The sequence below is a fragment of the Schistosoma mansoni genome (assembly GCF_000237925.1).
Source record: "Schistosoma mansoni, WGS project CABG00000000 data, supercontig 0182, strain Puerto Rico, whole genome shotgun sequence".
Classification (NCBI taxonomy): Eukaryota; Metazoa; Platyhelminthes; class Trematoda; order Strigeidida; family Schistosomatidae; genus Schistosoma; species Schistosoma mansoni.
In genome coordinates this window covers 1,976-74,064 of record NW_017386066.1, presented here as the reverse complement: position 1 = coordinate 74,064, position 72,089 = coordinate 1,976, and the positions used below count along the sequence as shown (strand labels likewise).

The 72,089-nt window shown below is 35.9% G+C and overlaps 1 protein-coding gene across 1 annotated transcript; it reads left to right on the top strand.

Moving 5' to 3' along the window:
• Positions 1–36,432: 36,432 nt before the first annotated feature.
• Positions 36,433–68,167, top strand: Smp_199030 (hypothetical protein; the record flags this gene model as incomplete). The annotated part of the gene is made up of 3 exons (XM_018794865.1): positions 36,433–36,654; positions 65,202–65,335; positions 68,125–68,167. The coding sequence occupies 3 exons, from the start codon at positions 36,433–36,435 to the stop codon at positions 68,165–68,167; spliced, it is 399 nt and encodes a 132-aa protein (XP_018647003.1).
• Positions 68,168–72,089: the final 3,922 nt, after the last annotated feature.

Genomic DNA, 72,089 nt, shown 5'->3' with positions numbered 1-72,089 from the left:
GAAATAGTATGTGTAAGAGTAATGAATGCATTTCTATTAAAATTGTATCTATCAGTTTCATTTTAGTGATATAATTATGTAAATTACATAGGTGACGGTTCAGTAGTCTTACGATTGACTGCTCTCCAAGAAACCTGTGGGTCGAGGGTTTTACTCTCAATGAAGACAGGAATGTACACACTGTGGTGTGTGCCCTTGATGTCAACAGATATAAGTAGTATACGTCATCAATCGGATGTGAAGCACCTGGAAACAGGAAGTTAAAAAGTTCACAAAACGTACACGAAGATTAAGAATGATTGGTGTGGAAAAGAAAGAACAATGAAATCTAAGACAATTGATTGACATTTTGCAAATGAAGTATTTACTGTATGGTTCTCAGATTTTAGTAAAATATTCTGTAACTTTCTATTCAAATACATTCCACTATCCCCACTTGTGCTCTTGTCCGTTACTGAGGATCGGAATACTGAGAAAAGACTGTTATTCAGTAATTTCTAGCTCTCAATGATTATGCATTAAACCCTAATTTATTCAAAATGAATTCAATAGAATATTCAAGTAAAAAAGAAACTACATGTTACATTAAATTCAAATGCATTTATATTGTATGAACTATCGATCCATGCGAGAGCATGATGATCATCCAATGATATAATTGACAACTGTTTCACTCCGGATGTGTGTGAATAACAGCAGTTAAGAATTTTGACAAAGACATCAAAAACAGCTTGCCAATAAGTTATTAGTAAGCTGGCTATTATAATTTGATCAATAGTCTATGAAGAATATAAATTACACAATAAACCACTCTCTACAGAACTCCTCCAAATGAACATGTGGACAATCATTACTTTAGAAACGTTTAACAATGATTATGGAGTATAATCCAATCTGGATATATTTATGTATATATGTAATGGATATATATATTATCACAACCACCTAGTTACATGTAAATGTAATCACTTGTTCAATGTCATAAATAGTGTGTAACATACAAACCAATCAATGTTTGATATATCAATAGGGAATATAAAGTCTAGTCGGTTATCTATATGTAAATGTTAATATATGTTGAATGATTAACTTACTATTCATGCTTGATTGAATCTGTTTCAATGACACTATGCTCCCTTATTATTATCCTTATTCTTAGACTTGATAAGCATGGAATGTTATCAACATAACCTGTGACAGATCTATCTATTTTGTTATCATTTATACCTAAGACACATGTAAACTATAAGGGACAAAATTTGTTTTTATTAATTTCATCATTACCTGATGTAGACAATAAAAATTAATGAATCTTTTGTCTGTATTGGCTTGGTAACATTCACATTGGAGAAAGAAGTTTATTGTTACTATTACCATTAATTTGGGGGAAACCAGTTAAATAATTACTTAGATTTTTATTTATTCTATGAAGAAGATTTTGTGTCCATGTGAGAAAATGATAGTCCAGCGTTCCAGTCCCACGTGCAAGATCGTGGATAAGTACTGATAAGGAGTCATATACTAGAACGAAATGGTCGACCAGTGTTTCCAGGTTTTCGATGGTTGTCTAACATTGATCGGTTTGTGATCTCAAATAAAACTCAACAATCTCCACAACCGTATACTCATAGTCGAGTAATTACGAAACATTTTACGTTTTCCATGTTATATATATATATATATATATGACTTGTAGTTGAGTGCAAGACATGTATTGCATTGGCAACTTCATGTGGCAACTTCATGTAGATTCGATTTGCTACACTGAGACTCAAACTGTCATTTGATGTAAAAAACTCTAGTGTCAACATTAATAATGGGATAAAGGTATTATTAATCCGAAATTCTCAAAGCGTACGAAACACAAGTCATGGATTCCCTTCTAAGCTATATTTCAGTTATATAACAACCTGTAAATAAACTGTATGTGTGGAGAATCCAGTTTTGATAGATACATAACAAAAGAGACTGATCAATTGAGTATCAAATAAACTAACAACGAAAATGAATTTCCGTAGATGTATGAACACAGTAAATAGATACTTCAATACTACCCATAGTTCCATCCTTGTTACTCGTATGTATTGCAAAAAATAAATTCTTATTATGACTTAGTACAACTCCGCCTGTAGCTCCTCCGGGGGCTACTGCCGGTCCCAAGCCCGGGTAAAAGAGGAGGAGGGTTGGGCATGGGATTAGCGACCCCATCCCGTAGAAAACCAACTCGCTAAAAAAACGCTAGCCAGAAAATAATTTAGTACCCATATAACAGGTCACAGACAATCGAGTTTCTTTACATCTAATTCGGTTAAGTACTTTCGTTAACTTATTTAACGGAGAGTCATTCGTACAATAACAATCTATCTATACTATTGTACCTTTATTATGTACTCTTGAGCATAACTCACTGCCTACGCATGTGTTCACTCTGCTGACCTTGCTATTAGTCACTTAATTGATTCGATGATTCATTCATTTCGCTATGTATATATATGTGCATTTTAATCCTGTTCTTAAACTCGCTGACTCGTTGATTCGCACAATCGTTTGTTGACTCGATCACTCGATTGCTCGCTCATTCGGCTCGCACGCTCACTAGCTTGCTTTACGGCTCTACTCCTTCATGTTTGCTTAGCGTGCCTTTTGTTTTGGATACCTGTGCAAAGTTCAACAATAAACGCAATCAACACTTCGCGTTCTCTTTCTGATTTATACAACGTCGGGGCGTTATCGAGTAACGGTTATCAGGACGAACAATATACGAAGTTTAGGGATAATATCGAATATCGACCGCCACACCCTAGTGAATAACATGTTATCGTCTGAATTGATATGTTATATATTGAATATCAGCACAATGATCCTGTTACATCTACCTATCACCTTGAATAGAATCATGATTAGTTATTCATAATTACTTTGAATAAGTAGGACTATCACATGTTACATAATATTCTTTAAGAATTCGTAACAACATTATCAGCATAGATTATAACCAAATGTATATGGATGGAAGTACATCAATCTTTATCATTCTTCATCTAAATGGTTGTCAACTTTTCAACCCTATAAAATATATATCCGAAGAAACAACAACAACATCATTGAAATCTGAACATTTTCAAACAAACATTTATTGTTAGGAAAAGATTTTGCTTCATTAAACTGATTTATCTTCATATGTTTACATAATATAACATAACATAACATACATTCTAAAGGAACTCAACAAAAGTGAAACCTGGTAAAGGAACCCACTAAAGGGGAAACCTAGTAATCATTTCTACATTCTATGCACATAAATTAGAATGAAGTTATATTGCTTTAAAATACAATGATCTACTTACTTATTCACTCTTTAGGTAATTGTTAAAACAACAACCATCATGTCAATGTTTCAATGAACTGGTCATCATAAATATACATCAGTTAGCAGTGATGTCAAGACAAAGAGCCACCCTATGAATCATTATCATCAGCAGAAGAAGAATATAGAGAAGAGAAAAATTTGAAGAAAAAACATGAAAACTAAAGGTTAACTTTAGTGGGAGTTTAGCTTGAAGTTCATCCATTTCCTATTGATGCTTTTAAATATATTGACACGGTCTACATTCTATGAAATTCGGTGTTTTTGTCATTTTCAACAGGAAAAGTATAGAGATAAAAGTGTATGATATGGTTTCTTTAAGTCTGTAGGTAGTAGACATTAAAGATTAAAGTCAAGCTCAATATCATCAGAAAGTAGTAACATTTCACAACCGTCTTGTTTTTGTTTCGGTAGTTCACAAACACGACTCTATTGTAGACCCAATAGATAACATAAAAATCTCACAGTATGCCCCTAACCATTGAACCAGTCAGTACTAGGTTGAAATCTGACCTATATATATATATATATATATGTATATATATATATATATATATATATATATATATGTATATATATATATATATATATATATATATATATATAAGGATAGAGGATGGAAATATGACGCTAGTCCGATGATATTCTATAAGTAACTGTGAAATATAAATATTTGTCATAAGTTTTAAATAATTAATTAACTTCCTTTCGAAGAATGATAGATAAGGTTCGGATCCCAATGTGAAAGACAACGACTGAATACTGGTACATCCTATTACCTATTACAAACAAGCATTCTACATAACTCTACTGGCTAAAATACATCCATTCTAAAATACAGATTAGTATTTCAACTTGTTAAATTCTCACATTGACATGTTCATCACTATTTTATTTTAATTGGACATTTTACAATTTAACTAAGCTCCTTAACACTAATTGGAAGATATTTACCTTCCTGTGACTGCTCAAAGCAGACATTACTGCGGAAGATTTCATGCAATGATTTTTTAATGATGCTAACGAATCACTGCTTGATTTAAAACTGAAAATTTGACTCATTATTGATGTAGTTTTGTTCTCTTAGCTGGATGGTTTGGTCGTGGAGCTTCTACACAAATTTTGTGCTGATGATGTTGTTTAAAGGGACGATGAAAGCTCCACGACCAATCCATCCAGCTCAGAGAACAAACCTACATCAAAATCACCCACCTGAGCTGAAAATCTTCACCACCATCTCAATTCGCCTCATGATTGAATGAATACAATTTCTTCTATTGTAGTTAAGCAATAATATACACATTCAAATGTTATATTTAAGTTAAATAAGGTCAATTGTTTACAGTTTCTTTTATTGGAATGTTTTCGTCAAATAGTTATTAACCGTTATCAACTTTTCACTTGTCTTCTGACATTGCTTTAATTGATCACTGAAGACAACCGACATGTTGAAACCAGTTTCAAATGATTTAATTGTTTGAATAAACCATATCAAAGAAAAACATTATGATCCAAACTCATCATAATAATCTTCCTTCCAACATTTCGTTTATTTCTGTACAATTAATATCACGTTAGTGAGATGCATTATTTTAAACACTGTTGACTAGAAGTATTGTGTTTACGATGTATAGTTCTGTTTAAATGATTGGTTTAAGTTTAAACAAAAACAGATTCCATCTTGATCTCTTCAACTATTTATAAACAACCGTTGGCTAGTTAAATAGTTTGTAACTTGAAAGAGACAATTTGATAAAAGCTATATCGTCATAGAGAAATCAGCGTTATAATACTCAAAAACTCATTCGTGGAATTTTTCATGATAGATCATATAGAATACTTTTGCTGTGTACTCTATGATCAACAGGGAAAGGGATCGAAATCTAGATAAGTAATGTAACTATTTGTGATCAGACATACATTGTCGATATACAATGAGTTGTAGATGGTATTCATCACAGATCGATTTCAATTACGATGCTAGCAAATACCAGAGAGAATCGAACATCACCTGGCAATCAAACCCAAAATCTTTTTCTCCAACTACTTAGGTTCAATTATTGTGCTATTTGGTTGACGAATTGATATATCACTTTTGGCATTTACCAAAAAAGCACAATCGGTAAGATAAACACTTACACACGTAACTAGGTAGTTGAGATGAAAAGTCTGCAGTAATGATCGTCATAATGAGTGAGCATTATTAAGTATCTTTACAGTGACCACTTGTTCCTAGTTTATAATCATAGTTTGAATAAAACCAATCCTTCAATAATACCATCTGTAAATAAAAGTAATTTTCGAAATTTATTCTATGCTGAATGATGTCTTCGTTGTGGAATTTCTGTAATAAGAATATACATGTTTCTCACTAAAGGTCGTTAAGTGATTTTATCTCCGCTTATGTTATTTGGTCCTTATTTTCCATCAGCTAAATAGATTTTTACATCAAATTCTGTTTTATTTATATCATTAATAATAAGAATAATACAGTTGGATTGTGGCAAGCAGTGGGATGAAGAAGGTATATTTTTCCCTATCTAAGATTAGTTAGTTAGTTATACCTCCACCATAGTATTGATGCTTTCAATGAGACCGGAAGTAAGTTACCTATCAATTCAAATATAAACACATTAAAAATTATGCTATTGAATCATAATACTCACTAACATTTTTAGTGTGTGATGCTTGTTCGTTCGGGCTCCCCAACATCGTATTATTGATATTCAGGCTAGTCAGTAGTATCGTCAGTGAACAAGGAAGATATGATTCAGATGAGGTAATGATTTTTAAAGCAAGAACATAATTCCTACAACTGAAGAAAGTCTAGAACTCAAAACAACACTCAGTCACCATAAAGTCAGTTCTGTTTTACGGTCCTTAAATCCGGACAACTACTGCAAACATCAATACAAATATATATAAACAATTGTCTATGCATGCACCGGATACGATCAGTAACAGGCCACTGTGGGAGTGAAAAAACAATCATTCAGTTGAGGAAGAAATCGGGTAGAAATTGGTGGAGGTGAATAAGACATATATGGAGAGAACCATCAAACTGCATCACCAGACAAGTGCTAACTCACTGAAACGATATCTGAAACGGAGTACAGTATATTTACTAAATGCTGAAAACTACAATTGATGACAACTCAGTTGAACACCTAACGTGTTAATCAGTTGTGGATAACAACTAGAAAACTGAGGTGTATTGGTGATTCACTCACCAGCTATCCATGTGTTATCCTCAGTCACATTACCCGATTCAACTTTTTATTTAACGACGAAAACCACGTATTCCATTTCACTTGATGACCACGTTAATTGAAAAGTAGTTATTTTCTATACCTAGCTGATCGAATTCTTCAGTTGTAATCCACAGGATAAATTAGCTGAATTCATTTCTACTTATCATTTTTATATCCTAGTGAAGATCAAATTATATTTATCTTCTGGGAATTCATAATGAACTTATGTTATATATGCATTCTTTTTGTATAGCTGTTCTGTAACTAGATTATGGAGTCTAGAGACTGAACTGCATCCAACTGTCCTTCGGTAATGTAAGGAAACTTTATTGAAAAAATCAGTGAAATGAAATTGATAATTAACTCTTTGTATAATACACCTAATCGTTAACAGATATGTTCACGTTAACTATGATTATGTGACCAATGTATGAACTTTTCAATATGATACTGCATTCAGGATCAGATATACTGAATCATTAACAATCATATTCCACTTCAAACAACGTATACCCAACAAACATTTACTGCGACTAAACAATAACTATGTTTATTACTCAAGCAACGTTTTGATCCCACGTTAATTTTCCTGCAATTCAAACATATATATGTATAATTACATGACAATTCCACCTGTATCTCTTCCAGAGTTACTGCCGGCCCCAAGAGCGGTTAAAAGAGGAGGGTTGGGCATGTGGTTAGCGACCCTGTCCCGTAGGAAACTAACTGTCTAGAGAAGAATAATTGAAACCACTTCATGTCTGCCCCGGGAGTTGACGGAAGGATTATGACGACTCAGGTTCTTCGGAAATCATGAGGCCGATCTCCCTTCTAACAACCAGAGCAACAACTTTTGTTGATAGGTGGAAAATTCGGAAAACGTGGGAGAACGGGGAGAACCAGTAAAATAGTAACGGAAATGAGGAGATATAAATTGGCAGTACTTGAAATCTCATTGAACTCAAGCTGGACAATAAAGCTTAGGTATGGGAGAAATTCTGCTGTACCTCGGTCAAGAAGAGGGAAACGCTCCACACACTCAGGAAGTTGCTCTAATGCTGTCCAGAGAAGCACGAAACGCACTTGTAGTATGGGAATCTCACGGATTCAGAATAATCAAAGCATTTTTCAAAACAAAGAAGGAAGGAAATACAATGAATATTGTCCATTATGATGCACACACCAGTTGTAGAAAAGACGATGATGAAGATCAATTCTATGAGAAGCCGCAATCGATCATGGTGAAGTGCCCAGTAAAAGACCGGACCATCCTAATGGGCAACGTTAACGCCAAAGTTCAAAAGAACAACAGTAGGTATGAAGATATCATGGGACGACATACACTGCGATAGAGAAATGAAAATGAGGAGTGATTTGCAAATATATTTACATTCAACAAATTGGTAAAAAGGCGGCTAAATATTCCCACACAAACACATGCAAAATGCTACATGAATCTCACCTGACCGCACCACAGAGAACCAGACAGATCATATTTGTATCAACAAAAATTCCGAAGGACAATGGAAGATGTGAGAATCAGGAGGGGAGCTGACACAGGTTTGGAATACCACCTGGTTGTGATCAAGATGAAAATGATGCTAAGAAACACTGGACATCTGGGGGAACAGCATAACAAAGGCTTAATACAGCCTTCTTTCGAGATACTAACAAACTCAACGAATTCAAAATAACTCTCAACAACAGGTTCTACATAAAAAACAAGAACCTAAGATGGAGGACAACTACGCAGAGATCAAAGGAGCATTATTTTCAACGTGTCAGTAGGTGCTGGATCGCAAGAAGCATAATCATAAGGAATGGATCTCTATGGAAATCCTGGACAAGAATGAAGAAAGAAATAACAAGAAGATAGTAATTGACAACCGTCGAACACGCGCAGAAAAAGTCAAAACACAAGCAGAGGACACAGAAGCAAACAAGCCAGTGAAATACAGCATTAAAGCCGACAAGCAGAAATACATGGAAGAACTCAAAACGATTACTTGAAATGCCGCAAGAGAAGGTAATATGAAACAACTTTAACAAACAAAGAAACCAGCAGTAAGATATAGTAAACCGGAGAGACCAGTCAAAAACAAAGAAGGGGAGACAAAGACGGAGAATAAGAAACAGAGGAAAAGATGGGCAGAATACGACGAGGCACTGCACAATAGACCAGCTCCACTGAATCAACCGGACATCGAGGCAGCATCTGAAGACATTCCTAAATCTCTCCCATTACAAACGAATGAGAAAATCAAGATGGTCATCAGACAAATCAAGTGTGGGAAGTCAGCAGGACCTGACAATATACCAGCTGAAGCGTAAAAGTCAGACATCGAAGTCAATACAGACGTGCTTTACATCCTATTCACGAAGATAAGGAGGAATTTAACAATTACATTCGAAAAACGTAGGCTCCACAAGTCAACTGCCACATTAAAATGTGTAAGGGGACGGTGAAACTAATAAGCGGATGAGCCTGCTAGATCTATGTATATTATGAGTTCACTTTCACCAACATGGTGTAATAGCAGTCTTGAGGAATCGGATACTTCATGTAGGATTATAAACCAGTTCATATTTATTTCACAGTGTGAGTTCACTATGAAAGCATTTGGCTGACTACCGATTTCGCGCTGCACTGAGATATTTTAAAAAGATTCCTTATTGAGTAGTGATCAAAAAATTGTTACATTAAACTGCTTATTCTTCCACGTTCTCATTCTTCAGTTGGCCGACTGGACGACTAGGAAGATCGCGACATGTGACGGGAAGTACAGAATAAAAATGACAGCTTGGATGCAAATCGACGAGTTACAACACGCAGATGACCTGATCCTAACATAATAAATGCACGAACAAATGCAGAAAAAACAGTCTAACGGGAGAAACCTCTCAAAAAGTTGACCATAGCAAAAGCAAAAACAAAACATAGATCTTCAAAAACAAAACCGAGAAAACCTAAGCAGTTACACTTGATGCAGAAACTCTGGAAGAGATGGTAAGATTCATGAATCTGGATAGCGTTGTCGATGAACAAGGAGGAACTGATGCAGACGTAAATGCGAGGATTGGCAAAACAAGGACAGCATTCCTACAGTTGAGGAACACTTGGAACGTCAAACAACTTTCAGTCAACATCGAATTCAGAATCTTCAATACGAATATCAAGACAGTTATGCTGTACGGAGCTGAAACTTGGAGAACTATCACAACCATCATCTAAACGTTCAAGTGTTTGTGCACAGTTTTCCACACAAGACACTCAAAGTCTATTCGCCAGATGCTATCAACAACAACCTACTGCGGCACAGAACAAACCAACTCCCAGCAGAATAGGAAACTGAGAAAAGTCGATGGAAGTGGATAGGACGTACTTCGAGAAAGTCATCAAACTGCATCAGGAGGCAAGTGCTAACTTGGAATCCTGAAGGAAAACGAAGAAGTTGATCCATAGAATACAATAGTATTCTGATGGACTATAGAGCCTATATAATGTGTATATCTAAGTAAATTGCCAGATAAATATTAAACGTCACACTTATCGATATTCAATGTATCTCAGTTGGAGGGATTTCATGTACAGTGACCACTAGAATAAAGTGAATGGGGGAGAGTAGGCAGCTTTGTCTGACTCTGATCCTTACTTGGAATGATTGCGTCACCTATCTTTCATGCACGACTTTATCATGGTATGCCAAAATATTACATTTTTTCTTATGTTTCAGTGCTGAAAACCATATAATGTAAAGGATAAGTAGAATATCAAAATACACATTGCGCTGATATTTGGATGCAGGCCTTTATAGGATGTATAGCAATCATCTGGAAAGAATTGTTCAGTGAAGATTTTCATGGGGCATTCTGGTGCACAGCCTTTGCTATTTCTCGTGTATTACCAAGCATAATTTGTCAAACAAATAATACTTGTTTTTTTGATCACTATTACCGATAAATTAACTGTCAATATCTAAAGTAATGACAAAATTGAAATGTTATTTCTAAGAAAAATTTTATATAAGTCACCTGCACGGTATATGAAGTATAGAAAGAGAACAGGAAATTGTCACTAATCATAATCTAAACATGGTTATCATTATACATTCATCAAGTCATTTCATGATCAATAATACTACTAAATACAATCACTTCCTTGTTTAATCACCTGAACACAATGATTAAGGTTATATCATAAAAATAAGGTGATCGGAATATGAAAAAATGCAACTAATCTAATTAGTAAATACCATTGTTTTATTTTAAGATATAACAAGCTCATACCCAATATGAATGAGACCATATTGATGTTAAGCATAATAACAGGCTAGTAATAGATGATACGTGCCAGTAACAAATACTGTTTACAAATACTCTAAAATGGCTTCTACATTTTTTTGGCTTGAAACTAAATCACAAGTATTTAAATGGAAATTCTGGAGAGATCCACACTGACGAGTCCTAGGTGAAATACCAAACGATAATACACGCTTCATTATGACCTGACCAAAACCTAATAAAACTATCCACTCTAATATAAGTTAATGGTGGGGATGGGCACAATCAATAATCCGGAATTCGATATTTCAAAACATTTTCCAACTTATTATTATTTTGAAGGACTGTAGAACCTATATAATTTGTATATCTAAGTAAATTGCCAGATAAATAATAAACGTCACACCTATTGATAGTCAATGCATCTCAGTTTATGGGAAATCATGAACATAAAATAACATTTGAGAGTTTAACATACAAACGTATTTCATGCTAAGTGTTATCATCGGAGACCGAAACTCTAGAAAAAATACGCATAAAGGCAGATCACAATCTTACTAAAACCAAGCCTGAAAATCCTGTGCCTCAGTCATTGATGGTTGTGGATGCAAAATGACAAGAAGCGTGTTAAAGTGCAATTTACAGCTTCAACAAATTCGTGTGCTACATAAACGAATGTCCTTCCATCTGACAATAGTCACAGATGTGAATCACTTAGGAGTACCGTTTGAGAAGATGATTTAATTTGCACTTGTAGTTACCCAGAATTGATGTAAATATATAAAATAATTGAATACATTGATGCTGAATATGTAAATATTCTGCCTCGACATAAATTATCCAAACAGATTGCATATAATTGTCACCAAAATTTAATCAGACATTAGATTAGGCGTGATTGCACTCAAGAAATAATATTCCTTGTTGATTTTTTGTTGAGCATCCTGAATATAGGGTATAACTTGTAAAACACACATTGTTTGTGATTGACTTTATATAAACTTGTATCCAGAAGTTGTGTGTGCTGCTGATGTCGACAAATACTAGTAGTATGTATCACCAATGTAAAGTGAAATGCCTGACGGCAAAAGGTTGAGAATATCAATGAAAAGAGAAAGAGAACGACGTGTGATTAGTGTGAAAACGAAAGAACAAGGAAGTCTGAGAAGATTGTTTGACATTTTTGCAAATTAACTGGCTCACCGTAGTAAAAATTCTCCAAACATTTCAAATGAAAACCAATGTATTCAGCACAGTAATACAGCTGAAATTGAATGCAATATCAGCCTATTACAATAGAATATCTGCCAAACTAATACATTTCTCAGGTGTTTTCAGGCACGCTCTTTCAGTCTCTATGTAGTGACACAAAATTTCAGTGTGAAGAAACTTCCACAGTTGTCAACGGTATCAACATGAGACGAACGTTGACGACGCATCTAAGATGCAAATACAATTTCCATCTTCATAACTACCACTTACCACTGGATTTCTCTTTGAAGGAAATACATATCCATAGAATAATACACGAGTGTTGGTCAGTCAAATTACTTTCAAGCTTCATATCATCGTCGAATGTAAGAACTTCGGAATTATATATATGAACATTAACTGTCGATGTTTCTGTAGGGCCACGATCTCTGGAGGTATCTTATAATGATTGATTTGTTGTCACATGTGTATTTAGAGAGCAGAAACCCACCAACTAAACTTCGGAGCTATGATCACATTCAACACGGAATATTGAAAGAAAGAGCTGTCATATCAGCCGTCACAAAAGCGATAATAGATGAATTCCAATAATAAGAAATTCGAAAGCTTGTTATAAGAGATGGTTAACTACACCGTAATACAAACGAACAAAATCGTCTTTTATAGATCAACATCAGTAACATACGGAACACTTGCGTAAGGATTATAAAGTGATGTTTGTGTAAACTACAATTAAATTATAAACCTTTAATACAATTTTGAATGTTGGAAACAATGTTAACTTGAAGTATATGATCATCAGGATTTGTAGTATTGTATTTCATACTTTGTTTAATAATCCCTATCTCTTGATGATTTAAAATGCCAATATGTACGTACTATAAATCTGTTTGATTTTTGAACAGACTTCGTGCGAAACATCGTTAGTGACAAGTTGGCACAGTTAGTGTAATTGATATTCAACGACAGTATTTTTCATATGACAAGTCGTATTTCTAAGTATATTTAGACACTGTGAATTGAACGTATGTGTGACTGAATTTCTACTGTTTGATAAATTAACCTTGTATACAAATAAGAGTTCGTAGGCTCAATTGCGAAAACATACTTTCCTGTGAGGTCTGTGTTACTTCTTCCAGTATTCCTTAATATTATTTCCTTGTTGTCGGCTTCCTTTTCCTATATCACATCTTACTACTTAGTAATTATCATTAGCTGACTTCATTTTCCATGATTTCTGGTCCCATTGCCTAGAATGGATTCACACTGTTCTATGATATTTCCAAGTATTCACATAAACGTCCGAGATCCAGTTTACATATTATTTCCCCTGTTCTTACCCAACACTTCCAATTCACGTTTTCCTATCTTTAATGACTTGACAGCTTGTGTTCATAGTTCTTGTCTCGATGGTTGGTGTGCTTTTGAGAAAGCTAATAACTATTACACAGCTTTTCGTGCTATTTGTAAACAATCCCTACCTAACCATTTCGAGAAAACATCGCCTTTTGATGATTGTATTTATACACTTTGAGCGCCTAATTATTTGAGATTTGTGGACAGATCGCAATTATCTTCATAAATAAAATTATCGTTGTTTAGAAATATCCAGTAATTGGCACATCACTAAATCGTTTGATCTGAAGCTTCCAGTAAATTAAAAACCTACGAAGTAAACCACACTGAATCAGATACACAGTTATGTCATGATTCTGCCGAAGGCCTCGAGGAAATTCCATCTCCCGTTTTGTTATCAGTAAATTAAATGTTATATGAAGAAAAACAATCTGAAATCTACAAAAATATAAGAAAAAAACACTTTATTTATGTATCGTGTAAATCGGCATGTAGAAGCTGCAGATTTGTTTTCATATGTTAACAATACTAGTGTCGTGCGATTCACTTACTACTGATCGGAAGACTAGTTCATCATCGACCATTATGTCAATATGAATCAATTGGTAGTAAGAAGGTTCAACTAATCACACACCTTCATAGAAAACAATACGTCAAACACCAACACCTTTGTATCACATACATCTTCATTTCAGAAAGGTTTCCATGTTTTGTAAACCTCATCAAGAGTTTAATCACATATCGTTTCAGGTGGACAGTATTTGTCGTATCCTCCTGTGAAGAACTAACAAGTCAACACCAGTTTTTTTAGTTGCGTTTTATAATATACCATGGTTGATCTCATAAAAGCTGATAGTTATAAATTCCCCAAGTTGCAGGACGACTATCATAGTTAGAAATGACTAACGATTTAGCGGTGATCAACGTCATGTTTTTGTAGCGATTTATTGTAAGCCGAACATTATCAGCCAAGTAGTTATGTGGTCACTAGTCCATGTGCCTCGACATCATATACACTACACTGAGATATAACGTGGTGATAGAAAGGAAATCACTGTCAGGTAGCCTAATAATTAGACATATTGTTACTGAGCTATTTGGGCCGTGATTAATAACCTGTATGTCCAAGATAAGACGGCAGTTTAGATCAGTAGAGCAGCATCAGCTTCCTAAATATTTCATGCACACAAAATCTCAGAAAATGGACAGCGAGATCTCATTTGTCAGCTACGGACTTTAACAAAAAATCGCTACAAAAACATGACGTTGATCACCGCTAAATCGTTAGTCATTTCTAACTATGATAGTCGTCCTGCAACTTGGGGAATTTATAACTATCAGCTTTTATGAGATCAACCATGGTATATTATAAAACGCAACTAAAAAAACTGGTGTTGACTTGTTAGTTCTTCACAGGAGGATACGACAAATACTGTCCACCTGAAACGATATGTGATTAAACTCTTGATGAGGTTTACAAAACATGGAAACCTTTCTGAAATGAAGATGTATGTGATACAAAGGTGTTGGTGTTTGACGTATTGTTTTCTATGAAGGTGTGTGATTAGTTGAACCTTCTTACTACCAATTGATTCATATTGACATAATGGTCGATGATGAACTAGTCTTCCGATCAGTAGTAAGTGAATCGCACGACACTAGTATTGTTAACATATGAAAACAAATCTGCAGCTTCTACATGCCGATTTACACGATATATAAATAAAGTGTTTTTTTCTTATATTTTTGTAGATTTCAGATTGTTTTTCTTCATATAACATTTAATTTACTGATAACAAAACGGGAGATGGAATTTCCTCGAGGCCTTCGGCAGAATCATGACATAACTGTGTATCTGATTCAGTGTGGTTTACTTCGTAGGTTTTTAATTTACTGGAAGCTTCAGATCAAACGATTTAGTGATGTGCCAATTACTGGATATTTCTAAACAACGATAATTTTATTTATGAAGATAATTGCGATCTGTCCACAAATCTCAAATAATTAGGCGCTCAAAGTGTATAAATACAATCATCAAAAGGCGATGTTTTCTCGAAATGGTTAGGTAGGGATTGTTTACAAATAGCACGAAAAGCTGTGTAATAGTTATTAGCTTTCTCAAAAGCACACCAACCATCGAGACAAGAACTATGAACACAAGCTGTCAAGTCATTAAAGATAGGAAAACGTGAATTGGAAGTGTTGGGTAAGAACAGGGGAAATAATATGTAAACTGGATCTCGGACGTTTATGTGAATACTTGGAAATATCATAGAACAGTGTGAATCCATTCTAGGCAATGGGACCAGAAATCATGGAAAATGAAGTCAGCTAATGATAATTACTAAGTAGTAAGATGTGATATAGGAAAAGGAAGCCGACAACAAGGAAATAATATTAAGGAATACTGGAAGAAGTAACACAGACCTCACAGGAAAGTATGTTTTCGCAATTGAGCCTACGAACTCTTATTTGTATACAAGGTTAATTTATCAAACAGTAGAAATTCAGTCACACATACGTTCAATTCACAGTGTCTAAATATACTTAGAAATACGACTTGTCATATGAAAAATACTGTCGTTGAATATCAATTACACTAACTGTGCCAACTTGTCACTAACGATGTTTCGCACGAAGTCTGTTCAAAAATCAAACAGATTTATAGTACGTACATATTGGCATTTTAAATCATCAAGAGATAGGGATTATTAAACAAAGTATGAAATACAATACTACAAATCCTGATGATCATATACTTCAAGTTAACATTGTTTCCAACATTCAAAATTGTATTAAAGGTTTATAATTTAATTGTAGTTTACACAAACATCACTTTATAATCCTTACGCAAGTGTTCCGTATGTTACTGATGTTGATCTATAAAAGACGATTTTGTTCGTTTGTATTACGGTGTAGTTAACCATCTCTTATAACAAGCTTTCGAATTTCTTATTATTGGAATTCATCTATTATCGCTTTTATGACGGCTGATATGACAGCTCTTTCTTTCAATATTCCGTGTTGAATGTGATCATAGCTCCGAAGTTTAGTTGGTGGGTTTCTGCTCTCTAAATACACATGTGACAACAAATCAATCATTATAAGATACCTCCAGAGATCGTGGCCCTACAGAAACATCGACAGTTAATGTTCATATATATAATTCCGAAGTTCTTACATTCGACGATGATATGAAGCTTGAAAGTAATTTGACTGACCAACACTCGTGTATTATTCTATGGATATGTATTTCCTTCAAAGAGAAATCCAGTGGTAAGTGGTAGTTATGAAGATGGAAATTGTATTTGCATCTTAGATGCGTCGTCAACGTTCGTCTCATGTTGATACCGTTGACAACTGTGGAAGTTTCTTCACACTGAAATTTTGTGTCACTACATAGAGACTGAAAGAGCGTGCCTGAAAACACCTGAGAAATGTATTAGTTTGGCAGATATTCTATTGTAATAGGCTGATATTGCATTCAATTTCAGCTGTATTACTGTGCTGAATACATTGGTTTTCATTTGAAATGTTTGGAGAATTTTTACTACGGTGAGCCAGTTAATTTGCAAAAATGTCAAACAATCTTCTCAGACTTCCTTGTTCTTTCGTTTTCACACTAATCACACGTCGTTCTCTTTCTCTTTTCATTGATATTCTCAACCTTTTGCCGTCAGGCATTTCACTTTACATTGGTGATACATACTACTAGTATTTGTCGACATCAGCAGCACACACAACTTCTGGATACAAGTTTATATAAAGTCAATCACAAACAATGTGTGTTTTACAAGTTATACCCTATATTCAGGATGCTCAACAAAAAATCAACAAGGAATATTATTTCTTGAGTGCAATCACGCCTAATCTAATGTCTGATTAAATTTTGGTGACAATTATATGCAATCTGTTTGGATAATTTATGTCGAGGCAGAATATTTACATATTCAGCATCAATGTATTCAATTATTTTATATATTTACATCAATTCTGGGTAACTACAAGTGCAAATTAAATCATCTTCTCAAACGGTACTCCTAAGTGATTCACATCTGTGACTATTGTCAGATGGAAGGACATTCGTTTATGTAGCACACGAATTTGTTGAAGCTGTAAATTGCACTTTAACACGCTTCTTGTCATTTTGCATCCACAACCATCAATGACTGAGGCACAGGATTTTCAGGCTTGGTTTTAGTAAGATTGTGATCTGCCTTTATGCGTATTTTTTCTAGAGTTTCGGTCTCCGATGATAACACTTAGCATGAAATACGTTTGTATGTTAAACTCTCAAATGTTATTTTATGTTCATGATTTCCCATAAACTGAGATGCATTGACTATCAATAGGTGTGACGTTTATTATTTATCTGGCAATTTACTTAGATATACAAATTATATAGGTTCTACAGTCCTTCAAAATAATAATAAGTTGGAAAATGTTTTGAAATATCGAATTCCGGATTATTGATTGTGCCCATCCCCACCATTAACTTATATTAGAGTGGATAGTTTTATTAGGTTTTGGTCAGGTCATAATGAAGCGTGTATTATCGTTTGGTATTTCACCTAGGACTCGTCAGTGTGGATCTCTCCAGAATTTCCATTTAAATACTTGTGATTTAGTTTCAAGCCAAAAAAATGTAGAAGCCATTTTAGAGTATTTGTAAACAGTATTTGTTACTGGCACGTATCATCTATTACTAGCCTGTTATTATGCTTAACATCAATATGGTCTCATTCATATTGGGTATGAGCTTGTTATATCTTAAAATAAAACAATGGTATTTACTAATTAGATTAGTTGCATTTTTTCATATTCCGATCACCTTATTTTTATGATATAACCTTAATCATTGTGTTCAGGTGATTAAACAAGGAAGTGATTGTATTTAGTAGTATTATTGATCATGAAATGACTTGATGAATGTATAATGATAACCATGTTTAGATTATGATTAGTGACAATTTCCTGTTCTCTTTCTATACTTCATATACCGTGCAGGTGACTTATATAAAATTTTTCTTAGAAATAACATTTCAATTTTGTCATTACTTTAGATATTGACAGTTAATTTATCGGTAATAGTGATCAAAAAAACAAGTATTATTTGTTTGACAAATTATGCTTGTTAATACACGAGAAATAGCAAAGGCTGTGCACCAGAATGCCCCATGAAAATCTTCACTGAACAATTCTTTCCAGATGATTGCTATACATCCTATAAAGGCCTGCATCCAAATATCAGCGCAATGTGTATTTTGATATTCTACTTATCCTTTACATTATATGGTTTTCAGCACTGAAACATAAGAAAAAATGTAATATTTTGGCATACCATGATAAAGTCGTGCATGAAAGATAGGTGACGCAATCATTCCAAGTAAGGATCAGAGTCAGACAAAGCTGCCTACTCTCCCCCATTCACTTTATTCTAGTGGTCACTGTACATGAAATCCCTCCAACTGAGATACATTGAATATCGATAAGTGTGACGTTTAATATTTATCTGGCAATTTACTTAGATATACACATTATATAGGCTCTATAGTCCATCAGAATACTATTGTATTCTATGGATCAACTTCTTCGTTTTCCTTCAGGATTCCAAGTTAGCACTTGCCTCCTGATGCAGTTTGATGACTTTCTCGAAGTACGTCCTATCCACTTCCATCGACTTTTCTCAGTTTCCTATTCTGCTGGGAGTTGGTTTGTTCTGTGCCGCAGTAGGTTGTTGTTGATAGCATCTGGCGAATAGACTTTGAGTGTCTTGTGTGGAAAACTGTGCACAAACACTTGAACGTTTAGATGATGGTTGTGATAGTTCTCCAAGTTTCAGCTCCGTACAGCATAACTGTCTTGATATTCGTATTGAAGATTCTGAATTCGATGTTGACTGAAAGTTGTTTGACGTTCCAAGTGTTCCTCAACTGTAGGAATGCTGTCCTTGTTTTGCCAATCCTCGCATTTACGTCTGCATCAGTTCCTCCTTGTTCATCGACAACGCTATCCAGATTCATGAATCTTACCATCTCTTCCAGAGTTTCTGCATCAAGTGTAACTGCTTAGGTTTTCTCGGTTTTGTTTTTGAAGATCTATGTTTTGTTTTTGCTTTTGCTATGGTCAACTTTTTGAGAGGTTTCTCCCGTTAGACTGTTTTTTCTGCATTTGTTCGTGCATTTATTATGTTAGGATCAGGTCATCTGCGTGTTGTAACTCGTCGATTTGCATCCAAGCTGTCATTTTTATTCTGTACTTCCCGTCACATGTCGCGATCTTCCTAGTCGTCCAGTCGGCCAACTGAAGAATGAGAACGTGGAAGAATAAGCAGTTTAATGTAACAATTTTTTGATCACTACTCAATAAGGAATCTTTTTAAAATATCTCAGTGCAGCGCGAAATCGGTAGTCAGCCAAATGCTTTCATAGTGAACTCACACTGTGAAATAAATATGAACTGGTTTATAATCCTACATGAAGTATCCGATTCCTCAAGACTGCTATTACACCATGTTGGTGAAAGTGAACTCATAATATACATAGATCTAGCAGGCTCATCCGCTTATTAGTTTCACCGTCTCCTTACACATTTTAATGTGGCAGTTGACCTGTGGAGCCTACGTTTTTCGAATGAAATTGTTAAAGTCCGTAGCTGACAAATGAGATCTTACCGTCCATTAGGTTTGATTCTTTTTATTTGTAAACTTATTAAACTTTGGTGCTGAACATTTGCACAACTTCCGAACAAATATTATGCAGTCAATGTCTAGACAAAACAAATTAATTTAAATAAATTCATTTTCTTTGTTGAATTTAAAATCTGATGAACGTCTGTCAACCAATTCGTTCGTATGATTATATATTTGTCTTGGCAACTCAGTTCCCACCCACCGTTATCCATTCGTATGCAATTTATGCATAATAAACAGAACATAAGCTTATAATGTGACGTCTAGACATTCGATCAATGGATTTTGTATAACGCTGAATACGGATGTGGATGGCTCTTTCGAAAATTATTAGCCTAACTAATGACGTGATTTTATGAACCAACTTCCTACGGGTTGAGCAAGAATTTTGTTCACATACTTAAATAATTATGGTTTACACCGTTGATTGATTTTAGTCGGACAGTCTTTGATAATCAAGGAGAAATGGGTGAACATATCATCTTTGTATGGTATTCTTCAATAATCCATGTTTTCTCCCGAACACTTAGTCACACTAAGCTGTGAAAATTCAATTCTGCTTGTGCAAGCTTTAAAATACTCTCTATTGTTCATTAGTTGTCTTGGATCTTATATAATATAACAGTTGAAAACCAGTGAAACGCTGTGACAGCAATAGTGTTTTGATATTAGTGAACTCATTCGGAGAGATTAAGTACTAAATATCAAACATAGGAAGCTTCTATGTCGTATATTGTCAAACACGAAAGTGAATCTAGATAACATGGGATCAAAACGTTGGTCGAGAAATAAATATAGTTAGTGTTTAGTTACAGTAAATTTTTGTTGATCACACGTTGTTTGAAATGGAATGCGATGGTTGATGACTAAGTTGATCTGATCATAAATACAGTATCACATGGAATAGTTCATACAATGATCATATAATCAAAGTTAATATAAATATATTTGTTGACAATTAGGTGTAATAAACAAAAATTCAATTTGTAGGTATCATTACCAAGTTATTTATTCACTGAAGAAGTGGCTTACATTGAATTACGAAACGTCAGAAAATCTCATTTTTCTACTCGTTGAGATATAAAAATATTTATTATTTATTTATAAAAGTTAATTATCTATTTCATTCCAATTATTTTCTTCGTCTAATTTCCTTACAATATCGAAGAACAAGTGATAACAGTCCGGTCTCCAGACTCCACAATCTAGTTACAGAACAGCTATACAAAAAGAATGCATATATAACATAAGTTCATTATGAATTCCCAGAAGATAAATATAATTTGATCTTCACTAGGATATAAAAATGATAAGTAGAAATGAATTCAGCTAATTTATCCTGTGGATTACAACTGAAGATTTCGATCAGCTAGGTATAGAAAATAACTACTTTTCAATTAACGTGGTCATCGAGTGAAATGGAATACGTGGTTTTCGTCGTTAAATAAAAAGTTGAATCGGGTAATGTGACTGAGGATAACACATGGATAGCTGGTGAGTGAATCACCAATACACCTCAGTTTTCTAGTTGTTATCCACAACTGATTAACACGTTAGGTGTTCAACTGAGTTGTCATCAATTGTAGTTTTCAGCATTTAGTAAATATACTGTACTCCGTTTCAGATATCGTTTCAGTGAGTGGTAAGTTCACAATAAATTTTGCAGTAAATATGTGTTGTTAAATTTGCTGAAATCAGTGATACTGCAAAATATTGAACACATTAGTCTGTTGATATAATGTATGACTTTCAGAAACGACTCATGTGCAGTGGTTCGTAAATATGAGTCGTCAAACGAGTGAGAGAAGCAGCCCATTGTCATCGACTGCAAAATAATATTTATTTTGATTTGTAGATCCGAAACGTATAACACAAGGTAAGTTTTTGTGTGTATGAGGTAGTTGCTTTGAAATTCAATTTTCCTGTTACCTCTTGATGATCTCAACTGAGGTGTGTAAAAGTGACCGAATGAAATGTTTTTATTGCTTTGTTTGTGAATGTTATGTGAACTGAATGATTAAACTAGAGTATTATTATGAAAACTTGCAATTGATGAACGTCTTTTGAGTTGACTTCTGTAAGTTGATCAGTTACATCCGCCTGACATTAAGATGTCTGCGACACATGCATCACACAACAATAATTCATCCCGTCTGTGTTAAATGCACACATATTCATCTAACTCAGAAGAATCAGGTGAATAACTGGAAATATTATTGAACTCGAATAAAGTGTTTGCCTCTATTGAATCTTCATGGCTTTCTCACTAGATCAGGCCTTTTGTTGATTGGCAAATTGGTTTCAATCGGAACTGCTCACGAGTCACTAGATTAGATTTCCTGATGAGAATTGGTTCATAAAATGTAACAATATTTCCTGCATTAATTTTATCTCTTTGTCACGAGATGATTCGCTTTTATTTTTACAGAGAATTAAATCAGTAATAGTAGTAAATAATGTCTGAACGACCTCATTGTTTCTTGCCACAAATTCACCCGTCATCACTATTATCTATGCGTTGTCGTGCACAGAGTTCTCAGTGCCTAATTGTTCATAATTATGTACACTTTAGAAGGACAATTAGGATCAAAGTGATTGTACATAGACTGGATAGAGGGGTATGATTATGAGACGGATTTTTTAAATTGGTAATTGATAGTAGATATTTGTTTCATTATTTATTTCTGTTGAGTGTTGCACACTTTAGATTCTTACACATTCCAAATTAATTATAATTAAAGTGATTAAGACACCGATTTGTGCTCTAAGTCGAGCTCCCCAATGATCATCCTGCATGACATTTTCAAAATTTTCTTATGGAATTATTTTTCAGCGCAGAGACAGGCACATTTTCGTTTATAGAAGTTACTTATTAATCTAATGAAATGAAATCCTATATCTTCTTTCAAACAATTCCACAACAACAGCGCCTTACCTATTTGCGTTGGATGCATTATATTTGTTGAAATTTTGTTGCTCTTTGATCGCCCGTAGGCTTGAATATCACATGTCAGCATGATGTTGAATTTCCTGTAGCGTTGTTTACTAACTCATTATTATTCACGGATGCTAACAAAATGGGCTTAAAGTTTTTTATATATAATAATGACACAGTATTAGGTATTCACAGGGAATGCAGTAATGCTACTACGAAGTTCTCTGGTTTATTTGTTTGCATATGAGAAATGTTTTGTCAAGAAGATATACAGAATTTGTAAATGTTATAGAATAGTGCTCAATCGATGCATAAACGAGTGATCTTATTGTGACAGTAAAGAGCAAAAGACTTTTACAGGAAGGATATTGTCGTAGGGAGTACAATATGGATAGACGGAATCACTGTTCAGTAGCTGATCATACTCACAGCAAATCGAATGATTGTTACTAACCAAGTAAAATCATCCAGTTGCATCCTAGCTGTCCACTGTATCCCGTGCTTCCCTCCAGATGTTGACGTCTTCATAATCCAGTCGATCACCAGGTGAATAAGAAAAGGTAAGAGTAAGCAACCTTGCCTAACACCGATCTTTACCTCGAATGAGTCGGTGAGTTGTCCTCCATGGATGCTTTTGCATTTTAATCCATCATAGGGATTCCGTATGATATTGACTATCTTCTCAGGCACGCCGTAGTGTCGAAGAAGCCTCCTTAGTGTTGTCCTGTCCACGCTATCAAATGCTTTCTCGTAGCCTATGAATTTGATGTAGAAAGATGAATTCCATTCAATTGATTGTTCCACAATGATCCGTAGAGTTACAATTTGGTCTGCACACGATCAATCCTTACGGAATCCAGCCTGCTGGTTTCGAATTTGGGCGTCTACGGAGTCCTTCATTCTGTCTAACAATACACTGTTGAAGACGTTTCCTGGTATTGAGAGAAGAGTGATGCCCCTGTAGTTATCACACTTGCTGAGATCCCCTTTCTTTGGTATTTTGATCAGAAGTCCCTCTTTCCAGTTTGCTGGTATTTGTTCTTCATCCCAAATCTCACTGAAGAGAGTATCTTTGCAGTTGCTGCTACATCCGCTTTCAGTGCTTCTGCTGGAATGTTGTCTGGTCCCGCTGCTTTGCCGCTGTTGATTTGTCTGATGGCCATGCTGATCTTTTCGATTGTTGGTGGGTTAACATTGAATGGGAAGTGCGTGGGTGCTACTTCGATGTTGGATGAGTTCAGTGAAGCTGGTCGATTCCAGAGTTTTTTGTAGTGTTCTACCCACCTGTTTCGTAGTTCTTCAATATTGGTGATTACCTTGCCTTCCTTGCTTTTCGCTGGTCGTTCTGGTTTACGGTGATTCCCAACAAGTCTCTTTGTTGTATCATACAGTTGTCTCATGTTTCCTTCTCTTGCAGCCTTTTCTGCAGTCGTTGCTAAATCTTCAACCTATTTACGTTTGTCGGTTCTGATGCTCTTCTTCACTTGCTTGTTGCTTCTGTCTATTCAGCTTGTGCCTTGAATTTCTAGGCACTTGTTCGGCTGATATTGTCTGCTGCCTCCTTGCTCCTTATTTCTTAAATTACATCCAGTGTGTCTACAGTGATCCATTCCTTGTGATGGTGCTTCTTGTGGCCCAGAACCTTCGGATATGTTGAAGTGATTGCCACTTTTATCTCTTTCCAGTTGCTCTCCATGATAGTTACCTCTCCATTGAGTAGATAATAAAAAGCCTGAGACTTATTGTTGAGGGCTATGTGGAATTTGTCGAGTTTGTCGTTATTCTGAAGAAAAGCCGTATTAAACTTTTATGATGCTGTCCGCCTTGTTGTCCAATGCTTCTTAAGTTTTAATTTCATCTTGACGACCACTAAGTGATGATCTGATGCTATATCAGCTCCTCTTCTGGTTCTCACATCCTCCATCGTTCTCCTGAACTTTTTGTTGATGCAGATATGATCAATTTGTAATACTGCGTAGTGTGATCCGGTAGAGTCAATGTGGTTTTCTGAATACGTCTGCGTGGGAATATAATGCCCTCCATGACCAGTTTGTTGAAGGCACATAGGTTTGCAAATCTCTTACTATTTTCATTCCTTTCTCCCAGTCCATGTCGTACCATGACGTCTTCGTATCCATTGTTGTCCATTCCAACCTTGGCATTTAAATCTCCCATCAGAATGGTTAGGTCCCTTGTTGGGCGCTTCTCAACGGTTGACTGAAGCCTTTCATTGAATTATTATTTAATGTCTTCGTCGTAGTCGTTGGTAGGCGCATAGCACTGGGTGACGTTCAACGTATTGCTCTTTCTTTGTTTTGAAGTAGGCTTTGATGATCCTTGGTCCATGAGATTCCCATCCTACAAGTGCATTTTGTGCTTGTTTGGACAGCATCAATGCAACGTCTTGTGTATGTGGGGCATTTTCTTCTTCATGACCGGAGTATAACAGAAGGTTTTTCCTGAAGATAGTCGTTGTTGTATAACCTGCGTTGAATGTGTTTCACTGATTCCAAGCACATCCAGGTTGTATTTCCTCATTTCTGCTGCAATTCGGAAAACTCTCTCGGTTTCCCACATTGTCCGGACGTTCCATGTACCTATAAAATTTGTTGCTCTGGTTGTTAGAGGGGGCCTCGGCCTCGTGACTTCTGAAAAATCTCTGCGTCATAATTCTTTATCCAACTCCCAGGGCACGGTTTGAATCACTTTTTCTGGTTAGCGTCTTTTTAATGAGTTAGTTTTATACTGGATGAAGTCGCTAATCCATGCTCAACCCTCCTCATTTATCCGGACTTGAAACCCGCAGTAGCCTTCGGGAGGGCTACAGATGGAGATTGATTTTTTCATATCTGACCCCAATTAATGGTATCCCGTTTACTGAGTAGTTGACGCAGGCTAAATCCTTTAGTAGAATTATGAACTCAATAGAGATTATTCAAAACCTGAACACCAGTTGTAGGGATAGTTTATTGTTAAATATTAGTAAAAATTGCCAAACGTGCAGAAAGCAAGCACACAGGTGATCAAGCGAATGTGTGTGTGGGAGTTTTAGAAATCCATATATATATTTATGAGTGTCAATCGATTGTGCATAAATTGTCGATTATCTGTGTGTTACCACCAATGGGAGAGTAAATAAACATTGATGAACGACATAGCCTCAGTCAGACTCACAGACAGTTTTACATAGTGGATTAAATGTCTAAATTACGTCATGTAAACAAGTAATAAAATAGTTCAATAGGTTATTACAGATGTCAGACATTGGAACTTCCTAACAACTGATTGACAGTTTGTTCAGTTGACATCAAAGCCTATTGGTTCTTCTCAATCATCTGCTCATTATTATTAACTCTCTGAAACTCAAATTCGCAATCATAGATCCTTATTTCTATTGACCTTTTCACCATGTTCTTTGGTTATGCTAACTGATAGCTACCGAATAATCTAGTGGCTGTGTTGTCTGATAAGACAATGAAAACTGCGAGATCTAACCGTATTAGTCAGTCAAACCAACTGCTATAAAATCCTTTTGCTTGAGATGCAAATTTCATACTTCACCTAAAAACATGTTTTACTAACTAAAGACGTAAACTGCAATGAATAATTTTTTCAAGAAATTTATTTAACCTTGTTTAGAACAGTTCATCTTCTTATCGAGTTGTTCAATATCCAAACGAGAATTGCAGTGATTTTCGTAAATCGACATACTTTTCTTTTAACCAATAACTGATTTAGATTAGTATTTCTCTTCAACATTTGTAACCGTAATTCATTTGCAGTTCTTAGCGATGAGTATTATTTGACCGTTTATCAAAGTGTATGTATGAGTCGATTTTATATGGCAAGTTGTAAGCTGTATCGCTCAACCGATATATGTATCATTGAATTCGAATGTTGTAAAATGGTCATATATGAACGATGCTATCGTCTGCAACCTAATGTCATCAGATCATTTTACTGGCCATTACTTCTCTTTATTCCTAAAATTCAACTTGTTATGGCAAATTATTTTGGTGCCCAATCGCACTAAACTTGTGTAACGTGTAAATAAATCATTCAATGCAACTTTCTCCACCGTAGAGTCAGGAAATATGATTCTCCATCATTGTCCATCTTGCTTGCAGCAATGTTGCGAATATTTCTCAGCATCTGTCGAAAATCACTTTTCAATTTTAACGATGGATACTTGTAAAGATGTAACGAATATCGTAATGTTCATTCGCTTCAACATGGCGAGCATTGGAATCAACTAATTATGCTACTAATAATGTTGTCAAATAATAGATCAAAAATATTTTTACCCAGCACAAAGTAAGAATGATGATGCTATGTGTATAAAATGCTCTTTGACAATTGTGAATATCAGACAAATTGACATCATCATTGTTTTGAATCCAAGGTTAGTATCACAACAATTTGCAGATGAACGTATCGCACAGCAACAACTAACTTCCCGTACAAAATTCACTGATACATGCTAGTTCTGAGCATTTCTGCACCATAGCTGATAACAGTTTCTGATAAAATAACTTCAATGTTATTTTTGCACACTAACTACAAATGCCTTATCATAACTGCGAAAGACAGGAGAATGTGTAAATTTGAGCTGAGTTCACCAAGCTGTGGGAATAGACTGATAATCTAAGTCCATAATGTCAGAATCACTTGACGTCGCTTTTCAGTATAAAGGCTGAATAACATGTGGAAGACGTTAGTAGATACACTAATAAAGTCTTTTATCACTTTCAATGCCACTGATTTCCCCTCAATAACTTATCCCCTTGTGGTGTGGTCTACTTATATCCATATAAGTAGTATATGGTGTGGGTCAGACATAGAATGTATTTTGGCAGAAGACCGATGAGGAAAGAACTGAAATGAAACGCAAACGTCTGGAAAATGCATGAGCAATGGAATAAGAGAAGAAACAGTGAAGATTGAAACAATTGGTTGTTAATTTGCAAATTGACTGTTCATTGTTTGGTAATCAGAATTTATTGAGATAGTCTGTAATCTTTGCTTAAATACATTCGATTGTCCCCAACAAGTGTTTTGTTCACTACACCCTTACTGGGGCTGTTGTCCGATTCACTGAAAACTGTCTGATAGTTTGTCCTATCCATTTTGCGCTCTCAATGATGCACAATCGAAACAAGTCTTAAAAAATCCAGTCGATATTATCGAGACTGAAAATGAACATTTCGTATGATTGTGTCTGTTAATAACAAACATATATGATGACTGTTGATAGGTCTAGGCTCTGTTCTCCTTCCTCGAAACACGCGCTACTCATACTGAGTTCAATCCATTTGACATTGCAAATGCATAACATTAAAATATTCAACATCATAACCTGAATTTGAGAAACGTGTATCAATTTGTTGATAAGGGAAATCAGCGTTTCAACAGTTAATAGACTGATGCAAGGCTTTGTGAAAACCATGTGGTAAATGGACTTTTCAAAGATTTCTATATATATCCTGACTGAAATGGCGCTGAATAATTCAACACGAGTATAGTGTGATTCGTTCAATCCCAGCTTATGTATAGGTTTTCGTACTTTATTTCACACATTCGAGCACTTTGATGTTCACATCACTTTAAACGTATTGTATTTTAAAATCTTGTTGATTTATGTGTACAATAAGCTTGTTTGAGTATAAATTTCACATGTTTTTCATTGCGATTTTGGACAAGCTATTTATCTTTCTTGCGCTTACATAGCTAATACTGGACGTTCGATGTGACAGAAAAAATTTTCTTGGTAATTGTACTGTCTCTCTTGACAAGAACACGGGGAAATAAACTCAGCTTGACAAGGCTTTGTAACATTGAGGGGCGTGCAGAGAAACGCTATTGTCTCTCACTTTGTGTTCCATCGGTCAACATATCAGAAGATGCATCTGACAAGGTGATTAAGTATAGACTCATTGTCTTTATTCAACTGTCTGCGTTTGTGAGTGATTCTCATTGGAGGTTACTGGCAGGAGTAGTAGATGTGGCTCATACTCTTTTGAGTAACGGGTCCCGATTGAACAAAGATATGTCTGGACTGCTTAAAATCGCTTGGGTTAAAGAATGACCAAACATCGGTAATGATCCAGACGTGGTTTATAACCGATCACTGAAGAATACAAATGCACACTTTAGAGGCCTAGCCATCATATCAAACTAAAAGCGACAAAATCACAGATTTATTCATCGCTGCAAGGATTCCTCGATACAAGCCGTCTAAATCTGTAGTCAACAATCTAAGCAAGTCATTATAATGAAATCAGAATTCTTATTTGGTTACTGGGATTATGACATTGATAAGCAGTCACCAAATGGAAACTTTGTGACGAACAACTAACACGCAAGAGTCAATGTCAGTTGATGGACACAAGGGAGTTTCTGCAAGGTTAAATAAGCTGTCTGAAGACATGAATCTGCAGTTGATATTTTAGGTAACTTCTGTGAGTTATATCTCAAATAGGAAGAATATGGGACTACAGCTTGTAACCCATTTCACTTTTGACCTGAAAAGTGGCGATCCATCCGACACCTGATACCACAGATCTAAAGGTTTACTCAACATGACATCAGCTGACTCAGGTGGTATTACAAGTGTTGTGCTTTCCCATGGATAATGAGTAGAACTGGACACGTCAGATATACTAGTTTCATATTACCGAAAATATCAGAATGCATTATTTCAAGTGATATGAATAGTAATGTTCAGAAGGTTTCGGTTGAACAATAATCCACATTCTACAACCATCACAGTTGTCTAACATTGTTCAATAGACCTACAGATCATTACATCACTCAAGTGTACGAGAGGAATCGAACATGTCAACGTTTCGATTTAGATGAGCTAACCCAGGATTAGCTCAAACGCTCAAGTTAGGCCAGCTGACAACAGTCATAATCGTATTCTGAAATCCCTACTCATATTTGAGCACTCATGGAGCAGTACAAAACCCTAGTACTTCAAGTTGTGATGGTAAAGTTCAAATCCATTCTAAATTTATAACATGACAGGAAATTAATCGAAAAGAGAGTTTGTGCGCAAGCGATGAAAGAGTTCACCCTGAAGACCCAACAAAACAGAAATCGTACAAAACGGCTGATCATTTGAGAAATGTGAAAGAAATTTCTTGGTTTTGTGGTGGTTGTTATGATCGAAAATATGCACATACAAAACTGATAAATGCAACAAATATCAGTGGAGCTGTCGCAAATTAATGACGAGATTGTTGACCGATTTCCCAGTAATTCTTCTATCATGTCAACCTCAAATCTACGAGTTTCGCAGTCCGATATATACTGATTTCGCAATCAATATTCCCACTGTTCTCTTTCAATACATGTTGAGTGTTGTTGTTACATATCAAAATATATTGTACGTATCACAATTATAACAATGACTTGATATGGTACACGGATTCACATTGAAATAATACAAAGAGAATCGTTGGACGTGCAGAATTTTGTCGTATTTCATTCTACATTTGAACTACGAATCTGCTGACACTAATTTGCATGAAATTTATACTATTTTTAGAGCAAGAGAACTGTATGTTGACACAGTGACCAGATGGAGATGTTGAGGAATGTTACATCTATAGTTGTTTTATGCCGATACATTGGTGAAGAAATCCGCACATTTGTTACCAATAACTGAATCACGAAAATAGAAACATATTGATTAGGATGTTTGCTTGTACTATGAATGAACTAAGTGTATATTAAGATGAGGCTGAATAAGTCGTATTTTGACAACTTCAATTTTGTACACCAGCAAAACCTCATTTGGTTTGGGGTTCTCACGTGTTCATTCTTTTTCAACATCATTTAGGATAATTTGGTTGGAAACTTAGAAGGCGCTTACGCAAGTTTTCAGGACACGTTTGAGTAGGATAAAGTGAAGTCATATGGTGTGGTAAATGTTTTCATCTGAGTTTCTCATAATACACTCGTGCGTGATAATATAAAAGGTGGTCAACAAATAAAAAATGAAGTGTTCGATTTATTGAAGATTGAATAAATATTTGTTTGAACCCTGTCTCATTACACGTGATGGTTACTTTTATTATTTTTAAATAATGATCTCATACACATTGCTTTTGACCTTGTTATAGTTTAAAAAATGTAGTATAAACTGATAGGGTGATTTATATCTTTTCACTTGCTAATCACATACGTTTTAATTGTGACTAAAAGACACGTTGTCATTGTATTTAAGCAGACATTTAATTGACTGCAGAAAACTTTGGTGAATTATAGAGTACAAATATGTTTGAATCGCAAGTGACAGTTGTTCAGTTTCTGTTCTTTTTCTTCATCTGGAATGCAGGTAAGGTTAAAACGTTTTTACATGAGTGTTTTTATTTTAATTTTGTTCATGTGAGAATGTAGTTGACGTAGATTATCACTCTGCAGTTGTGACATTAATTACTAAAAATATTAAGATAATATGGAGACAGACGCCAAGAGTGCACGTTTGCTGATAAACATCAATTAGAATTCAGATTCATACACATACAAAGAAAAAAAAACGAAGAAAAAACGAAACTGCATTCAAATAATATTAGATTAAACAAGTTGAAGATTGCACGATTTATAAACTTTCATTTATAAGAAAAGACTACACAAAATGAATGAATGTCAGTTGATCAATGCAATGGGTTTTTGATCTCTACTCTGTCAAATTGAAAATCTAGTGAAGATCTAATTGATGCCTCATTCGTATGAATGAACATTCTTCTGAACAGCCTAACTGTCACTAATCAATAAGTCTTCACGCCGAAACATGGTTTACCGAACCGAACAGTAGTAGAGAAATTGAAGTCTCGTCATTCCATCAAACGTTTTTACACAACTGTGATGGTCAAAATCGGGTGGTTATTCGAAAATGAGAACTATGAATAATAAACGACGAATATATTTGTGTGGTTATTATTAAAGGTGTTTTGTGTCAGTTAAGTGATAAATTGTTCTAAATTGTTAGTTCGAATCATGGACTCACCTTCGTCAGGCTACCGGTGATGACAGGAGAACACCGTAGGGGTGATTCTCTCTAATATGGGACGTCAAAGCAATGAATAACAACTGCTGATCAACAAATTGTACCCGTGGACACTTCACTAGACTGCGTAGGCACCCAGTGTTTAACATCCAGTACAACTGTCAGTCTACACTGTTGTCACTCTGTGATTTTCAGTGTAATGTAAAAAATCTTTGTGTATGTCTTGCGTCGATAAAAATTTCAAGATGAGTTAACTGATGAACTTCCACTTAACGCTGTCAACCTATTCGAGTGTAATTATTTTCTCAGGAGATGAACTTGCCAACAGGAGAGAATATCAATGACACTAAATTGATCGCACGTCACATGGAATAGGATTAGATGTTGTTCAATTCATCTTAAGTTTTCACAGGAAGGCAAGAGAAACTCTGTATATTTCGACAAACGTTTGAACTTAAAGTTCATTATACAGGAGTTAGAAGCACAGTCGGTCATTAGGATCACAGTAGACGTGTTTGGTCGACTGTTGAAATAACTGTTTGTTGAGGTGAATATGTGTGTGATGATGTTACTTTGAAATGGAAGACAACAATTAGTGATTTCAATAAATTTATCTCGCAATGACGTGCGAAATCAAACAACTCATATTGTTCTGAATAATTCTTGACAAACATGTACCTAGTTTGTTCGGTGGTTGTAGCTCACTCTCACGAATCGGTAGATCCATTATTCATACTGATAGCCATGCTTCATCAAAGTCTGTCTGAAATTTTTTAGGAAGTGTTGCATTTCAGTGGGTTATACTTCATGTAAAATAGCCCCAAAATCTGTGCAATAGATACTGAGCTATTCTAAAACACCTGGAATCTTGTCTATGCATGAAATTCTTTGTTGACTGAATACTGTGTAGTAGCTACCTCACACAATGTCCTTTGTCATTAATAGAATTATATTAACATTGTCCTGGTCACTAAACACTAATCAATTACTTGTCGTGTCTACATGTCAGTAAAATAATAAAGCGTTTATAATTCACGTGAATGTATTGTTGCCATAATTTCTATTGTTTTTTGACATCACAGATGATCAAGTAAGGACAGCACATTCTCTCGAGTCTGAAAGTGCAGGTAAGTTACATGCAAAGTAACATTCTCTGATGAATTGCACTTCCATCACGTGTTGTACAAATTGTCAATCGAATCTAGTTGAATACGACGTATGTCTAATGAATTACTTTAAAGAGATCAGTGAATGATTATTCAGTCACAAGTCTCAACACATTCATTGTCCTAATGAATTTACTCTGTCAGCTTGTTTCTCAATGTCCTCCTGTTTGTTGAACTGCACTCCCATGACACGTCATATAGATTTCCAATCGAATCTACTTTATACCGACGTATATTGAAGGAATTATGTAGCAAAATTCAAATTGATTTACAGTCGTGACACACATTTGCACTTACACTCGAACTACAGTGAACATCCTCATAAGTGACGATTTTCATGGGTTCTGTTTGGATAAAAACTGAACATTCCAGTTTTGTTTAGCTTCACGCATTGCTGATTCTTGTTTTAGCTCATTCATTTAGAAACTTCTAATTGGTTGTCGAATACTGGGTCAACCAGTTTGGCCATATTCAAAATTTTTCATGTGTGATTGATGAAAAATTAGTCTATCCATTAGGAGCATAGTAAGATTTGAAAACATGGTAGTTGAAACTGTCGGTGTTTACCGATCAGCACATAAACAATGCAAATTACACAGTGATACCAACAGTTTATTTTGGATGATATAAGCTTTTATTCCACGATAGTTGTGAGAATGTTTTGTGTGATTCTCGCGTTTAAATTATGCCAGTATCTATTTCGTTCAATTTTGGTTTGTTTTAGATATCGTTGTGACTGATCTCTTTGTCTACGTTAGGGAGTGGAACGAAGTAATTGGAAATGATGCAGTTGAAGAATTCCTAGACGTTGTGGATAAATACTGTGCAAATGTAAGTCTTAAAGCTATCACTCGAATTCTTTATTACGAAGCGACCTGTAGGATAACATTATTCAAGTCATTTTGCTTTAATCGATCTTCATATATTGGCCAGATAAATCTCCGAGTGACCCTACACAATGATCTTGTGAACGCACAGCAATCAATGTTACATGATGTATTGTAATAGGATGTGTACATTGTTGTGAAAATTTGTAAGATACGTAAAACTGAAAATTTATCACTGTAGGATAAATGTTGAATATCACTATGATTCAGTATTAGGTTGTTGTCACTCTGAGTAATCATTTTTGTGACTAGACATAAATATCCAGATGTGAATAATAATATAAATAACAATAAAATCGACTTTTTAGTTAGGATGATCACTTTCATAAATACTTCAACGAAATAATTTGACAGAAAGTGTTTTTGTGTAATTTCTTAAAGGTTCTGACTGTAGTGAAGGAATTGGAGCCAAAACTGGAATCCGTTACACTGTCATGTGATATTATACCACCACGAAACCCAGTAAATATCCGTGACCAACTTATTGTTTTTAAACTTGCCATGTTTTCGAGTGAAATGGAAAAAGCATATTCATCGGACAAGTGGTTTTCATCATTAAAGGATACACTTGAATCTGGTGATTTGAGTAAAGATAGCACGTGGATAACTGGTGAGTGAATCACCAATACACCTCAGTTTTCTAGTTGTTATCCACAACTGAACAATATGCAAGCTGTTCAGTTGAGTTTTCATCGCTTGTAGTTTTCAGCACTTAGCAAATATACTGTACTCCATTTCAGATATCGTTTCAGTGAGTGGTAAGTTCACAATAAATTTTGCAGTAAATATGTGTTGTTAAATTTGCTGAAATCAGTGATACTGCAAAATATTGAACACATTAGTCTGTTGATATAATGTATGACTTTCAGAAACGACTCATGTGCAGTGGTTCGTAAATATGAGTCGTCAAACGAGTGAGAGAAGCAGCCCATTGTCATCGACTGCAAAATAATATTTATTTTGATTTGTAGATCCGAAACGTATAACACAAGGTAAGTTTTTGTGTGTATGAGGTAGTTGCTTTGAAATTCAATTTTCCTGTTACCTCTTGATGATCTCAACTGAGGTGTGTAAAAGTGACCGAATGAAATATTTTTATTGCTTTGTTTGTGAATATTGTGTGCACCGAATGCTTTTATCATGCCGAACTTAATATTGAAGATGCTGCTAAAGTGAAACTATACAGTTTATTCCGTGTGTCATTGAACGTTCGACTCGTGACGTTCTTTTGAATTTACCTCCACAATATGCCAAATCATAAGCTTTTGACATTGACGTGCTTGAAAGACATTCAACACACAAACACTCTCACATTAAATTTACACAGAGAAATCAGGCGATTGATTAGAAATATCATTCAACCGCTACTTCGCAAGTCTCTCTGCTGCATTTTTGTAATTTTCTCACTAGACAAGCTCACTTTTTCTTCATCAAGTCGGTTTCGAATCGTTCAGCTCATCAGTCTCCAGATAGCTGTTCTTCTTGAGAATTCGGTGAATAACTATGACAGCGTTTCCTGCATTGGTTTCACCTCCCCGTCACAATGAAGTTCTCATTATTTCGACCGAGGATTAAATCAGCAACGAATGTAAATTATGTCTGAACAATTCTGTTGCTTTTGTTACGAATTCCTCGGTCAACACAATTACCGATATGCAGTACGGCTTACAATGCCCACTAAGTAGAGTGGTTTTATTGACTAACCGATTCATGAAATATATTATTGATGGTGAACATTTGTTTTACAAACTATGTCTAATGAATGTCGTGCATTTTAGAATTAAATCGGTTCGATGGGTATTTTGGTGCGTTTGTAACCGATGATAAGTGTTCTGAGGTGAGTTTCGATCTGATCATGTATTATGAAGTCTTCTTGAACCTATTGCGTTTTGAGTTGGTCAGTTAAGTACCAGCTACATTTTGATTAAGAGAACCTTGAAGTCTAAGTTTATTGCCAAACTTTTATTTCTTCATACCGTTAATTCCACAATTTCAACGAATCGGTCGTCGATACTCGCTTTGATGACATTCGTTGACGTTCATTGTTTTCTTAATATTCTGCAGTCCCTAACGTCAAACATCATTGTTATGTGGCCTCCGAAGTATTTCTTATCAACGTTTACCAGGATTTATATAAAAACAGTTTCACATGATAAATAAGAGCAAATTTACATGAATTTACTATATGATACATATAGACCAGCACTGAATACCTAATTGTGTAAAGCCTGTTATACACTGTCTCAATATTTTGATTTTAGCTGAAGAACGTTATGTCGGAGAAATACCCCGGGTTAGGTGAAGTAATGGAGAACTGTTCGTTCGATGTGCCTAAAGAGTCTATCACCATGGATATTAAATACGAAGAACTAATGAAAATAGGGTATTGCTGTGTAGGGTATAACATATATAAAAGAATACACAGTTCAATCGTTGAATTAATGAAAAAGAAAAGCAACGGTGAGTATTTATGCGAAAAAGTGATAAAAAAACAAGTAAATCCAAAATAATTCCGAAATCGTATAGTCTCAAATATTTCATTGTCGGTTTGCTTCCCCGTGTCCTTTTGTGATTTAGGTGATAAGGTGAACGTGAAAGACACAACTGTCAACGACAAAACCTCTCACGATATGTTACCTCGACTTATGATTTTGCTCACTCAATCATACACTCACTCACACACACACTACATCAATCAATCGATTACTCACTCTCTCTTTTTCTACCATTTGAAGTTGAGGATGTTGAGACATGTGAAATTTTATCTTTACACGATCAGTGAATAACTTTTCAGATATCAGTCTCAACTGATGAGTAGAAAAATTAGATTTTCTGACGTTCGACTTTATTAACTTTTAACGGGATGTTATACAAGCAAACTAACGGTGTAGCAATGGGATCTCCCAACTGTAGCCAACCCGTTTATTGCACACATAGAATCAAATATCTTCGCCAGCGATATTCGACCATAAATTTGTCTTAGATATATAGATGATACATTTTTATGATAAAGAAAAGACTCATCTAAGATCGTCTTCAAAAGGATAGATACACTTTCATCTTACATCAAATTCATGAATCCGAATGAATATGAACATAATGAGCTACCATTCTTAGGTTGCTTAGTGGAAAGAAGACTAAATGTGATTCTAAATCTATCAATCTACCGAAAGCCTACACACTGTAATCGCTATATTGACTTACATTCAGAACACCCTTTCAGTACTAAGATCTCGCCAGCCTGAAATCTTTTTAGAGGAGTCAATAAGATCATCACATCAGAAGGGGACAAACGAAAAGAACAAAAAACTTTAATTAGTATCTTACTATTTAATAATTTTCCTATGAAGATTATTAGGAGTATATTAAAACAAGACGGTTCAGTGAGTAATAATAACAATATTAATAATGATAATAATAACAATAATTCGAATGAAATGCCCTGGATTGGTACCGCAGTTTTACCATACCGTCTTGGCACAACAGAAGAACTCTAAACAATCTTAAAACAACACAGAATTAAAGTATATTACAAAACAACGAACACACTTTGAAATACTTCAGTTCGATTAAAAGAAAAAATCCCATTGATGTCTACACAGAACTGCGTTTACAAATTAGGTTGTGTCGATTGTGATGCCTTCTATTTTGGAGAGTCATCTCGAGAAATCTTGACTTGTGCCAAAGGTACACAAAGAAATCTCCTAATAATCCTGTACAACTGGATAGACTTCAAATTAAATCGGCAATAGCAGCTCATGTCATTTTCAACAATCATCAAATTGATTTCAAAAATATCAAAATATTAATAAAAGGCTTTTCCAATTACAAAGAAAGGATAGTAGCTCAAGCGTTCCATATAATGCATAATCCTACTTCTGTCAATAGAAAAGAAGGTCTGTTCATACATCCTACTTGGACTATCTATCCTAGCCACCTAGTTTGATATTATTTACAATTCACACTACTACCTTACAAATTGAACTCTGTCCTTTCTCACCATAAAAGTCACACAAGTTTCATCCTTAACAGTGCACATATACACACGCACAAATTTACACACATGTCGCTTATGAATCACCTTGACCGAAATGACATGGTATTTATTTATTCAGACCTGTTTTTTGATCGATCGCTTAATATTCCAATTGCTCCGCTGTACTATTTCAACTACGGTTAATTTTGATTTGATTATTTATTCTCTGAAGAAGTGACTTAAACTGAGTCACGAAAAGTCAGAAAATCTCAATGTTCTACTCATTAGGATATTGCAAATATAGAATTTATACATAACAATCTACCGAATGCTCAATTCATTCGAAATTATCAAATCAAAACCTGATAATGATACACATCTGTCTCAACTCTTTCATTGTCCTATTGAACTTACTCTGTCGGTCCGTTTCCCGATGTCCTTCTGTCATTTAGGTTGGAATGCGAACATAAAGACCGGAACAAGTGAACCCTCAACAACAACTGTCAAAGACGAAAACTCTCACGGTATGTTACCTTGACTGATGATTTCATTCACTCTCTCTCTCTATCACTGATTTGTAAATTAGGGATGTTGTGACTTGTCAATTTTTATCTTCACTTGTATCTTTGTTTTCTGCAATATTGTTGATAACTTTTTGTCGTTGTTCTGACTAATCGGCATTCATTTTTGCTTATCAATGTGTCACTGACTTCCTCAAAACTTTGCACAATTTCACATTGTGTTATCTAGTGTACCTGCCCTATGGTTCATGTTGTCTGTCGTCGTGTTTTGCGATAATCCATGGTCACTTTACTTCCCTATCTAAATTAGGTCTTGCTCACATTTTCATTGAATTTATATTCAAGGTTTGCCGTCAATAATACGAATATCTGAACTGAAAAATTTGAAAGTGAACTATACAGGTAACATTCTCAATTGATTATATTGGAGTAACTCCTGTTCATGTTATAATGAGAATATTCGAGCACATTTTTGTACTTGCGATTTGTCATCTGTATGTGTCATGATTGGAATTACGTAGAGGTAGTGAACACAAGTCGCACATATGCGAATAATACCGATGAAACTTCAACATCTGTCAGTTGCATTACTTCGCAGCCGGTTTTCCTTATTTCTATCGACCTGTTGACCATGTTCCTTGAGTGTGTTCACTGATAGCTGCTGAAGTATGTGATGATGGCGTTGCCTGTGGAAACAGTAGACAAAAGCGTAATTAAAATGTATCGAACAGTCAAATCAACTACTTTAAAATCCTTGGACAAGATGCAAATTAAGTACGCCACCTAGTTGTTTCTTTTTCCTAAAGTAGAAGTTCAATTATGCCACATATTTGTTTCGGCAAAAACAAACAAACATTGTGATAGCCATTTGCTATAGCTTTGTTTAGAGTTTACTTACATTAATTTATCACTTCAAGTTTTATAACCATGAATCATTTGCAGTTATCACTGTTCAATATTACTTAACTGTTTATCAAAATTCAGGTCACTGTATTTATGCTTCATTTTCTCCTGGTAAGTTGTGACATGTGTCGTTTACTGCATGTATGCATCGTTGAGTTGAACTGTCGTGTATTAATCATTTGTGAGTGGTGACATCATCGGCAATCGTATATCATCATGTCATATTACTCACTATTACTCCTTGTTATTCCCAACATTCCGTTTGTTATGGCAAATAATTTTGGTGCCCAGTTGCACTAAACTTGTTAACAGAAGTTGTTTACGTTATGAATAGGTTATTCAGTACAACGTGAACAACTTTACATTCCAGAAATATGATTTTGCATCATTGATTACCTAGACTGAGCGAATGTTAAGAATGCCACTCAGTGTGTGTTAAAAGTCGCCTTACAAGTTCGACCATAGAATCAAGGGAATACTTAATGGATATCATCTCTGTGAAAGTATTGTGTGTGCGGAAACAACTGGCACCCACAACATGGCATACTGGATTGGTGTGAACTCGAAATAACATAAACACAATAAGCAGTAGAAATACCTCACCCATGTGATATCTGTAGCGTGGAACCAGCACACCAGCCACAAATACCTTAGCATAACTAGTAACGATATGCGAAATCTTCGGATCGGAATCAGGTTCACTCTACAATTGGAATATACAGACTCCCCTAATTCATAACGACGAGACTACGTGGCGTCGATTTTTAATATACAAACAGAATAACCCGTTTTAGACGTCAACTGATTAACGTTTCAAATAAAACCTGCTACCGATTAGTAATATTAATGACTTGCTCTAAGTGAACCACTCACTTGCTGAGGCTATACTCATAATCAGTAAGAATGGACTGACAGTTTGTCATGTCCATTTCAAGGTCGTCTCAATAACTCGCTTTCACAGCAAACGCTATCAAATCGAATCGACAATACTGAGACTGTTAATAAACGTGGTGTATACTGACGTATGCTATCAACGTAATTCGAATATGTGACGACCGTTACTGGGTCCAACGCTGTTCTTTTCCCTAAAATCACGAACCATATTGAGGAAACATGTATCAATTTGCTGACTGGCAAGTCAGGGTTTAAACAGTCGATAGACTGTGCAAATGGTTATCGGTTGAGGTGACCTCATTAAAACAACAATACAGAAAGAGGGATTATGCATGTCAAGAAAATTGTTACGGCTATAGTTGCATTCCATGATTTCCACTGCTCATTTCATTTACGAATTAACAGATTGGTCAGATAAAAAGTGATAAGTGAGTACTGTTTCATTATGTTGTAGTTAAGTTTTAATAAATATCTGTTCTTGTGAACTCATTAGTAGCTTCAATTATCATTGACATTTGGTCGTAAATAAACAGTTTATTTAATCATGACTATGTATTGTGGCAGTCACCGTTCACAAAATGCCTCCACTTTCTATTCACAGATTGTGGATTACTGTTGCTTCGTTGCTGGTTGTTGGATGAGTAAGGTTTGACCAAAATGTTTTGCAAGCATTCATGAAAATGTGTTCAGTTTGTATGTGATCAATATTCAGTCATTGACATCAATGATTCCTGTGCAAATTAATACTTGTTCCAGAATAGTTGCACAAAGCTTCCCTCATGTGATAGTTAGGAGTATTTTAATTAAAGTATAAACTAGGAATCCCAGAAACAACACAATTCAACCAAGAAGTACTATTTGAACACAGACGAATGTATTATATCTGAAATTAGAAATCAAGCAGTCATCAAGTACAAAGAAATCTTTCGTTGATATAAACACCACACATCAACATGTATACAATTATTCGAATGATTATAGTGAGGTAGAATACTTATGGTAGTGCTGCTCAGTTTGTGATAAGACACGGTTGTAGTCGAACAATGAAACAAAGTTGACAAGTTAACCTTGAATTATTCGTCATCACATCTCTTGACCAGAATACTGACTTTCATTTATAAAATTTACACACTCCTTTTTGTTATGGTTTACATAATTTTTCCAGGATAGCGTTTTTTAGCGCAATGGTTTTCTGCGGGATTGGGTCACTAAATCCATGCCCAGCCCTCCTCCTTTATGCGGCCTCGGGACCGGTAGTGGCCCCCGGAGGGGATGCGGGCGGAGTTATATGCTACATTATTACACATTTCATATTGGGTTATTATTACAATTCAAAAGCATATTAATATTCACATCTGTGAAAACGAATGTTTTCATGAAAATTATTCCGTGTCTGAAATACTATCAAGAATGATCAAATATTTCATATACTTTTCTTTCAGATGACCAGTTTTCTAACCTCGTCGACAGCACCATCATCATCAGATAAGAATAGCAATAATGTATACTGAAACATTTTTATCCAATTTAGTATGTAGTGAACTTAACAATATTCTAGAATTACATTCTATTGTTCTAACACACAATACATGGAATATGGTAATTAACGTCTTGACATTTTCTTATTTACACGACGTTTGAAAAGGAAACGATGAATATTTGTTTTCAGTGAATGATATCAATAATTACTATAACAATGCATTGGAGTTAGATACATAGATAAACTGGAATTGGCTTTAGGGTGGCTTGTTAGTGGAGATAATTTATTGTGAAGATATTTCACGTGTGATGACTGAGTTTCGTGGGTTTGTTCACTGGAAATCTTTGAGTTGGATGTACTGAGTGGTTGTTCACCTGTACAACAAAATAAGGGATCTTATTCAAATTGGCCAGTATTACATCACCCGATGGTCGAAAAGCATGAATATCCCACGTTTATTTATTTATATTATGTATATTTTACGAAACACCTGTGGTTAAAACTAATCACACACTAGTTGATGGCTTCATAAAATGTTTCCCAAATACAGTATGTTTCTCAATTAGTGCGAAACGTCTTGTAGGTGATTGCAAGCTTTCCTTTGCTTTTCATTACTTCCCCTGATTTGGACCAGATTTTTTACAATGATGTTTAATAATTATACCTCTTCATAGCTGGTCAGTTATGAGTTCATGATGTCGATGATCCTCTCCATTCACTGTATAACTATCCGTTCGCTGACTTGTGAAGATGTTTCTGTATCTGGTGAGTAGTGAGTGAGTAGTAGTAGTGAGTAGTTCTTAATGAACTTTAGTAAATAATTGCATTTTCGAAAACACAAATGCTGCGTACTGTTCAGCTCTTTTCCATTCTCTCTACTTATTCTCTATTCATACATCACATGTTTTCTGTATTGTCTTATGCCACTTGGCGATATTTGGCGTCCGACACAGTTATAATGATTTCTGCGCGTATTATGTGACGTACGTTTGTTTGTTGAAATAATTTTTGATGTATTTTTTTCGTCAACTAGAAACATTTACATAAATGGCTACTAACTTCGCTTCCCTCGAAGCTTATTATAGTCGTTTTCAGAATTCCTGAATTTTTCGGATTTCTGCTTAAACGTGAATGGTTCAGTTTTTGAGTTCTCTGAGTTAGTATTTTGATTGATAGTGTTACATATGAAACTTTCCAAAAGATTAACACAATATTAAGAAATTAGTAAATAATTAATTATTAACAGCCTTACTCCAATATGATCGACCACCGTAACTTTAATGTTTATTAAGTAAAAAGCAACTATGCAACTCAGAGTGGGATTTTGTATTAAAGCGATTCCAATCACTCGGTAGACTTACAAGTTACGTTTACAGCCCGTCTGTACCGACGTCTTGAAATCTCAACACAACCAAGTCAAAAATACTTTCGAACTTAAAGTCAGAATCTGACATGCAAACCAGATGAAATAAGATTTGTTGTAAAAGACAAACAATAGGCTTGTATCTTGACTGGAATAACATTGCTTTGTGAAAAGTTTTCCATTGTGCGAGCTTTAAAATGTGACCCTTAGAAAATTGGTAATGTGATGAAATTTGTCTGTCGTTGTCTCGAACATTCATCAGGTAAATATGGATATATGTAATTCACAAAGTTGGAAACTAACTCCATTATGTGCCGGCTCAGTGGTAGCTTGTTTGAAAGTTTGTGTTCTCTTTACGGTATGTGATATGATAGACCTTTCAGCGTTTCCAAGCTTATGACATATTATTAAACCCGACGCTATCGTTTTTGATAAAATCGTTGATGCCTTAGAACAACCAAATATCAAAATTCCGGTTTAAAACAATACAAAATTTTCCGCTCATGAAGTGGAATCTAGCAATTCTGCTTCAAAATATCTTATAGCTTTTAGGAAACGGAGCTTCGTTTTGTAAGAGAAGGGCTGACGTGAAGTCATCTTCTTTTTTTGGAGTCTTCAGTAACCATCGGGGGTAGGGCTTTCAAACTATTTAAGAAAAAATCTAGAGAAAGTTGATGTTGACCTGTGCCTTTTGAGCACAATACATACCTTTTTCAAAAGTAGTCTATGAATCAAGACTCCAGTAGGGCAAAGCTGATCGTATTCAGCAGATTTTACTAGTTGCAAACGTTGATGAATTGAACTGCCCAAATAATGTGAAGGTTCTCCCATTGTATAACCAATTTATAAATCTAAACAATGTAAGAAAACATGAAGGATGCAGGAGTAGAATGATTGGTGACCAACAGTATTCCCATTCTTTAGGACAGTATGTTAGATGTTCAAACGCAAACAAAAACACACTTACCTATTGTAGTTCTGGTTACATGAAAACCTGTTAAAACATTAATATATAAATTAAAGGGTAAAGTAGATAATACTTGACAATCAGCTTTACATGTTGAACGGAAGTTGGACGTGTACAATTTATTGTGCATGCTAACTAGTTTAGAAATTGATCGATCGTAAGCGAGCTCGAGATTGTTGAATTCCAGTGCCGTGTGCACGTTCGTGTAATCACATTACTGACTTGTCTCATACCAGAAAGCAATGGCCAATCGATGCATTCAGCTCGTTTGTAATCTCCCAGAATATTTCAGCTGTTCATGCAAACAGTGAAAATAATACAGTGTCCACAAACTGTCATGAGGTCATGTAACTAGAATGAAAATGTAATTCATTAGTCACATATGATGATCTGAAATAATATGTGTGTTCAAAAGCATGAATATACATTCATTTGATTGCACATCTAATAAACTAGCTCCACTTCAACACCAGTGTAGAGTTACGACAAGCAACTAATTGATAAGAAATAATTTTTAGGCTCAACCTGTAATCTGAAATTATAAATCTGCTTACACTCTTCATGCAACTGATGATCCTTACAGAAGCTAATAATATTGGTTAAGGATCGTTTCGCTTCAAAATCTATTCATGAGATTCGAATTTTGAATCATCAGATTTAACTTAGTGACTTACAGTTATCATACTGATTGTTAAGTATGACTGGCATAAGTTAGATTTCGTTCTCTAGCAGTAATTATATGACAAGAATTTTAAAGATTGATAACTGAAGTTAAATAAGATCATGAGTATAGAGTTTTCCCACTAATAACCTAACACTGTTACTGAAATAGTGAATGGAATGCGAAAATCATTCCCACAATTTGAACTTCATTCTGAAAATTTTAGAATGAGACAAAGCATTCAGTGCAACTAGAATAAGAAGTAAATTATCCGAATCGGATATTCGTAGGTATTCAATCTGTCATTATCATTTCGTCAGAAATGCTTACTGAATTCAATTTTAACAAGCCAATCACAGTATCCTTTGGGAAAAATATGTAACCAGAGTTTGTGAAGCTTCAGTATTCAGCACAATTTTATAGAGATATCAAGTGGATCTAGTTAAGTTTCTGATAAGCATTTTTGCTTGAATAAATTAGGTTCTGTTCAATTGCAATATACTTGGTGGACTTGAAGTTTATTCGAATAGTTTGTGAGATATCAAATAAAAATCTCTTTGATTTATTCAGAATGTGGCAAGAATGTATGCAATTACTTCTATTTTAGTTAAACAATTATTTACACATTTAAATGTCATATTTAATTTAAATAAGGTTAATTGTGTACAGTGTCGTTTATAAGAATGTTTTTGATAAGTACCCGTAAACAGTTTTCCGGTTTTCAATTGTCTACTGACATTGTTTTAATCGATCAATGAAAATAACCGACGCGCTGAAACTAGTTTCAAATGATCCAATTGTTTGAATAAACAGTATCAAAGAAGAACATTTTGATCTTTTTCTATACTATTCCTTTACTTCTATACAAATAACATCACTTTCTTGAAGTGCATTATTTCAAGTACTGTTGACCAGAAATGACGTGTTTATTGATTATGATGCATAGTTTTGGTTGAATGATTGGTATAGGTTGAAACAAAAACGGATTCTATCCCGATCTTTTCAACTACTTGCAAACAGCTGTCGGCTAGTTAAACCGTCTCCAACTAGTAAGAGACATTTTGATAAAATCTATATCGTCATAGATAAATCAGTGCTTCAATACTCGTAGATCCACTCGTGAAATTTTTAAAAGTAGGTGATATAGAATTTTATTAGGTAGATGAGATGAAAAGTCTGCAGTAATGACGTTTACAACAAGATTGATAGTCGGTTACCTATTAATTCAAATATAAACACATTAACAACTGTGCTACTGAGACTGGATTACCATCAAAGTTTTCAATTTGCGTAATGTTCACTCGCTAAAACAATCCATCATCTCATTATTGATATTCAGGCTTTTCATCAGAGTCTTATCAAATGAAGTCGGTAGAAAGATAGGTGGATGCACGTTTAATGAGTTTTAAACATTCTAAATCGACGGTGTCCGTCGTAGATGTGATGTATCCACTTGGTCAACTGTCATCATCAGATAAAAACACGTTACATTGTGAAAATGCTTACCTCAACTACCTGTCACATTTGAAATTCTCCCAGTCCCCTATCTCTGCACACGGCTGAATATGTTTTTCTTTTCACTAGTTTTCATTAATGTGTAAGTTAATTGGATTATCTCAATTGGAAATCAAAATATATGTAATAATATTGGCGGAAGAAAGGAAGTACAATGGAGAGCAAGGCGATTTAGACTTCGCAGACAAACTAACTTATCTACCTCATAAACATGAACAAATGCAGATGAAGATAACCAGTGTAGCAGCAGCCTCTGAGTCAGTAGGCCTCAACACACACAGGGAAAAAAGCAAGATCCTCAAATACAACACGGAGATCATCAACCAAATACCATTTGATATGAGTTTTGGAAAAGGTGAAAAATCTCATCGGCCTCGACAGCATCATTAATGAACAAGAAGGATCTGATGCAGACGGAAAAGTAAGGATCGGCAAAGCACATGCCATTCTCCTACAGTTGAAGAATATACAGAACTCGAAACGACAGTCTTTCAACTCCAAAGCGAGAATCTTCAATACGTATGTCAAGACGGTTCTACTGTACGGAGCTGAATCTAAGAAATCTGCTGCAACCATCATCAAAAGGTACGAATATTAAAAAGCAACTATCCACGTAAGATACTGAATGTCCATTGACCAGATACCATCAGCAACCTACTATAAAAGAAAACAAACCAGGTTCCAGCTGAAGAGGAAATTAGGAGAAGGCACTGGAGGTGGATGTGAAGTACATTGTGGAAAACATGGAACGTCAACACGAGGCAAACCCTAAATTTGAATCCTGATGGAAAGCGGACAAGAGGTAAGTTGAAGGACACACTAATTTTGTAAATGGAAGGAGATATGAAAAGGATGAATAGTAACTGGAAACAACTGGAAAAGATTGTCGAGGACAGAGTCGAATGGAGAGTTCTGCTAACCGGCTATGCTCCTCCGCGAGGGGTATCAGGCGTAAGTATGTAAGAGTGTGTAACACTCTCTATCCATCTTCTGAAGCGGACAAATAGGCACCAACTCTCATTCTGGATTTGAAACATTCGATCATGAAACAAACCGTAGTCTGGTCAAACGATATTTTGTGTCTGAAGTAGTCACGGATCGTTTCTGCACTAAAACTTACTTCATTTCGTGTTGCACTACTCCAACATTGGTTTCATGCATTAGTCGTGGATGCCTTATCTTACATACGATAAACATGTGAATTTTTAAATCTCAATAATTCCCCTCGATCAGTTGAAGTAAGCGGAGACTTGGCGACGATTCCACTTGAATTTGTTATTCACTATACAAACAGAGTGGCCAGTAGAAGACGTTGATTGATTTAGTAATCGATTAAACTCTGTTTTTTCAGGAAATGATTCATGATAGACAGGACATTGAATCCACACCTTCTGTCTCAAAAGTGAGAGTGGACAAATAATTTACTATTTATCTTGGCAGATTGACAATAGGCTTGGAGGGAAAAATCTCACAGTTATGTCAGACGTTGTGGGATCAATACCGCTCAGTTTAGCTGTTTTGTAAAAATTTGTCAAAACGTGTAAATGACTATTATTCTATGGTCGACATCAATGAAACCCACTAATGGAAATCATGTCTCTTTCCTGAGGAGCTGTATGCTACTTAACACGGTTGTCCCAATGTGTATGCACAGTTCTTTGGATGCACATAATGAAACAGAACATCTTTCCTTGCGTTGCTCGATTTGTGATAGGCCTCTAAATGATATCAGTCGATTACGGAAACAGGCAAATTGTGGTTAAACTGGTTGCCACTAAATCTCTCGACTAGAATACTCCTTTTAATTGATAGAATTATCACACTTCAAACTGTTTTATTATAACACACAGGATGATCGATTATTTTCTAATTTAATAGCAGAATAACATTCACAACTGTGAAAATGAATATTTCCATGAAAACATTTCATGCCCAAAACGCTTCCGAAGCTTATCGATTCCATTTTATTCTTCCGTTTCTGTATATAAAAGTTGGATGATCAGTTTTCCAAGTTCGTCATCGAAACCATCATCATCAGGTTAGTATAACAGAAATGTGCACTGTAAATTTTCGAATCAATTCTGAAAATTTATATGCACAACAAATCGAATCATTTTGAATATTCAATGAACAAACAAATAAACAGATAAACAATTCCGATTTACATCATCACATAACATCAAATGATAAAACTGCTGTCCATTCTTGTACTAACCTTAATATTATTTATAAACAACATTACGCAATTCGAACACACAAAACATGAAGTATTGTTGTGAAGTTGTTGATCCTTGTGTACATTGCTTTGAAAAGGAAAATAAAAACACTCGATTGCATGATATGATAATAATACTTTCTACAACGCTGGGGTGAAGTTATATAAACAAGCAAACCTGAACCCTTTGTTCTGATGATTTTTCACATGCAATGACTGACATTCGCATGACAATGCGGCAGAAATCTTAGAGTAGATTGTAGAGGGTAATGATCTGTCAACACAACGGATTGAGTGAATTTATTACTATATACCTGTGGTAGACCATACAATGCTCTCAGGCTGATGCGTACATGGAGAAGAGTGGATTTTGTCTGTTCAATCCAAACTATTTGTAACCGATTGACATTAGTACTATTCGAACGCTTGTGATTCCGATACCGCGCGAAAAGCATTCTCCACAATTAAGGAAATCATCGCGGATGCAACTATGCAGGCACACCAGGACACTCAAGCACCCATCAGTATCGCAGTAGACGCATCCGACTCAGCAGACAGCGAAGTCTTACAACAGTGGGTTAACCACTCTGAGCAACCTTTGGCATTTTTCTCAAGACGGTTGCTAGACACTGAATCGAGGTACAGCACTTTCGGTAGGGAACTTCTAGCTATGTATTGTGCTGTACGGCATTTTCAACACTCTATCCAAGGCCGAGAATTCTCCCTTTTTGCCGATCATTAATTTCTTACTTTCTCTTTAAGTTTATCTTCAGACAAGTAATCACCTCGTGAGTCTTGACAACTGGACTACATTTCGCAGTTTACTTCAGATATACAGCACATTTCTGGAGCAAGCAATGTAGTTGCAGACGCCTTGTCTCGTATAACTTCCTTGAACAGTTTCCAAGGAATCGACCTTCTTAAAGTCGCTCAGCTTCAAGAGGAAGTCACTAATCTTCAGCGCCAGTTTTTTTCAACAACCTTTAAACTACGCATTAAACAGATGGTAATAGGTAAGGAAACCTTATTATGTGTCGCATCTACAGGTAGGGATCGCCCAATCGTGCCGAAACACTATCGACGCAACGTCTTCAATACGCTGCACAAAATTTCTCATCCGGGTCTTCGTGCATCTATCGAGCTTATAGCAGAACGGTTTTGCTGGCCTAATATCAATAAAGATGTGAGGGAGAGGGCACGCTCCTGTGTAAGCTGCCAAAAATCTAACGTAATTAGAAGCAACAAATGTCCCTTAGCCTCGTTCAAAACTCCTGACGCTCGTTTCGACCACGTTCATCTGGATTTGGTAGGACCCTTACCCGACTCAAACGGATACTCATATCTCTTAACATGCGTAGACCGTTTCACTCGATGGCCAGAAGCAGTACCTATTAAGGACATTACTGCTGAAACTGTGGCTCGCGCTTTCGTTGAACGATGGGTTGCAAATTTCGGCTGCCCTTCAACCATCACTACAGACCGCGGACGCCAGTTCGAATCTGGACTTTTCCGTTGTCTGACCTCACTATTAGGAATCACGCGCTTCCGAACGACCGCCTACCACCCACAAGCAAACGGGTTGGAAGAACGTTTTCATCGACAACTTAAAGCTTCACTACCAGCTACAAACGTTTCACAGTGGACAGACGCTCTTCCACTCGTCTTACTAGGTATCCGCGATGCATTGAAAGCTGACATTGGAAACACTGCAGCACAACTCGTTTATGGAACGACACTTCGACTTCCAGGAGAATTTGTGCGTCCTTCATCTTCTTCAGTGAACATGGATCTAAACTCCTACACGAACAGGCTTACAAAAGCAATGTGTTTAGTTAAACCTGTTTCCGCTCCACCGCAATCAACTGATATTTTCGTCCAACGTGACTTAAGATATAGTACACATGTTTTCGTACGTCGGGACTTACATCAACGACCCCTGGAATCGGCAAACGAAGGACCCTTCAAAGTTCTTCAGCGTGAACCTAAGTACTTTATAGTCGATAAGGACGGCACTAACGATAGCATCCGCATCGATTAAATCAAAACAGGGTATTTAGAAGGCAATCCTATCCATGTCGATCTTCCTTTGATACAATCGAACGACATAGTTACTACACTTGTAGTACCTCATCAGACAGCTAACAATCACTCTGATACTTTGGCAGTATCTGAGAATAAACTTAAAACAACGCTTCCTGGAAGAAGAGTAAGATTTCCAGAACACTTAAACGATTATCGCACGTAAGACACTAGTTAACATTTTACTTTACCTCGATTTTCCCTTGTACTATATATGATAAAATATTAAATATGCTTATACTTTTGTATTTATTCCGAAAAAAACAAAATTATTTTTTAATAATATGCGTATATTTGAATTTTTAAAAGAAACCAAAAAATAATTTCTCTGAATCGCTTTTTTTCTGAACATCTAGTCTGTGCGCATACAAAGTTTAAAAACGCTCATATAGTCTCAGACAAAACCACCAGTCAATGACTAACGCAAAAGCGTACCATGAACGAAAATAACATTGTTGAGGTCACAACAAATGTGATCGCGCCAGCAGCTGAACCCACTGGTGCAGCTAATCTATCTCATGTTAGTCAGTGTACTGATATACCAATGCAGTGTGTTAGTTTGCCTCTCATACCCTTAGTGGCCCTAGATAACCAGGACATATCTGATGGAGACTCTAATGTCACTTTCCAGTGTAATATCGGAAGCCAAGGATCGAACACCTGACTCTATTGTGAAGGCTCATAAAAACACTGCTAAACCTAAAAAGAATATACTTATTAAGAAGAAAGTAAATAAAAAACCTTCTGGTTCTAGACCGAATACCAAAAATATTTCGACGGCCTTACCAAACAAAAGTATAATTTCTGAAACCATGCTTAACCCTACTCACCGTAAGGGAGGTTATAAGGACACGTTTCGTTCAAACGTTACACGAGACGGCCACTACAACCATCATGTAAGCAGGCCTACTATTAGACAGAAGGCCAATGAACCAACGTGCCCCATGGTTTCCCCCAAATGTTATAAATAATAAACCTGCAAGATGTAACTCTTATCATCACTCTCGCAGTGGAGAAGATGGTATACTAGGTTATGCACCATCAACGCAACCCCAACATGCAGGCACCTGTCTTAATTGTCCACCAAAACAAGTACAACAAATTATTGAACCTTACCAAAATAAGGATTTTTTTTTCGGCCTCCAGAGATCCCTTGTTCCACTAGCACTACAGTTCGCTCATGCTATAGCCCATGCGATCCGGCAAACACATTAAACCATAGTCCAGGCATAGCTAGAACTCATACCATCGATAAGGATGCTCTCGGTTTTTTTACACTACACACTCCCTTTTTAAACCTATTACTTATTAACGCACGTTCACTTCTGAACAAAAATTTCAGCCTTGAGAACCTTAGACTTTCTAGCCAAGCCTTCTTTTATACTTATCACTGAAACGTGGTGTTATCCAGCAGTAGCCGATTCCGAATTAAATATCAAAAACTATCGACTCTATCGCTGTGACAGAGAAACTAAGAGAGGAGGCGGTTGTCTTATATTTGCTTTGGATACCTTAACAATTAACAAAGTTGAAGATAGTATCTTGAATAGTTTACCAGAATCGATCTGGATATCAATCAATACCCTGAATCATAGTCTACTCCTAGGTTGTATATGTAGAGCTCCTGATAGTACTGATAATTTGAATGATCTTATTATCAATGCATTTATACACTCATCTACTCTAAACTTCAGTGCTAAGATTGTCACAGGCGATTTCAATTATCCTGGGATTAACTGGAGTACCGGTAGTTGTCAGTCAAGCAATGATGAATTTTTGTCAATCCTTAATCTGTACTGCTGGTCACAGTGGGTTCGTACCTCAACAAGGGGTGATAATACACTCGATCTAATATTTAATAGAGATATCATTCCCCTATCTGTACAAGTATACAACGAGTTTGAAAGCAGTGATCATAAGATAGTAGCTTGTGCTCTCCCCATCCATCCCTCCTACAACCGACCAATTCAAAGAACCTGCAATTATAGAGACTATAAGCATGCAGACTAGGACCTCATGCGCTCACTGATCAAACTCTCAGACTGGGATGAATTCTTCTCATGTAATAGTCTCACAGATGCCATCAACATATTCTATTTGATTGTTAACTCTTGTCTAGACTCCTGTGCACCAATTAAGACTTAAAGGATTAGTAAACATTACGAATTATATATACCAGCTAAATATCGTAATAAACTAAGACGCCTAAAGAAACGTTATTTTAAATCTAACGACTTCACGGCAGTCACACAAATAACAATAATTTTTAACCAAATAAAAGAGAAACATAGGTTAAAAGCCATTAATGAAGAGCTATTAGCACTAAGTACTACCTCAAAAGTGCAAAACCTAATCCACCTTTACAATAAACGTGCTAAATCAACTCAAAAGGTTGATATACCATGCATCCTGTATAATAATAGTTTTATATATGATCCAAAAACTATAGCAGACCTTTTCAGTGGTAATTTTGCAAATGGCAAAGAATCCATAAATGGCTCTGTTTCTAGAGTTATATGCATGACTGGTAACTCAATTAAATCTATCTCCTTCACATGTCTGAAAATTAGTAAGGTTATAAATAAGCTCAAGGTTTCGAAAGGTCACGGAGCAGACGGGATTTCATCATTTCTCTACAAATATGGTGGTCCAGATATTCCACTTCTTCTCCTTAAGCTGTTTACTCTCTCTATGGAATCTGGCTCTTATCCTGACCGTTGGAAAACCGCGTACATCATACCACGTTACAAATCCGGAGATAAGACTGACATGATATCGCGCGCTACGAAGGGGTCGTTACTTTTTGGCCGTGGTCTGCATTTTTTCTTTTTTCTAGGATTCTCACTGAGCTGGATGGATTATCTTTCCTTGGAATTACGGAAGACAACTCAATTCTGATCTGTTCACGTTTGAGCTGCAAATTTTATGTTATACGATAAGATCTTAATTTTAACTTATTGATGGTATATATGATCATATTCATACAATAACTCATAATCAAATAATTGTATATTCATTTTGGCTATACGATATAACCTTCCTCTGTCATTCCAAAAACCGTATATAATCATATTCGGCGAGGAATATAATTTCATATTTGTATTCTATTCATTATATCGTGTTTGTATGCTACAACACACGTACTTTATGTATTTACAGGATCTATTCGGATCTCTACCTAATATCTAGAAATATATATAATCGTGTATGACAAAGCACTGTACTCATTATTCCATATACTTTCATTAAAATCGTATTTGGATAATATAACTCACTTAATTTCTGGAATCACCTGTCCAATTCGGTGAGTCTGTCATACGTTTATTTATTTATTTTTTATGACAGTATATTTTGTCACCACTAATACCTTCCTGCTATTCTTATCCATTGTTTTCCTACACTTTCACCGATCCTCTCGATACATCCACCCTTGTGTTAAGCATAGGTTTTGATTAGACTTCAGTCCTCGGCATTGATTTTTTCTTTCTTTCATCTCTATTTCCAATATTTTGTTCAATCCGCCTGCTATACGTCACTTTTTTATCATGCAACAAAAGAAAATAAAGGCCCCTGCTTGTAGGCGTCCAGCCAAACGTAGGAAAACTACGCAATCTAAAATTGCTACTGACAGTTTCAATGAGACGAGCTACTCCGTTCATCCGGAAGCAGACAAGCTTTTACCAGTTGTCGCCATTCCAGACGTGTTGAAGACTCTGTTGGTAAATAATGATGATAATCACAACTGCAACCATACGAATGATATAAAAAGGCTGCAAGTTGACATGAACATTCTCAATCCGCTCAAGTGTCTCATCAACCCTAACCTCACAGAGACTCCAGATCAAATGAATGACATCAATAACTTCTTAGATCGTGTTGCATCAGAGGTATTTGAAAGAATAAGGCGATCTAGCAATGCAATTGTGTTTAATATACCGGACTCATATGCCCTTAAAAATATCGAAACTAGTCTGCTTAGAGCTAGCAATATGACACACGTACCATGTGTATGCTCAAGATTAAAAAGTAGTCACCCTGATATGCACCCACCGATCTTGTTCAAATTCAACTCATCTGTAGACGCTAGTGAGTTTTTAAATTCCTCCAATTCATTGAGACAGAAACAGATTTTCAAAGATATTAAGATTCTACCAGATAGAACACCATGCCAACGAAAAGCAGGCCGAGACAACCACAGACTACCAGCATCAAACACCCAAGCGTATCATAATCCTAAAGGTCATAAAATTAAGTCCGATCTTAAGCGGACATCTAACTTTACGAATATGCAACCACCGGAAAACTCTCCTGAATCTCCTAATGTTCAAAGCCCAAAAGAAAGTAGTCCCAATGTAGGTGATGCCCATCCTTTTAAGAATGTTGACTTAGATTCAACACTAAGTAGTTGTACTGATTTCGAATGGGATAACACAGTCCAAGTCGCTGTTAGTGCAAAAACCAGTTATAGTGACTGTGCAACGGATAACTGGAAAACTGGTCATAAAATTTATCTGCCTGACCACACTCTTAACGTCGATATACTCGAACCTAGCAAACCATCTCAAGCATCTTTAACAACACACGACCCCCCTCAAATTACGAAGGAGCCAAAATCAACCACAAACCTTGGAAATAAGAGTTTAGAACATGTTCCCTATACGTCAGGTATAAATAGCAATCTAAATTGTAAACGGCCACTTGGTCGCACACATAGACCTGATAGTCTTCTTGGTCCGGCTCCCAATGTTAATACTATTCCTTTACCAAATGTTATATCCAATAATAGTGAGAAGACTTTTTTTGTACTTCCCCCGGCTTTTCTGCCGGCAACAATACACATACTTCAAATGATGACAAAGTTGTTGAATCTATTTCCGATCGCAACACAACTCTCACCTTAGCCAATCCTACGAGTATTCATGTAAATACCGATTGTGATTTATACTCCAACCTGATTCACCATGGTTAATCTCAATTTCTTATTCTTTCGTTCAATTCCCGCTCTCTGCCCAATAAAATTACTCACTTCAAAACCCTTTTATTGCTTGTAAATCCAACTATTGTACTTATTACGGAAACGTGGTGCAATTCATCTGTATCCGATCACTCCCTGCATATAGATAACTATGTCTTCTTTAGAACCGATAGATGTAATGGATTAGGGGGCGGTACACTTATCTATGTCCGTTCGGATATTCAGGCCTGCAAATTTGAGGATAAATCCCTTAATGCTATAGATGACTCCATCTGGGTGACTGTAAACTGTGGATCTCGGAATTATCTACTGGTGGGATGCATATACAGACCACCACATGCAGACTCTAGGTTTGACAGATTACTAACAAACATCTTTTCCATTGCTTCACACCAACCGCATACTTTTAAAATCATCGGAGGTGATTTTAATCTGCCAAACATCACATGGGATTTGACTCCGGTTTCAGGCCGACATGACAAGTTAGTTGAAACGCTAGAACTTTATGGATGGGTCCAACAGGTCCGACAACCGACTAGAAGGAATAATATACTTGATTTACTATTTACAATCAACATAGATTCTATCTCAGTGCATATTGGTCAGGAGTTTTTTAAGAGTGATCACAGAGTAATATTGTGTATCATTCATTCTTTCGACGCCATACAATTGAATTCTAAAGCTGGAATGATGTACAAGAGTAGACATTTTGATCAACAAACCTGGAAACGGACCGAAAGTCTTATTCGTTGTTTGCCATGGGAAACTTATTTTACCACAAATAATATTGACATTGCGATCTCTGATCTATACCACAACTTGATACACTGCCTCGACTGCACTGCTCCAATTATTAGCCATGTGGCTTATAACGCCAATAGGGGCCAGAATAATTTTAAAACTTTTAAAAGAAAACTGAGGAAATTAAAACACCGTTACCACAAGCATAATGACTTGTATACACTACAGAGTATACTTAAGTTAATTGACAAGAGTGCTTCATCTAAACGCAAGTATTTTATAAATATAGAAAATAAAGCCCTAGGTAATAAGAACCCAGAATTATCAATACTTCGGCTTTTTAAATCGCGTGTGAAGTCAAATTCTCTTGGCGTGACCAAATTCTTCATAGTTAACGGAAGAATTATTGATGACCCCGATATTATTTGCGAAGAATTCAGTCAGTATTTCTCGCAGTGCTATAACACTAGAACTGAAAGCTGTATCAATACATTTCCAATGCTGACGTGCAGACACCTGTCGAAAATTGATTTTGTACCCTCCAACATCAAGCAGGCCATAACTGCCTTGAAAAAGTCCTATGACGGTGGACCTGACGGGATTCCCTCATCATTTGTGAAATATGGTAGTAGAGAATTCCCATTATTTTGTTTAAAACTTTTCAACCTATCTATGGAATATGGGGCCTATCCATCTGCATGGAAAACATCTCTTATCACTCCCAGATTCAAAACCGGATCACGCAGTGATATTGCTAACTACAGACCAATTAATTTGACATCCGTGCTGTCAAGAACTATGGAAAAAATAGTCCACAAACAGCTATTATCATTTTTGCTTTCGGCTAATCTGATCAGCCCATCCCAACACGGGTTTATGACCAAACGCTCCTGCTTCACATCGCATCTGGAATTTTTTGATCAAATTACCCAGAGAAGAGATGTTGGTCAGTCTGTGATAATTTTGTACTTCGACTTTAGTAAGGCCTTCGACAGCGTCCCACACAAGCTTCTTCTTCTAAAACTCTCTTCATATGGAATACAGAATCCCCTTTTATCTTGGCTCAAGTCATTTTTAGAAGAACGTAGCCAAATTGTCCGCTTTGGATCTTGCTACTCCAAACCTGTGAATGTAACCAGTGGGGTTATACAAGGAAGTGTAATTGGTCCATTACTATTTCTCCTTTTTATCAATGATGTTTGTTCCCTCTTTCAATATGGTAAACCTTTTCTTTTTGCCGATGATCTAAAAGTGGTTTATTCATTCTCATCTCCCACAAAAGAAAGCTATATTTCAACAGTAATCCAAGAAGAAATAAACAAGTTGTACGAATGGACTATTTCGTGGAATTTGCCACTTAATGTTGACAAAAGTGGATTTATTAACATTGGCCATTGCCTTAACTTAAATCTGGCTATACACAAACATACACTGGAACCTCTCAACACTGTTCGTGACTTGGGTTTAAGATACAGCGACAGTTTGAACTTTTCGGAACACATTGCATCTCAAGTATCCAAAGCTAGAAAGCTCATCGGATTCATAATGATTAATTTCAATAATACCGAATCGAGATTATTATTATACAGAAAATGTATCTTACCAATTCTTGAATATGGTATCTTAGTTTACAGTAACTGCAGGCATAATGACCTGATTAAAATTGAAGGTGTGCAAAGAAGGTTCACCAAAGCTGTTTTGGGGTATTCTGACAACAAAGACTATCACCGAAGATGTCAACAACTCAAACTAGAACCTCTCTGGATCAGGCGTATCAAACTAAACCTTATCTTTCTCTACCGGCTTCTTAACGGTATTTCTTACTCTTCGCTATCTACCCCATCATACTCTATGATACCGTCCCACAATCTACGCAATAAGGAAAATATTCTAGCGATTCCAAAAACCCAGACAAATTTACGCCAGAATTTTTTCGTTATTCGCTACTCAACCATCTGGAATAGACTACCAATGAACCTCCGATGCAGTGAAACTATAATCCGGTTCCGAAGTCTTCTTGATGACTTTCTTTCCAAAAGTGGATTGTGTCACCTTTTGAATATTAACATGCTTAACAACGATTTATACTAAAATGGTGCGTCATCTATCTAACTGACTGAAAAGCAAAGTGAAACCTTTGAAACTTTTCACGTCTATTTCACTTTATTTTATATTTATCTTAATATACAAAGTCTGCTTATGTTCGTATTTATAATTATTACTGTTATTAATATCATTATTGGTCTTTCGACACATTAGATATTCATTTCATCTCTTCTTGTCCTTCTAAACATATTTTATCCGAAGTCTACAATTAAAAACAAAAAACTTCTATGTTCCACTTAAACAAATAATTTTTTTTTCAAAATATTCACAACATATAACATATAGAAATTTATATTTAAATTATCCTTTGCAATTAATTATGACTATGATAGCATCATTCTAAATTATTATTATTGCACTAATGTTTATACTACAACCCGGTTTCACTCTGTATACTGTTACATAATTCTACACGTATTTATCCGAGTGCAGTAAAGGTTTATTATTATTGTTATTATCATTTTAAAATTATTCGTTTATCTCAAAAGTCTATATCCATTACACTATTATGATCATGGTTGAACCCTTTCACTATGTGTTGATTTCTTTACTCTCTCTTTTTTTCCTTCTAAATAAATATTATTCTTAAGATTACGAAGCTTTGGATTAAGGCAATAACTTGTGTTACGCTGAATTTAACTTATCAGTCTCTTTTTATCTTCACTATGTATATACACCTCATACATATTGATTATCTTTTGCATTTAATTGAAACTTTCAGAGCATCACCCAAAACTATGACTGTGCTCGCACAAACACTTATTCTAACGTCATATCTTACCGCAATAATAAGTTATTTACTTATTAATTTATTCTGTTTTATTTTATTTTTATTACTCGTTTTTGCTATACATACATAGTTGTTTATTCTTGTTCTGCGTTAAGATATTTACGTATTCCGCGTCTCCTTTATTTCTATTTCCTTAGTTTCTTCCTTTCCTCCTTCAAAATCAATTCAAAATTCTTGCTAATTACACAGAACCTGATTTATTATTACTATTCTATTATTAATATTTTATTTTCCTTTTCCTTCCTTTCTCAAACATGGCATATGTATTGTTAACACTATTGAAAATTGTGTATTATTGCATTTTTGAAGAAACCCGAAATGGTTTCTTCACAGCACTTATGTACCCATAAGGTGTTTGTGAATAATAATAATAATAATAATAATAACTATCGGCTGATAAATATTACTCCATTATCTCTAGGATTATGGAAAAAATTATTAGTGACGAACTATCCAACTATTTATTGAGTGAACAATTTATTGATGATTCGCAACATCGATTTCTTAAAAATCGATCTTGTATGACATGTCATTTTGACTTCTTTAATTTAGTCTATTCTCTTCGTAGTCAAGGATATCTAGTACTAGTGCTATACCTGGACATTTCTAAGGCCTTCGACATGGTCAACCACCAACTTCTCATAGGTAAACTCGCATCTTATGGGGTCCAAAACCCGTGACTAGGCTGGTTTGATTCCTTCCTCAGCAATCGACATCAAATAGTTAAAATGAACTCTTCATTGTCGAATGCCATCCCTGTTAGAAGTGGGGTAATTCAGGGTAGCGTCTTAGGTCCTTTGCTCTTAATAGTTTTCATTAATGATATTTGTGAGTGTTTTAGTGAGAGTATGTCCCTTTTGTATGCAGACGATCTTAAGATGGTGTATTCATCTTCTCCACATGAGCTGAGCAATATTCAAAATTGTATCAGCACAGAGCTTAACAAGGTAGCACAGTGGTGCTCGGAATGGCAACTGAAGCTTAATACAGCTAAATGTGGATGGTTATGCTTCGGTGATACATCACTCAACCTCGATCTTACCATAAAAGGTGAAATGTTATCTAGGTTACACACAGTAGTAGATCTAGGACTTAGGTACTCCGACGACTTGTCGTTTACTGAACAGATAATGAAACAAACGTTCAAGTCTCAACGCATTATATGTTATATAACTCGAAACCTTCATAACAGCGAATCTCGTATATTAATGTACAAAGTCTGTGCTCGACCACTCCTCGAATACTGCGCGTTTCTCCTTGGTAGCATGCTCATAATGGATAAATTAAGACTGGGATCAGTACAGAGACGATATACGCTTCGTACTCTTGGAACTGATAGTGTCTTGACATATAATTCGAGGTGTAGTAAACTAGGGCTTGACCCTTTATGGAAGAGGAGACTCAAACTTAACCTTATCCTCTTTTTCAAAATACTTAACAAACTCTCCTTCACATCCAGCCAGGCGATTCAATATGCTAAAGCCTCACATTACGACATTCGTAACTCCTTGTCTTTAGCGAAACAAACATATTCTAGATCTTCTCTCTATATGAATTGCTTTGCCTGTAAGTTTTCCAGGCTCTGGAATAATCTACCTCAAACTATCCGTATGTTAAACTCTCTCCCATTGTTTGTTCGCTCAATTAATGCATATTGCTCCTCTGAAAATGCATTAAATGCTCTAGCGCCTGCAAGTGTATCTTACACCACAAGTGAGATTATAGGAACTTTAAGTATTTAACCTCTTACTTGCTATCATTGTTTTGTTGTTCCGTGCTCTTTGCTTTAATCTTACTTTTTCTAGTTGTAGATAATTATCAATAACTCGCTCTGGCACTGGAAATAACCTTACAGAACAACGTTGATTAATCATCAGGCTATCCACTTAAGAAAAAATGACAAATTCCCTGGTGTTGCATTGGCTTGCCGTGATATATGCCATATATAAATTACTTATCAATTACTAAACCAGCAAACATAAAACATTCTGATATTTCATGTTTGTTCTCTACATTAAATGTTGCTTTTTATATCAATCTGATCATGCCTGTAAACTGGTGTGAATTCTGTAAATATTATTTTCAGAATATACTATTATTATTATTAAGACAACGCTTCCTGGAAGAAGAGTAAGATTTCCAGAACACTTAAACGATTATCGCACGTAAGACACTAGTTAACATTTTACTTTACCTCGATTTTCCCTTGTACTATATATGATAAAATATTAAATATGCTTATACTTTTGTATTTATTCCGAAAAAAACAAAATTATTTTTTAATAATATGCGTATATTTGAATTTTTAAAAGAAACCAAAAAATAATTTCTCTGAATCGCTTTTACGCTGTCGCAAGTGTAGTAGTTCATTTGCTTTTTTTCGCTCGCTTTGTACGAAGTACGAGTGTATTTTGACATGCACCTACTTATTATATTTTTTCTTTTCCACGACAGCTGGAAAATAACGATGAAGTTCGTGAGAAACCAAAATTTCGATTGTATTTTGTTTGTAGTGTAGGCCTAGTGAAATGTCACTGAGCCCTTGCCAAATCATTCAGCATTTGGGTCACTGAATATCGAACAGATCATCGATCCCTGTTAAGGTCAATGACAGCAAACGCGAACCAGTTAATCACACTCAATGTATTAGCCTATGCGGTGATGGTTTCACTATCTTTTCTGTACTCATCCTTACTTATATATTTCCGTAATAACTTCCTTTGTGTTATACGGTCTTCATAGCGGCAATAGTACTTTGATATGACGAAGGAATAAACCACGTAAGGTGCTGACCGTGAGATGTGACTTAAAAGTTAGCTATCGGTCACACTATTCCTGTCTATCATGAGTAGGCCTCCAATCAACTGGCATAGGACATCTATGCTGGTGATCAACAACTGATATGGATATTCAGTGATTTTTGATAACGACATAATTTGTACTTGAGGATTTTGGTTTTTGCCATGTGTATGTTTAGGCCTACTGATGCAGAGTCTGCTGCTACATTGGCTGACTTCAACTGCATTTGCTAATGTGCATGGGATAGGAGAGCCAGGTCATCCATGAACTCCATACCGTCCAGTTGCATCCTAGTTGACTGTTGTATTTAGGGCTTCCACTGAGATGTGGAGTGAGCAAATAAACGAATTAAACTGATACAAGTTTAGACAGTGCTATTTAAAATCATGGAATATAATGGAAAGTACATATTTATTGCTATCGTTCGTACACAAAGCACCTCCTTTCCATAAAATGTGTCTACACCTTCTTCCAGTTGACTTAAGGTGAACTAAATATTTATTGATTTTTTTGTAAAGATATAATAAAGATCACAGTCATTTCCTCATATATAATTTCATTCACACTCAAAATATGTTATTTCTCTGTATGAAAAGTTAAAAACGGACTTGATCGTTGGGTATTACTGATGCACACACACTAACGCTTTTATTATGAATAGTTGCTATCTCAATGGTCTGCTCTTTTGACTTACCAACCCACGGCATGTATTCGAAGATTATAATAGTGTGTGGTGGACCAAAAAGTATATTAACCAAAAATAGAGACACAGTTATTACGTCCAAAAGTTTATGTAACGATAAACAACTTATAAGTTTTTAACACAATTAAAAGCTTAGGGACGTTACTTAAATTGACTGGCTGCTGCGTGTTCCGTTGTGTTTGGTCCCAAAAATCCACAATTATAGATAATTATTAATTCCAATGAGATGGATATGGCTCCAGTAAGTTTGCTAAGCGTCACAATAGTGTAGTCACAATGAGTGTACGAGAGTGTATTTATTTATGAGCAGTTACAATGTCATGCTATGCTGATTTCAAAAACGGCAGGAAGTTCGTATGTAAGTGTTCAAGGTCATACACTTAAACAACAAGTACAATCGTTTAGTGATAGATGTACAGATTGTAAATATGAACAAAATAAATGCAAAAGCTATCAAAAACAATTTACAAATTGGGTTTATTAATCCTATCTCCACAAGTGTTATAACATCCCTTTGGGTCATTCAACAATACGTTGGAGTTGTCCCAGATTATTGTCAAATAATACTACTAGATATATTTCTTAACACGCCGTTGGTGCCATCACTGAAGAGGAACCTCCTTCAATCAAGTGAACCTACTTGTGTTTGTCATCTCAGAAACAGCTTTCAAGTAACGTTCGTTTCATAACAATTGCTCTCACGTTGTTATTCAATATACTATTTTATTATGTGTTAATTTTACTGTTTTTCTATACTCATAAACAGACAATTCGGTTTGTAGTGTTCATTCCTATCTGGTATATCGATAGTAACTGCGCGTATGATTATGTCTTGATTAAGCTCAAGTCGCCACAACTCATCGAAAGAGTGTAGAAGAATTTACCCACCCTAATGCCAAAGAACTAGCTGTATCAGTGATAGTAAAAAGAGTTTCAGCATGCCTAATCTGACTCATTTAACAAGAAGTGTAAATTAACTTTAAAACCAGGCACTATGCCCCTACCGACGCAAATGAAACAAAGGACTACTGATTTTACAAACTAACTACGTGTTTTGGTTTGAGTGCCCATAAGTTTTGTAAACCTTGCATAATGCTCCAGGGATGTTTATTATCAAATGGTGATAACGCAAATTAAGTGATTAGTGTGAGGCGCATTTATTCAGTACCCCTTTCACCAATATTTATGTTCAAACGAATAACCAAAGTGAAGAAGATAGCTTCCAAAGCCACCAGTCCCTAGTTTACCGGAGTGTTAATTAAAGGCCCTGTGCTCTATGCGAAGATAAGGGGTAGGTCACAAGCCCAGTAACCTACCATGTGACGTTTATATTTATGTTTTAAGAGGTCTTGTACTGATTGGTTGCATCTCTTTTTACGTTTATGCTCATGTCAACTCTCAGTACTGAAGAATTTGCTGCCTGGACGCTTGAATGGCTAGTTATAATAATAACAATTATTGTTATTAGCTTTATTCAATATTATATTTTCGGTACAATATAGAATTCTCAGCAAAATGACGGTTCCGTTTCAGTTTATAAGTGATAGAAGGCTGGATGGTCTGTTTTTAGAATGCTGATTTCAATTTGTTCAATTTTCCACTGAATAGATTAATACCGTGCTTCAATCATGCTTTGATTTGACGAGTTTTGTTCGTTGGTGATTTGACGAGAGTCCATGTTAGTTTAAAATAATTTGTTCTTGGCTTGTAAACCATTTTAGTTTCCCCATAAATTCTTTGTTTTGAAAAACAAGAATAATTAGGACACATCAGATGCGAATTCACTGTTAACCAGTTTAAAGTCATTAACTAATCTGTACCTTGGTGACCAATATGGACCATTGGAAACTAATCAACAATTTTAAATATGTGATGGGATTATGAAGCACTGCAAACTTAGTGAGGAATTAACATTAAATACCTCAAAAGAGGATAAGGGACTTTTAGCGAAATATTCATCAGAAGGTTTGGGTGGAGGTTATCTCTGTAGCTTTTGTTTCTACAGACTTATTCAGAAAATCACCCAGGACCAGCTTAAGCTTTTATGGAGAAAACAAAAGTAGTTTCAAACATTACACTAGGTTAACTCAGTAAAGATCTTAAAATGCCATCCAATTTACTGTCAACACTCAGGATAGTACAAACATTATAAAGTATGCGTTGGTTGTTCGCTATTACTTTGGCTCTATTTGTGACTTTCTTAATGTATTGCACATAGTTTTCCTCAAATGGCAACTATTACTTGTTTCAACACCAGTGGTATATGTAGTGATCTTACTGAAATGAATGGTGACCCACACAGGATTTGGCTAGGGTGTCTCCCAAAATGTATCACGGAATTTTCGGTTTTGCAGCTAGCTAAACAATTTGGGGAGTTATCCGATTTATATTTTCCTGTGCATAAGACTGGCGATATGCAAGGATCTACAGTTGGTTATTGCTTTCTGACATACAGGTTAGTGGATGATGACATGAAAGCTTGGAAAGTGTAAGTTTGTTTCATTTCACTTAGGTTGGTTGCATTTAGTGCTATTTACCTTATAATAAGTTCATATCTGATGAAATAAAGTTGCTTGTTTAAACCCTGTTTCATCTACTTTGTCTCTATACCTGTTAGTTCTTTGGCTATTTGAGTCATTCAGTTATATAGGTGCGGATACCCTCTATCTTCCTCCATACCGTGAATATTATCAAGTCCTGTTGGTATGTTTGTGAGTAAATTGGTAAACTGTTATAACCTGTGGCCGAGTGGATGCCCTGTTAATGTAAAACGTGATAGACCGCCAATCAGAGAGCAGTGATTTGTCGATCGGAACAGTGACATAAACCCGCACTAGTTCCATGTTTTTGTGGCTTTCCTGACTCAGGTAATCTAAAATTGTTCCCGAAACCTAATAATTATAAACGTTAACACGTTTTAATGATATATGTTTGTGGTTGTTTAGTGATCTGTGTTCTTTCACATAGTATCGCTCTTTTGAACCCAAAAGATACCAATGTTGATCAGAAGCCTGGATAGTTCCACTCAAAGAACGTGCTAAAATGCATTAAATATAGAATTTAGGTTGTGGTGAAATTTTACAATAATTTATTAACGGAAAGATTGTAGTGACCCTTATACGCTTTATTTGTGAACTGGGTCGAATTCACTGTCGCATCGGGATTATGCGAACTATTTCGTGACTTTTCTGACCTTCACATAACGTACTCTTGCTGAATGTATTGTACTGTGGCGCCTAGCACTATATCGTAACCACATGAGTGTTATTCTAGCTCACGGACAGACCCATTTGCTTATTCTTTCTGAGTCATTTTGGCCTTGTCATTTATTCGCTTAGTAACCCTGAATGTTTTTAGATGACCGTATGTTTTAGTTTCCTACTCTATTCATCACATGTCGTAAGCTTCCTCGTGTATGGCTACAAATATTGAGTCACACTGACAAAGAGGAATTAACACACTTGCCTTCCCCGATGTGCTTCTCCGCCGAGCTTTACTGATTGTCTGTCTGGATCAACAGATGCATGAAAAATGTTTATCCATGATTCATCATTGTGTTCGAATTATTTTCCGTTATTCTCTGACACGAATTTAGTCGGTAATTATAAACGAGGGTTGGCTGCACGTATTTTCCGTTGCCATACGACCAAACCGGAATCACGTCAACGGGTCACAAACCTATGTGCCCATATATATATGATTGTTTGCATGTTATCTTTATTTTATTTCATTATTGACTGTAAACTTAGTCGATCAATAGTAATAATATTGATATTTAGGAACATTGAGCACAAGTCATCTTAAGATGTTTCGGTTCAGTAGAGTGTAAATGGTGATTGCGAACACAGTCCCTTAAGTTACGTTTGTAAAATTACTTGCAAACGCCAGTTGTCCGTCGTGAAGCATAGGCTGCCGACCAAGTATCTTCAACCAACTGGGTTCTTTCTAGTTGTTCCCAAATGAAATTCATGCGTTTGATATCTGCTTCAGATTCCCGTATCAATGTGTTCTTTTTCCCCTAGTATTCCAAGTTTGTGTTTACCATGGAATGAATCCTAATGGTTTCCATGAAGTGTGATCTATCTACCCTCAGTACCCTTTCCCATTTTTCTCTTCGTTTAGACGCTGGCTGGTTCTTTGGCAGAGTAGGTTATTACTGATGGTGTCTGTCAATTTATCTGGAGTATCTTGCGTAAACAGCTGTTTATAATTACTTGTACCTCTTTGATGATGGTTGTAGTCGTTGTCCAAGTTTCTGCTCCGTATAATAAAGTTGTCTTAATGTTTGCATAAAATATCCATCAAAAGACGGTGCAGTAGTAAAACTAGAAGTGCTCGGTTGTGTGGTAGGTGTAATTCCCGTATCTGCTAACATCTGGATAAGTATCAGCTGCTGCTCAAGCAATACTTCCACTTTTGAAGGATCCATGTTTGCACCAGCCTCATCGCCAGATTTGCTACGTTTGAAGAGATCACGAATTCACCTAGTCTGCGAACGGAACGAAGACTCAGTGACACAATGTCCAAATAAGCTAACTATTCCGATGCGTCTGTAGTGACCGGCTGGTCTCGATAAGAACACGATTGGAATAAAAGAAACAACTATTATTATTGTAAACAATTGTACCAGTGATTGTTTTACTGTACTTGTTTAACTGCATCAGACTCACTTCTTGTTCCGCTATCCGCCTGGTTTGGTTCGAACTTTCTTACGCTCTGCCCATTTTGCCTGTACCCGTTGGCACGTCTCGGTATTCTTTCGATACCACGAGATCGCCAATAAATATACTTGATCTGAACTAATTAAAGCCTTCTGATTAACGAGTTATCAAAGGAACCAAGTCGTTGCTGGGCGCGTAATCGAATAGTAGTAGTGATCATAGTCCGTTCTCGACTCGACAACTACTACACGTCCAAGCCCTACCAACTAGAGAGGGAAGTCCGGGTACAGAAGAGCGAAAGTGTATTCCACAAGCAGCCAGAAGTACGAACAACAAACGCAATTCAAGTGTATTTATACAGCATTGAAATGTCCTTGGGAAACGTCACAAAATAACGTAATAAAAAGGACAATGCACCAATCACATTTAAGGTCCTCTCAAGCGGGAAATACGACATGAAGGTAAAAATGAACGTTTTGGTACAAAAATGAGAAATTCAAATTTCCAAAATAAAATGACAAAAACAAGACATTGACCAAGTGAGTTCTGGTGATCTGACATGCCCACCGCTTTGTAATCAAAGTAATTTATTTCCTCCACTGTTTTTTATTCATAGGTTGAAAGGTTTGAATTTTCATAGATATACCTTAGTTGCTTGACCTGCTCGGCCAACTCGAGACGAATTGACCGTTGCACAACACTCATACGATGAAGCTTGGAGATTTAGAAATATGGAAGAAGCTATACAACGTGAAGCTCAACTATCAGCTGTGATGGCCTTATGTGATTCCACAAGTGTTTTATCCAATAGTAATGAAGACCCGTTTAGTGGAACAATTTCTGATGAACAACTTTCGTACGTTAACAGTAATATAGAATAGCTCTATTCACTCAGTTTTCCTAAGGATGTTTATGATATCCGTCAAAACGTATAAAAATACTTTTGCAAAGAACACAGAGGAATTTATTTAACTAATACTTTGTCCAATTTATTAGTTCCAATACTCATCTAATGGGGTTTCATATCTGAGTGTGGGCATGTATGTAAGATCCAAACTACGTTTGGCTGAAGAATAACTGTCTGGTTTTGAGAAGAGACGCGTAGATCTTAATTGAAGTCATAACAAGGTACTTAGGTTAACAACGGTTCTAAATTTCATCATAAATACAAATGTACAATTTTACCTAAACAAATATTACCACTCAGTTATTCAACCAACAATTGCTCCCACAATAGTCGATCTAAATTACAATTAATAGACAAATTGATAAGAAATATAAGAAAATTAGCGAACGCACCAAAATCTAATGCTATTCTATCCTTTCTGGATAGATCAAGTAAAAATCCGTTCAGAAGATAATAGTTTGTTGCTTTGTAACACAAAGTGTTTCCAATTCTTGGAAAGTGCTTCAATTCACAACCAAAATACACAATCCCAGTCAAATCAAGCAACACAATCAAGGGGGGAACAATCAATATGGCTGCCGCCGAGATAAAATATCAACTAAAACAACATAGATACAGTTCAGAAAGAAACATAGAAACTCAGTGAAAGCGAAAGAGAAAATGCTAAAACTGTTATGAAATGAAGCATTACAATCTCAAATGGCATCAAAACCTACTTACTTACTCCTGTTACCCCTCGTGGAGAAGCATAGGCCTCACACCAGCATTCACCATCCAACATTGTCCTGGGCAATCCTTTCCAGTTCTTACCAGTCAACATTCATCCTTTTCATATCTGCTCCTTTTTGCCGGCGTAATATGTTCTTTGGCCTTCCGTTTTTACGCTTCCCTTCCGGATTCCAAGTCAGGGCATGCCTGATGATGCAGTTTGGTGATTTCCGCAATGTATGTCCTATCCACTTCCAACGTCTTTTCCTAATTTCCTCTTCAGCTGGAAACTAGTTTGTCCTCTGCCATAAAACGCTGTTGCTGATAGTATCCGGCCAGTGAATGTTGAGTATTTTGAAATGGCATCAAAAAGACTAACAACAATGTACAACTAAAGAAAACATTAAGAACAAGTTTCAAATGTATGCATGGAGGGATTTTCACACACGGAACTTTCAAAATGGATCTTACAAAGTATATCAACTGCCTACCGTTCATCAAAATTTTTCAACATTAAAAATCTTACTGATGTCAGATTATAGTTACATTTCTTGACTTGAAGGTTACATGTGACTCGGTTAATCATCAATTTTTCTAGTAAAATATTTCAGATAACTATATGGTATTGTCCAGAACAATAATTAAACCATCCGCTTCAGTGAGCACAACATGAATAAACGTACGTGACTTTCTGAATGCTTCGAGTTTTCGACAAATTTTCATCTAAACTAACCACACCCGTTGATGTTTCATAGATATCTCTCTCGAGTAAGTGATGTGATCGTCAGAACATTACCACTCTACCACCTTCATTTTGAGTAGATTCACGGGATCTGTTGTTAAGACCCACATACATCAGACCGACTGGTAGGACAACATTAGTTTGCAATAACTAAGATTCCTTTTCTGTTAACACTATTTATTTATTTATTTGACCACATAAATATTGGTACAAAGGGTCTCTGAATACATACGTGCCACACAAGTAACTTGATTTTTGTGTGGAGTGGGATACTGCTCGGTTGCCCAAACCGGAGCAGGTGGTTTTCTTAGGGAGCCAGACTTAGATCTTTTGATCTAAAGATCTGATCCACAAGGCAGAGTAACATCGTAAGGAGATGCAGTCCCATGACAGACGGTGACCAACAGCAAGTCCATACGTCATTTGTTCCTTCGGGATCCTGGAGCCCCTGTGCACCACTAGTTGGGAATCAGGGTTTTCCAACTCCCCTAGGTGAACTTTCTGTGTCCACCAACCCGGTTAAAGCGCCGGACATTCACTTTTCGTCCTCTCAATTTCGAAAGCAACACTCCTGCCACGAGAAGGCAGTGAGTAGGACTTCCCTGACAGTGGTTGGATGCACATGGTCATGTGAGAGCATTTGGAGAGGGAGAGCTGACTTTCCCCACCCTCGGCCGTTTTAGAGTATTTGGGGGTTGTGTTAACACTTAAAATTTGCCACCAAGCTTCACACCTTTTTGGATTATCATTGCACAAAATTCAATTAATTCCATCTAATATTTTGTTGTCAATTTCTATTTCCTTCTTAGTACTCCGAATTTATCTTCCTACGCGAACTACCTGTCTGTTTCATCTTCCGATGTTCACACACCTGATTTATACGGAAAGGTGGCCTAAACCAGAATTCTCAAACACGTTCCAAGATAAATTCTCATAATTTAACTTTGGAAACTTCTTGTGAGTGTTCATTCTTCAACTGATTGCCGATTTCATCATTGATTTTTCTGTTTGTTCTCTGCGCTTTCAAATTCCGATACGTGATACTTAAGCCAAACTGTCTATTTGATGGTGAGAAGAGAGGGTGCGAGAGGATAACCGAATTGATTTGTGCGTGTGGAGCCGTATAAGTTGTCAGAGAACTATTCCCTATAACTGTGGAGAAAGGATATATTATTTGTTCTTGAAACTGTCATATCATTCTTACACTTCTCTTACACGCCCTCCTTATCACAATTATCTTTATTGGGTTGAATCGATAACATGACTAGAAATTAAGCCGGACAACATGTGAGTGATTGTTGTTTGAAATCCATCTCAAGTTGTGATGGTTTTGCTTTCAAAATAAATGCTTTGTCTATCTAAACCCGTAGGACCACGAGTAGCTACTGTTGAGTTTCTTAATGTCCAAAACGTGAATCTCTGTGAGTTAAGCTTATGACGATCACACTTTGATATTCATAGTATTTGAGATTCCGAAGTTCTTTGCAGTAATATTGTTGTGTGAATTCAACAATTCAGAACCTATGTTCGAACATTATCATTATTTTTGACTTCATTCTGTTGACAAAATTCTAAGAAGACATCGGACATAAACTGTGTTCCATTGTCGCTATCTAATTATCCTGGAACCCTGAATCAACTAAATAATTGACGTGGGTTTTTTGACTGTGCAGCTTGCAATTAGATGTCCCATGAGCAAAATTTCTGGTCACTTACAGTATGCATCAACTATCAAAAGGCAAGTTTCTCCTTTTAGTGGACCAGCAAAGTCGAAGTGTATAATTTGCTACAGCGACTGTGGTTTTGGCCGTGATTGTATCTTTGCCTTCTTTGGTACTTTTGTTGCCAATGTGCATTTGGTACACGAACAAGATAGTTGTTCCAGTTGAGTGTCAAAATACAGCCAGTATACGTAATTTCATGCTAGTGCTTTCACGCGACTTATTCCAGTCCTGCGTGCAACTGTTCAAGCACTGTTGGTCACAGCCTCTTTGAGATAATGGCACGTTCGGCAAACAACATACAGTCGTCGATGATAGAGAGAGAGACTACTCTGGTAAAACTTCTGAGGCTCTTTGGAGCTGATCTTCGAGGACCACCCTCAAAGATGAAACTTTTCAACGTCTTGTGGAACTGGGCCTTTAGAAGTGTCTTATCTGACTTCATCTGATGACACTATAGTGTTTTGAATAGTATCTGCTACTATTACTTCGTATCTCTGGAT